A 72,089-nucleotide genomic window follows, 5' to 3' on the forward strand; every position below is an offset into this window, starting at 1 on the left:
TAAAAAGGATTCAATTTAGGTAATTGTGGACCATCTTACAAAGATAACACATTTAATCCCTGTGCGGACGGATTTCTCTATGGAGAAACATGCAGAATTATATATCAAAGAGATAGTGTGACTGCATGGTATTCCAAACTTGATAGCTTCTGATAAAGATCTGGATTCACTTCAAGATTCTGGAAGTCTTTACAAGGCGCTTTGGGTACCCGATTGAAATTTAGCATTGCGTTTCATCCTCGACTGATGGTCAATCAGAGCGAACAATTCAGATTTTGGAAGATATGTTGAGAGCATGTATGATCGATTTTACTGGATCATGGGAAAAATATTTGTTGGTTCTACCAATCCAACATCAAGATGGCACCATATTAAGCATTTTATAGAAGAAAGTACAGAACGCCACTCAATTGGTATGAACTAAGGGATCGAGAAGTTCATGGTCCGGATTTGATTAAAGAGGTGGAAAAAGGTTCAGATGATTCAACAGAATTTAAAAGTGTCTTCAGATAGACAAAAGTCATATGTTGATTTGAAAAGAAAGTAAATTGAATTCCAAGAAGGTGATAAAGTGTTTTTGAAGGTATCACCTTGGAAGAAAGTGTTGCGTTTTGGGCGCAAAGAAAAGCTGATTCCTATGTTAATTGGACCTTATGAAGTTTTGAAAAGAGTTGGACCAGTAGCCTATCAGTTAGCGGTGCCACCAGAGATGGAAAAGATTCATAATGTCTTTCATGTATCTATGCTTCGGCGGTATCGATCTGATCCTGCTCACATCATAACTCCAGATAAAATATAAGTTCAACTGATTTGACATATAAGGAAGAATTGGTTCAGATTCTAGCTTTTGAGAATAAACAGTTGTGGAATAAGACGATTCCACTAGTTAAGGTTCTTTGGAGTAACCATAAAGTAGAAAAAGCTACATGGGAACGTGAAAAAGATATGAGGATGTAATATCCCCACCTTTTTGTGCAATGAAAATTCGAGGATGAATTTTCTTGAGGGGATTTGTAACAACCTAATTATCAGGCCAGTGACCAAAATATAAGACGTTTAAACTCAATGGTTAAATTAGAATAAAGTGATAAGTTTAGTGACTTATGTTGGAATTTTTTGTGTAGGGCTAAGAGAAAATTTGTTATATTTGAGAGGGCAATATGGTCTTTTGATAATAAAGGATTATTATCTCCTTTTATTTAGGATATAAGCATGGGTTAGAGATATTTAGAATACTTTCTTTCTTTCTTCTTCTTGCCGTGCACTCCCTCATCCAAAGGTAAGTTTTTCAAATATGTTGGTTTCTTCAAATTTTGGTTGGCTAATGGAAGTTTGGATATTATATATGCTTAAGAAAGCTTATATAGCATTAAAACCACAAGATGAGTGTTTTAGAGATGGATTTGTAAAATGGGTTTTTAGATGAATTATTAATATATTGTAGTTTTTGAAGTTTTGATTGGATATTTGACTTGTCAATAGACCAATTAAAGGGTTAGGAGTGTTAGAATTGGTTAATAACATGTTTGAAATTTGGGTATGCTTTTAAGATTTAAATGTTGAAATGGGAATTTGGATAATTAAGACTGGTAAATGAATATTAATGGGTGTGGAAGTATCAAGGTGAGTTCAAAGGCTTAAGTTATGTGTTTATGAGAGTTTTGGGAGGTTTTTAGGTGATTTGCAGGAAGAAATTGGCCATTCTGGGATTTGGGTATCGGTACCCTTATGACAGTATCAATACCTCTTGGGTTAAATATGAGCATTTAGCAAGAGTTGTATCGACAATTGTTGATAGTGGTATCGATACTGTAAGGGTGGTATCGATACCTGATGGATGATATCTATACCCTTAAAACATTGAATGCCAAATTGGTATCGGTATCGATACCCTTGAAACATCAAATGTTATTTCGGTATCGGTACAATGAGGAGGTATCGATACCCTTGAAGGGTAGTATCGATACCATTAGGGTAGTATCGATACCTTCAAGCATGAAATGAAATATAGGGTTTCTTACATCTCAAGTTATTATGATTCGATATAATTGAATTAAGAACAATATTGATTTTAGATTGTTTTGTGTAGTGATTGAACGTAATTGACTTCCAGTCATCATGGCATTTTGAGTATCGATTCGAAAGGTCTTGGATTAGACTTTAGTGAGGCTAAGGTTAGTGCAACTTCTATTTCTTGTAATTAAATTGAGGAAGGCTTGCGATAAGCCAACCTCCGTGTTTTTGATCGAAAACTCTTTATTTATTTATGTTATATTTCAATGTTTTATTCCATTTACCTTATGCAAAATATATTTTATGATTATAAGTTATGAAATTGTATACTTTGAATAAGTGTATGTGAACTTTGAACCTGTGAATGTGAACAAACTCTATGAGAAAGAAACTATTTGAATAATACTTTTAATAATGATTGAACAATATTATGTGATTAATAGCCCAAAGTATATGTATGGGGATTAGAGGTATAGTTGGCATGCCAAGAGTCGAGGATTTTATGTGATCCTTCTGGACAATTATGTGGGACTTCGGTGCAAACCTATCTCATTCGGGACAATTATGTGACACTTCGATGCAAATTACGAGATGTGGTGATAGCATTAGTGAATAACCTCGTAGTACTCAAATACCTAAGGTTCTAAGTATTATACTTGGGCATTTGGAACAAAGACATACTAAGTGAAACTACTCATAAGTATACTTTGATACGAAAAATAATGAAAGCTCTTTGCAAAACATTTTGAATATAACAAATAAGCTTTCTGTTAATAAGTTAGCACTATTAGTATTACCTCACTAAGTCATCGACTTAGCGTGTGTTTTCTCAAGCGTAGGTTTGAAGAAAGCTGAAGATTGATTTGGATTGAGGATAACATACACTTCAGAAGATCAGATCAGAACAAATTAAATATATGTTTTAGTTTATTTTGTAAATTGTTGGCATGTATTATACGTTTAATTTGAAATGCTCTGGTCGTTTTTGTAAACTGATATATTTTGTATTTTGTAAACCATCAAAGTTTTTATGTAAACCTGAATATGATATGCTTATCTTATATAAGTAAGGTTTACACCTTTTTATCTTGATTATAATTTATAAATTATTCTTATTCGTTAAATTCATATGTTTTGAAAAGTCAATGTGACACCTCGGATTCATATTCGAGTCGGGTATGTGTCAAGGGTGTTACATATCACGTCACTCTTTTGGTAGATTTTAACGTTTAATGGCAAAATTGAACCCATTTAAATAGTCCAATGGTTATTGTTAAACTTATATTTTGATATAACAAATAAGAGCAAAAATGTTTTTGGACTTAATTGATTTTTTTCAAATGATTCAAAAATAATTGAAAGTCCACAAAACTTGAAAAATGTTTTCCAAGTATTTTTTACTTGATCTACACCTCAAAGTATGTTTAGAAACTCAAAATAAGTCAAAATATTCAATTTTTGGAGTAAGGTTTCGAAACCTCTAAGGCAGAATGCTCAAAACGGTTAAAAGTTCCTTATGGTTTTGAAACCCCTTGCTGGTTTTGAAACGCCATAGTTGGTTTCTAAATCATCGTACATGGATTCTAAACCCTCTACCTGGTTTCTAAACCCTATGTTCTAATAACCATTTTTTCAAGAGGGTTTTGAAACCCCCTCTAGTGGTTTCAAAACCATAGTATATAAATGCTAAAATTAAGGGGATTAAAGGCTTCCAATCCTAACGATTAAAAATGGCAAGAATCTCATTTCATCATATAAAAACAACCCAATTACACTTGAAGAATGTGACTAAACCTATCTAAGCTTAGAGATCAAAATAAAAGAGTTTTCATTCTTATTTCCTTCATTTTTCTCTTGTACATAAGTGTATAATAAAGTTTAATTGCATATATTTTGTTTTTATTATTCTGAGCTTAAACATTTGTAAACACCTACCTTTTGAGGTATTATTGTTTATCAAATATCCTTTGTAAAAGGGGAGAGATTTTAGTTGAGCCTAAGAAAAACTATAGTTGTAAAGGTTACTCTTTATCATAGAAAAAGAAAGAACAAATTAGTGAATTTGTTGAAATCCTTAGTGTGGAGATAAGGTAGTGGGTGTAAACTTTGGTTGAGAAAGTCACACAACTATAAATCTTGTATCTAATTCTTATCTTTCATTGCGTATACACCAAAGATTTCTAAAGGCTAATTTATCCCCCTCTTGGTGGTTTTCGGTTGATCGTTTTGAGCCTAACAATTATATTGATGCAAATTTGAAAATGGTGGTCATTTCTATACCTACCCTATAATTGGATGGTCATCCAAGTATTTTACCCTATAAAAACATTATCTTTGAGTATTTCTTGATGCAAAATCATTGATGACAATGTCAACGTCAATGATCTCTAACATATTTTTCTCATACATAACATAGAATTTGAAAATAAAAGAACGATCTTATCTAGAATTTGGAAATGTATAAAAATCAAAATAAAAAATTTGAAAACATGGTCTACTTAGAATTTTAAGAACAATCTTCAATATGATTCAAGCACCACAATTGATAGTAAACAATTGTGACTTTGTGTTTGTGAGAAATACGTGAAATTAAAAACTGAGAGTAAAAATTTTCAGAAAAATACAAAGAAAAAAAACATGCTAGTTATACATAATTTTTTTCTCCCGTTGAGTTTTAAGGAGAAAAAGATAACGTTAATAAAATTTTCGATTGATATGGAAAAATTGGAAAAGAGGTATGGTGAATTGATGGTGGGAATTTGAAAATACCAAAATTAAAGAGATTCAATTGGATTTTTTAAAAAACTTTAGGAAATAAATATTGAATTGGAGTTTTATGGGAAGTTGAACAGTTTATTAACGTTAATATAAAAATTCAATGATGAAATTTGATAATTTAATAAATTTATAGGTCTCATTGTTTTATTTTATAGTTTTTAAATAATTTATTAAAAATAAAAAATATTATACTTTTTTTAATTTGTGGGCCTTAGGCACGCGTCCCTCCTACCCTGTCCCAGGGTTGGCTTTGCTTCCAATAGTACAAATGCACATCAATGTGGTTTAGGGATGATAAACGGGTACAATTTTGTGGATTCCGCACCGTACTTGTTTCAATTGGGGCAGGGATAGGTATAACTTTAATGGGTAGTGGGTGGGTGTGGATTTAGAAAGTGGTACCTGTCGTGGGTAGTGGGCGAGTGATGGGTTTGAGACCTTACCCGCCCCACTTCCGCTCGCCCACTAAAAACCCATTAAATTTTGGACCATTATGAATTTATGTATAATTTTAGAGACTAATTTATAAATCTTAATATTGTATAAGATACAACTTATAATTTATGTACTTTAAGATCTATGTTAACACTTAACTTAGATAATCATTGGTTTATTTTATTATGCTTCTTAATGGACGTGTTTGTTTTATATTTATTGCTTATGTATAACTTAAGGTTGTTATTAGGTGGGTCTAGCTGGGTACGTCTCCAGTTAGGTAGTGGGTGTGGAGATGGATTTGAGAATAAATTCGCGTGGGCGGGTGTGGATTTCAAAAATTTTACCCATCATGGGTGGTGGATGGGTGGTGGGCGGGTGGTGAATTTGAAAATATTTGGTGGGTATGGGGATAGGGGAGGGGGTATCCGGACCCGACCTGCCCATTTTCCATCCCTAATGTGGTTAATACTCCAACTTTATTAAGACACAATTCTTACCAATCATCAATATTACTCCAATTTTGTCAATATTGAAATCTATATAAGATTCGTATAAATGTTGTGGACTCTATGACTTGTCAATTATATCTGAAAGTCAATAAGATAACCACGTTTAATAACTAACCACAATGTAATCTCTTACCATGTTGTAAACTCTTGTGACAAATCATTAGCCTACCATAGTACAATGTTTGAGATTTTATCTCAATATTCAACAAAATCGATGTAATCACAACGCATAAGACACATATCATAAATCCGTCGGTAAACAATATACACAATGTTCCCTGCACAACAATGATCAAGGCATGCAATACAATAAATAGACTAAGTGACTACACTCACCTAATCGAATTTGCATGTATTTTGTTGGATTGTATACAATAAATTTGTTTTCAAGCCCTAGTCAGTTCTAACATAAGATTCATAGTTGCACTGGGGCTGGTTACCAGCCTTCACAAGGGACTGACCAACGTTATTGGTGGGAGGGATAATGCTTCAAAACTTTGACGATCTAATTACTTCTTAAGCCACCGATAGTTTTGAAACTATTACAAGTAAGTCATTTCTCCTGTCAATTTTTTTTATAATTATTTTTTAAAACACTGTCAGTTCTAAAACTAATGGAATGAAGTCTAAATCTCAAATTTGTCTGATTTTATTATATTTAAAACCTTTAAATTTTAAATTAATAAAATTAAATACTTAATCTCTTAATTTTATGATTTAATTCTATTTGAAATTTTTATTTATTTTAAAACTAAATAATTTAACCCTCATAATTTAATCCCAGCTCGTCCCTGACCTCCACCATTAATTGAAGGGTATCCATATTGCAACTCATTTTAGCACTTGCTTCTATTCCATTCGTGCTTATTGATCGTTATCGTTTTGGGTGCAACAAAGTTATATTCCGAGTCTCGCAGGAAGTGAAAAAAGGTACTTTCTGAAGGCCACTTGAAGTTTTTTTTTTTTTTTAAAAAAAGCCAAAAGCTAAACCATGTATTCTTCCAAAGTTGTCCAATTAAGGTATTACTTAAATGTATAATACTACGAATCAAATTTAAGTACTAAGATGTGTCGTTTGATATATTAAAATTTCAACTCAAATGAAACTATCAGGTAATTGCTTGATACATCAGCTTAAATTAGACATTTCATAACTTGAAATCCTTGACAAATTTCTCAGTAACATAAAGTAAAAAAGAAAATTCAATGAATTTGAAACCTCAAGCAGTAAGTCAGTCTTTCCTGCTTGATTGATTGCATGGACTAAGGATTTGCACCGGAACCGGTAACATCATGTTCCCTAGAAACATGCTTGAATGATATGAACGGTATAATTAAAGACGAACATAGAATTTTATGTTAGTGATAAACTTGTAAAATTTTAAAGAACAAATTTATAAAATTTTAGAAAGTAAAAATAGATTATCAATAAAAGATATTAAAATTATATAAAAATTTAATCTTTTTAAGAAAAACGACTAATTACTCCTCCCTCGATCTATCTTTAAAGGTATATAAGTTCTTAATTTTATCAGAAATACGATGTTAAAAAAGGACCACCAGCTGGGGCAATAAGTTAGAAACTGAGAATACATGGAATGAAATGACCCAAAGAGACAGAGAATGATTATATTTAGTTTGCATGATGGCACGCCGTGAAACATGCGCTCATCGTGCCACTGCATTTGAATGTGTGTCTCTTTCTTGTCCCCTCTCCACACACACATTACTATCATTTTAAGCTTGCAATGAAAAAAAAAAAAAAGCCATTCCAAAAGTAAAAGATAAGAAAAAGAGGGGAAATGATATTGACATTCTTTAGGCATTTTCTGCAGCGATCTCGAGAAAGAAAATCCATTGTTTTGTTCTCTTTCTTGTCCCCTCTCCACACACACATTACTATCATTTTAAGCTTGCAATGAAAAAAAAAAAAAGCCATTCCAAAAGTAAAAGATAAGAAAAAGAGGGGAAATGATATTGACATTTCTTTAGGCATTTTCTTGCAGCGATCTCGAGAAAGAAAAGGATCCATTGTGTTTTGTCATCCAGAACGAATAAGAGAAGTAAAAGGATTCAACCCCAGCAACCTTGAAGTTCAAGCAGCCCCAACAAACTCGAACTTTATTAGGCTTCCTCTCTCTACTTTATAAGGCAACACCCTGCATTTATACAATCGTTTTTTAATAGTTCGAAATTGATACAAAAGAATGTTTATTCATAATTCATCAAGTGATATTAATGATTTGAGAGAATATATAGAGATTACGAGTGTGAGTGGTTACGTCTCCGGGGCTTGTATTGTCAATTGATTATGAAAATTCTAAACATATATTACCTTATAATATCATATTCTTCAAAAAGGTCTATTCAAAATTATTTAATATATTAATAATATATAAACCCTGCAAACATAAATATTTAATTTTGAAATCTTTAATAGTATTTTCTCACTATTTATATTTTTTATACAAAAAATTAGGTCAGAAGTGATTCTTTAGTTCAGGGTCAGAGTATACCTAAGACCTAATTAAAATTTATATAAGAATTTACAAATTGACCACAAAGAGTGATGGTTTAATATTCGAATTATTAAACCACTTGTCCCAATATTCGTTAACATTTTTCACCATTTAGATTACTCAACAAATTCTCAACTCTACATCGTATTAAAATAATGAACCAAACTATTAAATCACATTTATAAAACATAAACCAACGTGGTTAATTGAATTGTCACCCAATTATTAAGATCTAAAGGCTAGTTATCCATACAATTGTGGCCGACATATCAAATAATTAGCACACCAATTTACAAGGATAAGTATTGTCTTGTATCCTTATCTTTTTACATCACCGCTTGCCATTAATTTGAATGCAACTAGGGATAGAGTCATAATAAAGATTTATTATGTTTTTAATTTACAAATTTAGGGATAAAAGCTCCTTTTTATTGAAATTTAAATTGATAAAGACTTAAAATATTATAAACGAAAAATTTTAGGAGGGACAACCCGTCCCACTCTTTATATAGCTTTGTCCCTAAATGCAGAACACATGAAACTAAATCTAATATAGTTGATACATGTATAAATTAATAAATATTTATTCAAATACTTGTCCTTACTCTTTAAATTTATAGTAAAAAAAAAAAAGAAGAGTAAACTATATATGATCACCTAATTATTATCCTTTTTTACTTTGACCATAATTTTTTGAAATTTTATCAATTAGATTACTCAATTATTTAAATGCATTCAATCAAGCCACTATCATTAATATTTAATGGATAAGATGGTGTGACAATTAAATATTTTGATATAATTACATTTAGTCGATATACTTACATCTTTTACCAATTTAGTCATATTTTTAAAAATTAAAATAAATTTATCTCTCGAATCAGGTAGTGTCATGTGTCACTAGTGACAGATGCTTGGTATCCTGATTCCGGCACAACCCATCATATCACAAATAACTGTTCTAATCTTCAGGTTAAGGCGCCTTATACAAGTGACAATTCTCTCTTAATAGGTAATGGTGTGGCCGTTAAAATTACTCATGTTTGTCAAGGTTCTCTCGTTACGACATCTAGGAGTCTTCAATTGAATCATTATTATGTGTTTCTTTCTATTCGGAAGAATTTGCTTTCTGTTTCTCAGTTCTCTCAAGATAATAATGTGTTTTTTTGAATTTCATCCGAATTAGTGTTTTGTGAAGGACTTTCAAACTGAGACTATACTTCTGAGCAGTAACCCTGCTTCTGATGGCTTATACAGATCACATATTCCGTGTTCTGGTTCTGTTGTTCCGTCTTCTAGTTCTATTATTCCGGTTAGTTCATGTGTGGAGGCTAATTTTATTTACTCGAATCTTGGTTCCCTTGATGTATGACATCAACAACTTGGTTACCCTTGTGTGGGTGTTCTTAGGACTGTAGTTGAATCATGTAATGCTGCAGTTACTAATAATAAAATGTCTTCAGTTTGTTCTCCCATGTTTACATGGTATGGCTCGTAACTTGCCTTTTGTTTTGTCCGAGACTCAATACACTAGTCTGTTTCAACTTGTTTGTGTCTTTGGTTTTTTTTTGTGAAACGAAAGTCAGAGGTTTATCAATGTTTCATTAACTTTCATAAGATGGTAGAAGTTCAATTAGTTTGTCAAATTAAAGCACTTCAAACGGATGGTGGAGGAGAGTATGCTGCTTTGCAAAATTGGTTGACGACTCGTGGTATTCAACATAGGGTGCCGTGTCCGCGCACATCAGAATAGAACAGTAAGGCTGAAAAGAAGTATCGTTATGCGGTTGAGATAGAACTGACTCTACTTGCTCAAGTGTCGTTGTCTGTTGTGTTTTGATGTCATGCTTTTATTACAGCCGTTTACCTTATTAATAAGCTTTTGATTGTCGTGTTAGGGAATAAGTCACCTCATGAAGTGTTATTTGGAGTAAAGCTGGATTATTCATTAATTTGAGTGTTTGGGTGTGCCTGATATCTGTTGTTGCATCCTTTTAATCAACATAAGTTAGATTTTCAGCCCCGACTGTAACATCCTAATCCAGTTTGACTCGAAGATCCATATATTATGATGTCAAACGAGACCACCGAAGTGGCTAACCCAAATCATCCAAAGTAAATATGATAATTCAAAGTTTGCAAAATATGGGAGCTCTCAAATCATCCAAAGTAAATACACCGAGTTTAAACTCAAAATAAAGTTACATATGAATACAAAGGGTCTACAATAGTACATACCCTCTAAACAAAATCAAGATGTACTCTGATGCCTCGGCTATGCTGGAACATCTAGTGATGATAACACTCCCCCGATTGACCTTATAAGAACCTTAACATAGAAACACATTTCGAACGCTAAGCATATGAGTTCAGTGCCTCACAAATAATTGTACTATACTACATGTATTCACTAAATGTGCATGCTAGTGGAACAGGTATAAATACATGGAAATACTGATCTAACATGTTGATATAAGAATTATGGTGTGACTGAGGGTTTTATATCTCGGAGCTCACACACCCCTCCAGCCTTTCTAAAATACCCTTCGTTATTTGGGTGAGATCTGAAGCTGCATCAGAAATGTACACCCAAGAAACTTACTCCGTTGAGTCTTGGAGCATCTATACGAGCGTCAAACAAGTTTATTTTTATGTCATCCTAATTGTTGTTATTTCTAACTGTTCTCATTTGTAGTTTTATTTCATGATGTTATGATGTTATTAGGTCCCTCAATTCTAACCTTTAAAACCCTTGGGTTTCTTACCAAAAATGTTCGTGGGTACCGATGCTAAGCTCTTTAGTATCGATACTAGCCTCTGGGTGTTGATACTAATATCTAGGTATCGATACTACTGACTTTGTTGGGATTTTAGGAAGCTCGAATTGACAACCAGAACGGTTTGTAAAGAGGGGTCGGAACGGTTTTGTGTTTAGGGAGTAAGGAGATTGAAAGATAGAGAATTGCACAGCGATTTATAGTGGTTCAACTTTCTCAACCAAAGTCTACATCCACTACCTTATCTCCTCACCAAGGATTTTCGAACAAATTCACTAATTTGTTCTTTCTTTTGAGGATAACGAGATAACCTTACAACTCCCTAGTTTTTCCGGGCTAAACTAGAACCTTTCCCTAGCTTTTACACGGGATTAGCTAGAACCTTTCCCCTTTACAAAAGGATAAGAAATGTAAACAAGAAAATCTCTCTAAGGTAGGTGTTTACAAGAATTAAGCTCACAAGAACAAAATATTTACAAGAGAAAGATGAAATAAGAATGAAAAACTATTCTCTTGTGTTTAATTGCTTGGATAGTTGTTCTCTTGCATCTTCAAGTGTCCTTAGCTTGTATTTATAGCTTGGAATGTGTTTGAAGTTGTATATAGCCGTTGGGGAAGTTTTGGAGCCGTTTGGAGATGAGAATCCATTAATAAAATAGCTTGGAGCGTGGGGGGAATTGGTACCCCCTCATAGGGAATCGGTTCCCTAAGTACAATCTGATTTCGACCCTTAGACATGGGGAATTGGGACCCCCTGGGGGGAATCGGTACCCCCTGGGGGGGAATCTGTACCCGTGGACATTCTGTTTTCTCGGAGCCAAAAACCTGCAGGGGGAATCTGTACCCCATGGACAATCTGATTTTTCTTGGCTTTGAAACGGTTCGAAATACTTTGTAAAATTGTTTTAAAAATAGCTTAAGTATAAAACATAATTTTACACTTTAGTAAGGATTAAAATGAACTTTGAAAGACTTGGAGTAATATTTTGATATTCGAATAATTATATCGAATATACTTAGAAAATATTTTGGAAAATCTTAAAATTCATTTAACTTAATTTGTTATATTGAAACATCAAAATGTTTTCAACAATCTCCCCCTTTTTGATATAACAAAACATTTGAGTAATTTTAAGATTTTGAAATCAAGTTTGAAATTACTCCCCCTTCTTTAACAGTTCTCCCCTTTAACACCTTAACACTTCTCCCCCTTTTTGTTAAATCAAAAAGACTCTAATCTTTGAAGTTCAAAATAACTTTGGAGAGTAAGTAGTAAATTTGACATTTTAAAAATCATTTGAAAAAAAATCAAAGCTCCCCCTCAATAAATGCATTCCAAATAAAATTATGCTTTCAGGTCTTGACACTTAAAAAAAATTGGATTTCAACAAAGAATAACAAACATGTTAGTAGCACATGAAATTCAATGTATCCAAGTCTAAAATACTTTATGCAATACCAATTGTTGAAATTTGATATCGATTGTTAAAATTAAGAGCATATGCATAAAGTTTTTCTAAAAATGTTATGCATTTGAAATTTTTTTATATCAATTGTTAGAGAGATATCATTTTCATTTAAACCACATGCATAAACATTCAAATTTAGGTCAAAAATTTTAAAGATTTATAAAATCAAAGTATTTGAAAAGTTGATATCAATTGTTAGAGAGATATCATTTGCATTAAAACCAATTTTGACCAAAATTTTATTACGATGAACTAAAAATTCTTAAAAATTAATATAACTTTAAAATGTTCATCATAATCATCTTTTCTAAATACATGAGATTAAAACCAATGATACATAATCATTTAAAACCAAAACTCATGCATGCTTAAAATCAAATGAGCAACCAAATAACTAAAATTAAAAACATTAAGCTTAGAGGTTACCCATTCCTTTTCATGTGTGGATAGAGCATCTTGAATATCATCATTTTCATCACAATTGCTTCCACACACCTACAAGAGACATTTAAGTAGATTTTTGCATCCAAATTACTTTGGATCCTTGGACGTTAGTTTCAATGCCCCTTGTTCCTTTCGGAACTCATACTTGCCTAATTCTAAAACGTTTTCCTTTCTTCAAAGGAGAAGTATGTTCCTTATGACCATGATAATGACAATGTGAGCATATTGTCATTATTGAACTAAATGAATTATTTAAAATGATTTCTTTTTCTTTTGTTAAGCATTCAAGCTTAATTTTTAAATCAAAATTTTCTTTTTCAAAACTTTCAATTTTTATTTTTGAAAGCTCTAAATCCTTTTTCAAAATTTCATTTTGGCTTTTAAAATATATTTTTGTTTTCAAAAGAAAATCATTTTCAATTTTAAATTTTGAAATCATTTTCTTATATTTGGAGTTAATGGTCTCAAACTCCAAATATAACCTATTAAAAGCATCTTGTAACTCATCAAACGTATATGAATTAAATTAATTTGAGTTAGAAGATACCTCGGGCTCTTCACGAGCCATTAGAGACACCATCTTTGTTTGTTCTTCTTTCTTGTTTCCATGGATTTCCTCAAGCTTATTCCAAAGCTCCTTGGCACTTGAACATGAAGAAACCCCTTTATTGATTTCATGAACAAATGCACAAAACAACATGTGCATGGCATTGGCATTAAGTTGAGCTTTATTCTGTTCTTTGTCACTCCTCTTCTTCTCCTTATTCTTTGGAGAAGATTAGTCATTCTCGATTATCTCCCATGCATGAAGATCATTGGATTGGATGAATATTTCATTAATTTCTTCCAATGATAATAGTTGACTTTATTGAAGTATGGAGGTTTGTCAGTTGGTAGGGAGTCTTCCATGTGGAACGAGCCTGAGGTGGAAGCCATCTTCTCGGTTGTGTAGGGAATTGGTAGAGCTTCTTCTAGGATCGCCTCAAGGTGGTTAAACCTTCTTAACGAGTTAGGCTCTGATGCCAATTGTTGGAATTTTATGAAGCTCGAATCGACAACCGGAACGGTTTACAAAGAGGGGTCGGAATGGTTTTGTGTTTAAGGAGTAAGGAGATTGAAAGATAGAGAATTGCACAGCGATTTATAGTGGTTCGACTTTCTCAACCAAAGTCTACATCCACTACCTTAGCTCCTCACCAAGGATTTTCCAACAAATTCACTAATTTGTTCTTTCTTTTGAGGATAAAGAGATAACCTTACAACTCCCTAGTTTTTCCAAGCTAAACTAGAACCTTTCCCTAGCTTTTACACGGGATTAGCTAGAACCTTTCCCCTTTACAAAAGGATAAGAAATGTAAACAAGAAAACCTCTCTAAGGTAGGTGTTTACAAGAATTAAGCTCACAAGAACAAAATATTTACAAGAGAAAGATGAAATAAGAATGAAAAACTCTTCTCTTGTGTTTGATTGCTTGGATAGTTGTTCTCTTGCATCTTCAAGTGTACTTAGCTTGTATTTATAGCTTGGAATGTGTTTGAAGTCGTATATAGCCATTGGGGATGTTTTGGAGCCGTCTGGAGATGAGAATCCATTAATAAAATAGCTTGGAGTGTAGGGGGAATCGGTACCCCCTCATAGGGAATCGGTTCCCTAAGTACAATCTGATTTCAACCGTTAGACAGGGGGGAATCGGTACCCCCTGGGGGGGAATCGGTACCACCTGGGGGGAATCTGCACCCCCTGGACATTCTATTTTCTCAGAGCCAAAAACCTGCAGGGGGAATCTGTACCCCCTGGACAATATGATTTTTCTTGGCTTTGAAACGGTTCGAAATACTTTGTAAAATTGTTTTAAAAATAATTTAAGTATAAAACACAATTTTACACTTTAGTAAGGATTAAAATAAACTTTGAAAGACTTGGAGTAATATTTTGATATTCGAATAATTATATCGAATATACTTAAAAAATATTTTGGAAAATATTAAAATTCATTTAACTTAATTTGTTATATCGAAACATCAAAATGTTTTCAACAGACTTATTGAAGGTTGATAACAAAGGGCTGATATTGATACTCCTTCATGAGTATGGTTACTTCTGGTATATGATATCGATACTTTCCTGAGTATTGATATCAAATTTGGCTTTGATTTTTTGAAAAATACCTAAGTATCGATACCCATATTTTCTGGAGTATCGATACTTTACCCTTGGTATAGATACTCCCTTAAGTATCAATATGAATTTGGCTACTAGAATCTGCTAAGTGAACTTGGTATCGATACCACCCTACGAGTATCAATACCTTACCTACAATATCAATACATATTGCATTGGTATCAATACTTCTAGCCCAAAATCCTTTTCTTTTTTAACACTTGAAGAATAGTAAGACTGATACTCGTGCCCAAAAATACTCTATTTTGGGCATGAAAATACTCCCTACACTCTCAAACATCCTACTAAAGTACCCAAACATTATTAAAGAGTTATGTATGAGTATAGGGGTTATAAAGAGTCAATAAACATGCTAAAAAACACTGATTTCTGAATTCTACCATGAATATGCTTCATAACTCATGCAAACTACCAAAATACATCTACTGTCCAACATGTAATAGAGTTGAGTTAAAAGTGAGTTACCTAGTTTTCTTAAGCTATTGGAAGCTTATTCAACTAAACCAAGAGTGCGATTTTCCTTCCCCTTGCACTTAGAGCTCTCTCCAACTTCCCTCACTAAACAATAATTAAGCATAACAGTTATTAAAGTTGTTGAGGAAGTTTAAGAAGGATTTTAGAATGTTTCTTGAGGCTTGAATCTCTAAAAAAGAGATGGTTTGCTATGGGATTCTAAACCCCCACTAAAACTCATATTTTGGATGGTATGGCCAAAACTTATGAATGGGGGGTTGATTGGAGGGTGGGGATTAAGATTCTTACGTTACAATTTCCTTGTTGTACCAAGAAATCCACAAAGTTACTACCTTTTTCTAACTTAAACTTGAGGAAGAAGATAAAGAGAATAGATGAAGCTTTTGGGAGAGAAAATGACAAAGGATGGGGAGAAAAAGAGATGGTTCAGGCATGATATCATTATTTCTTTAATGAAAATCAACCTTTTAAACTAATAAGGGTAAAATTTCTCTTTTAGTCCTCATAACTTTGGTTATAATTTAAAAACGTCCTTTTTCATCACATGTTGGGTCAAATCCAAGCCCAACTCAAGGCTAACTTGATCCAAGCCTTCTTACAATGCTAATGGATTTATCTAAATCCACTCGAGTTGACCCGAAACAAATAACCTGGGATTAAGTGTGTTACACCAACATTATCTTTTTCTTAGCTATAGTGTGTCCAATAAAGGCTACAAATGTTTGAATGAGAATGGTCGTATGTTTATTTATTGTCATGTCATATTTGATGAAGTTTATTTTCCTAGTACATGTCGTTTTCGTGAAGTTCAAAATTCTGCTACTAAAAGTGTTGGTAGTCTTCCTCTAGGTATTATTGTTTCGACTGATAAACATATTCCTACTTCTTTCTTTGTTGCCAATAGGGGTTCTTATGTCATAGCTGCTAAAAATATGGGTTCTCTTGAAATTTCACCTGATGGTCACTCTTTAGGCCACTGCTCGAGGTTTATTCCAGCTCATGATAGCATTGTCGTAGATACCGAATTTACTTTTGAGGAATAATACTCTGTTGTTAATACCAAAGTTGTTATTGAGGAATAATCCTCTAACGTTAATCCAGAAGTTGCTGCTATGGAACAATCCTCTGATAATGTGTGTGCTAAAGCTCAATTGTTTGATATTCCTAGAAATTTACATCATATATAAACTCGTCGTAAAAGTGGTATTTAGAAACCTAAAGTTTTTATATAACTAAGGTGGCAACAATGGATATGAAGCCTGTATGATCAAAGAAGCAATGAGAGATCCGTTTTAGAAGCAGGCTGCTCAATATGAGTATAATACATTGATCAAGAACAATATTTGGTCATTGACCACTCTGCCTTCTAATCGTTGAGCTGTAGGGTGTAAGTGGATTTTAAACTTAAGAGGAATGTTGATGGATCGGTAGCTCGTTATAAGGTAATACTTGTCACTAAGGGATACTCTAAACACAAGCAAGTCATGATTTTCATGAAACATTCAGTCATGTTTTAAACCACCCACTATTCATATGATTATGTCTGTGGCTGTTATGAAGTAGTGGGGACTTTAACAAATAGATATCAATAATGTTTTTCTTAATGACGATCTAATTGAGGAGATTTATATGTCACAACCTTCAAGGTATGAGCAAGGAGATAAGAATACAAGAATTTTAACGAGGTTCAGTAATGTACTTACGTCCTCAGTGCCTTGGGTGGCGCTGGAATTCTCATTCAATATCTCATAGTTTTTGGTTACATCTCCTTTATAATAAGTAAACCCTGGTACATATTTACAAAAATAACCTTGTACCGTACCACGAAGGCGTACCCCCCGCACCCACAACCCACAACCCACATAATCGTAACCCCCATTATGAGACTTTCTTTGTAAGGACAGACGATGTTCACTCCGCTCCATCCTCTGTCCTCTTTACCGGTATATTTATGAGTCATGCCTAACAAATCTTGTAACATCCTCCATATCAAGTTAGTGACTAAATTAAAATATTTCAAAATTTGTTGGTTAAAGTAGATAAATTGAAAAGTTTGGGGAATTATATGAAGAATGTTGTGTAGGATTTAAATATTAAAGAAGGAAATATATAAGGGTAAAATGGTAATTTGATGGAAAGATAATTATTAAAGTGGGGATATATATGAATTACACATGGGAATGAAGGAGATTAAGGAAGCTTTCTAGAGTTATCTTCTTCATCTTCTTTCAGCCGTGAACTCTAACTTGTTAAGGTGAGATTTCTTATTAGTTGGTTTTTTAGTTGAAATTAAGCTTGGTTTTTTTATCATTAGATGATACTTAAGCTTAAGGAAATCTTAAGTTATCTTAAAACTATAAGATGAAAAAGATAATATGGATTAAAGATTGGGAGTTTTTAAGTGAAATCTTGAAGAAGTATTGATAAGTTAAATTTAAAGCTAAATTTGACTTGTCAAGGGTTAAATTAAGAGATATGAAGTGATAGAATGGGTTTTAGAACATGTTGAAAATTTAGTTTAATTCTTGAATTCTTTGTGGTGGATAGGATTTTGAGGTTTAAGATGTGATTAATGAGTAGAAATGGGTTTAAGCATGTGTATATGAGTTATGGATATGTAAAGGGTTGAAACATGAGGTATTTGTGAGAAATGGAGTGAATTTTCGTGCTTAAAATGTAAATTCTGGACAAAGGGTGTCGATACCCATTCAACAGGTACCAATACCCTCTCAAATGAAAAATCACAGAATACAATGAGGGTGTCGATACCCTAAGAAGGGTATCGATACCCCCTAAAGGAAAAAATGAATATTGGTTTATTAAGTTCGTTTAAGTTGTTAGTATCGAATTACAAGGTGTAAGTATCTAATAATTGCCTTAAACTATATTATTGTGTAGATATAGAATGTGATCCAAATAAGGCTAAGGTGAGTGTATAATATAGGTATAGTTTAATAGGAATAACACTTGCGATAAGTCTATTTACGAAATAAACTTCCTAGTATAATAGTGTGAATATGCATACATGATAGTCTTGATTAAGTGTGTGTAAGTCATATATGTTTACATATGATTCACTACATATTGTATAACCCATAGGAATGTATTTAAATATTTGTATGATAGAATATGAGATGGATGATTATATGCATATGTGTTTATATGTTACAATGAATGTTATATGAAATAAATATGTAAATAAATTTGTGAAATTATATGACTATGAGATATGAACTACATGATTATATGAGAACAAGAACATGTGAAAAGAAATATATGATAAGGAAATGTTGAACTCTATAAGAGTATTACATAAAGTGTGATAAAGAGCTATAAGTTATGTGTTTATGTGATAAAAATAAATGATAAATATAATAATAATAATAATAATGTCCATGTTATGTGATGTGAGAACCATAGGTATAGTTGGCATGCCAAGAGTTGAGGGTCTACGCGGTCCTTCGGGACATATACAATATACAGTTGTCCTTCAGGACAAATACATAGGTCCTTAGGGAAAAATTTCACAGCCCCTAGTGGGACCTCATACGAGTTGTGGTGACAGCAATAGTGCACAACCTCAATGTACTCGAATACCTTAAGTTCTTAGTAATGTACATGGGCCTATAAAAGATATGAAAAAAGTTTGTATGTTTGAATGTTATCATGTTACTATCACTTGTATTGAATCAAATTTGCATATGAACTAATAAAGAAATAATGATTAATGTATGTTAGGAGTAGAAATATGTTATAGAAGGTATAATATTATGTGGTTAATCAAGAAGGGGGTCAATAATGATTTATGCATATGTATTTATTTCTTGACATGTAATTTGAAATGATTTTATCTTGTGTGATGAAATGAAATGAATTTGGATGACATGATAGAATATAGCATGCATACATAGTTATAGGTTATATAGTGTATTATATAACTTATTATGCATCACTAGTTCTATGACTTTGCGTGTAAGCGTTTTTAGACGTAGGTTCCGAAAAGCAAGAAGATCAAGAATAGGAAATTGTAGAGTAACATATCTCCACTCAGAGATCAGATCAGAAGTAAAGTTACAGTATGTATTTTGTTGGGTCAAAGGCGTTGGCATGTAGAAATATGTAATTTATGAATTCTCTGATCAATTTTTGAAATGTTTTGAACTTAAGTATGTAAATATAGTTTTTGTATTAATAGAAATCATAATTTTCCATAATTCCTATAAATGTATGGGCTTTGAAAAAATAATGTGACACCTCATACTCGTATCCGGGTCGGGTACGGGTTAGGGGTGTTACATTCAATGGTATCAGAGCTACAGTTTAGCCGATTCTAGGTGTAAACCTGAGTCTAAAGTGTCTTTAGATGTGTACATGCCAACATAGTAGTGATAACTTCTGATCTGATGAGAGTAATCAGTATGTTGTTATGCTAATAGAGTTTTGATTATCTCTTATTAGATGTCTGAACAAGATAGCTCCCGAGGTGAAGTGGGAGATGATAGATTAGCTGAGAGTAATAGTTCACATACCCTGGCAAGGAAAGGTGAAGGACAGACACATTCTGGAGTACCTGTACAAAACCAAGATGTCTTTTTCAGGACATTGGACGCAGTATTAGCACGTTTCCAACCTTCTGCCTCTTCAACTCATAAGATGAAGTTGCTAAGGAATTAAAGGGATTAGGAGCTCTTGAATTCAAAGGTGAAGCCGAGGAAGGTCCAATTATTGCGGACCTTTGGCTCAACGATGTGAAGATACTGTTAGAGGGACTTTATTGTTCTGATATGGAAAAGTTAGATGGAGTAGTCTCCTTGCTGCGTGGACAAGCGAGAATTTGGTGGAAAAATGTCACTATGAGGATGTCAAGTGATCAGATAACCTGGTATTTGTTTTTAGAAGAATTTAAGCACAAGTATATAGGAGATCAGTTCATCACGCAAATGAAGCAAGAATTCTTGAATTTGAAGTAGTTGAATCGCACTGTGTATAAATACGAGTGCGAGTTTAACAAGTTATGTTGTTTTTCTGCTGAATTGATTCCAACCGAGAAATATGTGTGTGACTGGTTTGTAAAGGGCTTGCGTCCGAGATTAAAAGAGATGTTAATCGTGTTAAATTTGTCCTTATTTCAAGATGTAGTAAATCGTGCGAAAGCTCTTGAAAGAGCTCAGAATGAACGATTTGGGGAGCAGAGAACTCAATCTTCTAAAAGAATTGGGACTTCATCGAGTACTGTACCACCTAAGAAAGGTAGAGATTCGGGTTTCCGATCTCAAGTACCGTTAGAATCGATGACATCCTCCGTTAAAGAATCGAATCAAATGAGAGTTGGACAGATTCAATCGGGAAGGTCTGGTGATAAGCGAGCACAACATAGTCAAATTATACAATGTCAAATATGTGGAAGAAGCCATAGTGGATTGTGTAGAGTGGTCACTGGAGCCTGTTTCCGATGTGGAGAAACAGGGCATTACATGAAGGATTGTCTGTTGAGGGTCGGAGAGCATGTACAGTCAGAGCGATCTGCTTTGATGTCTCAGAGAGGACGCGGTAGAGAAAGAAATCAGACAGAATCTTCTACTCAATAGGAAATATGCTCCACGGCTAGAGTATATAATCTCAAGATTAAGGAAGACTGTGATAATCCAGAGATGATAGCAGGTATCTTTCTATTGTATGGTAAATATGTTATGATACTAGTTGATATGGGCTTGTATATTCATATACGAGTAGTAAATTGGTGAGAGAATTGAGAATTTAGTTAGAAGTTATTTGTAGTAATATTGTAGATACAAATCCGTTAGGACACAATGTTCGAGTAAATAAGATATGTTGAGGGTGTTCTGTTTGGATTCAGGGAATTGAATTCCCTATTTATCTGATGGGCTTACTCTTCGAGGAATTTGAAATAATATTGGAAATAGACTAGTTATATAGCTAGTATGCAAATGTTGATTGTAGAATGGAAAGGGTAAAGTTAATTAGCTCAGATAGACTGGAAATTATAGGGTTTAAGGATTTGTATGTTTGAAAAAAGTTAAAGATTTACAGAAAAGTTTAAGATAATGGAAGGGATAAGTATGTTGTGATTGGAATAAAGATTTTACAAAGGAAAAAGGTTGTGCAAATACTATTAACTATTGAAATTAAGAAATTACAATAAGGGTGTTGCTTAAGGATAATTATAAGTAACGTGAAAAGAGCATGGGAGCATACGGAAAAAGATATGATCTATGAGACAAGGAGATAATGATTTATAAAAGATTAAATAGATAAGGGAATTAAATGAAAAAGGGTCTAAAGTGTAAACTATAAGTTTGATATGAAAGTAACGAAATGATATATAGTTTTATGGAAAAATGGTTTGATTTTGAAAATATGTCTTCACCAATTATGATGAAGAGTAAAGGTTATAGTCAGGAAGATAAGGATTTAGTTATACGTATTAAGGAAGTTAAAATATAATTGAAGGAATATTTACACTCGGTTCAGGTAGTGAAAGACACGTTGGTTATATTTAAGTGATATGGATGTATAAAAGAAAAAGGTAATGGAAGTCAAGTTATGATAATCAGAGAGATCAAATAAAGAGGTAATATGTAAATATGAAAAGGAGATATGTAGACATTAGCTTAATCTATTAGTGCAGTGAAAATTCGAGGACGAATTTTTTTAAAGGATGGGAGATTTGTAACATCCTCCATATCAAGTTAGTGACCAAATTGAAATATTTCAGAATTTGTTAGTCAAAGTAGATAAATTGAAAAGTTTGGGGAATTGTATGAAGAATGTTGTGTAGGATTTAAATAATAAAGAAGGAAATATAGAAGGGCAAAATGGTAATTTGATAGAAAGATAATTATTAAAGTGGGGGATATATATGGGTTACACGTGGGAATAAAGGAGATTAAGGAAGCTTTCTAGAGTTATCTTCTTCATGTTCTTTTAGCCGTGAACTCTAACTTGTTAAGGTGAGATTTCTTATTAGTTAGTTTTTTAGTTAAAATTAAGCTTGGTTTTTTATCATTAGACGATACTTAAGCTTAAGGAAAACTTAAGTTATCTTAAAACTATAAGATGAAAAAGATAATATGGATTAAAGATTGGAAGTTTTAAGTGAAATCTTGAAGAAGAGTTGATAAGTTAAATTTAAAGATAAATTTGACTTGTCAAGGGTTAAATTAAGAGATATGAAGTGATAGAATGAGTTTTAGAAATTGTTGAAAATTTAGTTTAATTCTTGAATTCTATGTGGTGGATAAGATTTTGAGGTTTAAGATGTGATTAATGAGTATAAATGGGTTTAAGCATATGTATATGAGTTATGGATATGTAAAGGGTTGAAACATGAGGTATTTGTGAGAAATAGAGTAACTTTTCGTGCTTAAAATATAAATTCTGGGCAAAGGGTATCGGTACCCATTCAACAGGTACCGATACCCTCTCAAATGAAAAATCACATAATGCAATGAGGGTATCGATACCCTAAGAAGGGTATTGATACCCCCTAAAGGAAAAAAATGAATATTAGTTTATTAAGTTCGTTTAAGTTGTTAGTATCGAATTACAAGGTGTAAGTATCTAATAATTGCCTTAAAATGTATTAATGTGTAGATATAGAACGTGATCCCGTTCCAGAACAATCTAAGAATTAGGATCAAATCAAAGCAAGCAAGGCTAAGGTGAGTGCATAATATAGGTATAGTTTAATAGGAATAAGACTTGCGATAAGTCTATTTACAAAATAAACTTCCTAGTATAATAGTGTGAATATGCATACATGATAGTCTTGATTAAGTGTGTGTAAGTCATATATGTTTACATATGATTCACTACATGTTGTATAACCTATAAGAATGTATTTAAATACTTGTGTGATAGAATATGAGATGGATGATTAAATGCATGTGTTTATATGTTATAGTGAATGTTATATGAAATAGATATGTAAATAAATTTGTGAAATTATATGACTTTGAGATATGAACTACATGATTATATGAGAACAAGAACATGTGAAAAGAAATATATGATAAGGAAATGTTGAACTCTATAAGAGTATTACATGAAGTGTGATAAAGAGCTATAAGTTATGTGTTTATGTAATAGAAATAAATGATAAATATAATAATAATGCCCATGTTATGTGACGTGAGAACCCTATGTATAGTTGGAATGCCAAGAGTTGATGGTCTACGCAGTCCTTCGAGACATATATAGTATACAGATGTCCTTCGGGACAAATACATAGGTCATTCGGGAAAAATTTCACAGCCCCTAGTGGGACCCCATACGAGCTGTGGTGATAGCAATAGTGCACAACCTCAATGTACTCGAATACCTTAAGTTCTCAGTAATGTACATGGGACTATAAAATATATGAAAAAAAGTTTGTATGTTTGTATGTTATCATGTTACTATTACTTGTATTGAATCACGTTTACATATGAACTAATAAAGAAATAATGATTAATGTATGTTAGGAATAAAAATATATTATAGAAGGTATAAGATTATGTGGTTAATCGAGAATGGGGTTAATAATGATTTATGCATATGTATTTATTTATTGACATGTAATTTGAAATGATTTTATCTTGTGTGATGAAATGAAATGAGTTTGGATGACATGATAGAATATAGAATGTGTACATAGTTATAGGTTATATAGTGTATTATATAACTTATTATGCCTCACTAAGTCTATGACTTAGCGTGTAAGCGTTTTTACACATAGGTTCCAAAGAGAAAAAAGATCAAGAATAGGAAATTGTAGAGCAGCATATCTCCACTCAGAGATCAGATCAGAAGTAAAGTTACAGTATGTATTTTGTTGGGTCAAAGGCGTTGGCAAGTAGAAATGTGTAATTTATGAATGCTCTGATCAATTTTTGAAATGTTTTGAACTTAAGTATGTAAATATAGTTTTTGTGTTAATAGAAATCATAATTTTCCATAATTTCTATAAATGTATGGGCTTTGAAAAAACAATGTGACACCTCAGACTCGTATCCGGGTCGGGTATGGGTTAGGGGTATTACATTTAATGGTATCAGAGCTATGGTTTAGCCGATTCTAGGTGTAAACCTGAGTCTAAAGTGTCTTTAGATGTGTACATGCCAACATAGTAGTGATAACTTCTGATCTGATAAGAGTAATCAATATGTTGTTATGCTAATAGAGTTTTGATTATCTCTTATTAGATGTCTGAACAAGATAGCTCCCGAGGTGAAGCGGGAGATGATAGATTAGTTGAGGAAGCATTCAATGTGGGTTGGGTTACCTTACTTCTTTAGCAACTTGAAACACTCAACAAGTCCAAGCAATGCATGGACTTGTCTTCCGTAACTGGCTTAGTGAACATATCGGTAGCATTCTTATCAGTATGTACTTTCTAAAACAAAATCTCTCTATATGCAATAAACTCTCTGATCTTGTGAAACCTTACATCAATATGCTTAGTTCTAGCTCGATATACCTGATTCTTGGTAGGTTAATAGTATTTTGATTGTCACAAAGGAACTGAACTCCACCTTGCTGAACACCCAACTCCTTCACTAAACTAGTAAGCCATAAAGCTTCTTTTGCAGCTTCAGCCGCTGCCATGTATTCAGCTTCAGTTTTAGATAATGCCACAACATATTGAACAGTAGACTTCCAACAAAAAGGACCTCCACCAAGAGTAAAGACATACCCTGTCATAGATATTCTATTATCTAAATCACCCGCATAGTCTGAATCCACATATCATACAACCAAAGGATTATCCCGCTGACTACAAAAACAATTCCATGTCCCACAGTACCCTTTAAGTACCTAAAGATCCACTTAACTGCTTCACAATGTTTCTTACCAGGTTTAGACATGTACTTACAAACTTGTCTAACATCATGAGCTAAATTAGGACGAGTACATACCATTATATGAATCAAGCAGCCAACAACATTAGAATATGGAACCTTTGCCATATCTTCAGCTTCGTTATCTGTCTTAGAGTATTGTTCTGATGAGAGCTTAAAGTGATTCGCTAATGGAGTGCTCACTAGTTTTGCGCTGCTCATCGCAAACCTTTCTAGCATTTTCTCAACATAACCCCGTTAAGATAGCCACAGTTTCCTTGAGTCTCTGTCCCTGCAAATTTTCATTCCAAGAATTTTCTTTGTAGCACCTAAATCTTTCATATCAAGTTCCTGACTCAATAAAGTTTTCAAACTGATAACATCATCCATGTTCTTCGCAGTAATTAACATATCATCAACATACAATAACAGAAAAATAAAACAACCATCATCAAGGCTCTTAACATAGACACAATAATCATACTCACATCGCTTGTAGTCAATCTTGATCATATAAGAGTAAACCATTTGTACCATTGTCTCGGAGACTGTTTCAACCCGTACAAAGATTTCTTCAATTTGCAAACTAAATGCTTGTTTCCGGGTTGAGTGAAACCTTCAAGCTGCTGCATGTAGATCTGCTCCTCTAAATCACCATGAAAAAAAGTAGTTTTCACATCCATCTACTCTAAATGCAAATCTCAACTAGCTACCAATGCAAGTACTGCTCGGATTGAAGTGTTCCTGACCACAGGAGAAAAACTTTCATCATAATCAACTCCTTTCTACGGTGAAAAACCCTTTGCTATCAAACGAGCCTTGAACTTCTCCCCCTCATTCTCTATTACTGTTGGTTTCTTCTTATACACCCATTTGCAACCAATAGGCTTCTTACCCTCAGGAAGGCGAACTAACTCCCATATGCGATTGTGATTCAAAGACTCCATCTCCTCAACCATGGCAGCCATCCACTTTTCGTTTTCCTGACTAGTAACAGCATCATGAAAAGTAACTGGATCATCACTGCTAACAATAAGTGCAAAAGAGACCATGTATTCAAAATTCAATCTTTTTGGAGGCTTTATATTTGTATGTCTCACCCTGTCTTTGGCGAGACTATAATCCTACAAATCAACTTCGGACAGTCTCGCTTCATATGTCCCGCCTCCTTGCACTTGTAACAGTGAATTGTCTTCTTATCCATAGATTTAGATCTGAAATTTCACTTCCCATACCCTGCCTTCTCTGGCTTCCGTCCACGGTCTCAATTACCCTTGACATATAAGCTATTAGCTTGAAAGTTTTCCCCTGCATTTTGCTTCCGCTGGTTGTGAGCCAACAAGGCTGCAGTAATCTCCTCAACTTTGATAGTATATTTTCCATATATAAGAGTAGTCACCATGTATTCGTAAGAGGGTAAAAGGGAGGCAACGAACACAATAAAATCATCGTTTTGTCTTTATCCTCAATTTTCACATCAAGCCGAGTCAAATCAGAAACGATTTGATTGAAGACAATCACGTGTTGCACCAAATCATGATCATCCTGCATCTTCAGCCCATACAGTAGCTGCTTTAGATACAATTTAGTAAGGATTTGGACATAAACTGACTTTCCAACTTCTTCCAAATTTCATCTAGAGATGACAAGTGCATGACGTGACACATGACCTCGTCCGCCAAACATAATCGTATGGTTCCTGCTGCTCGCTACTGTAATTATTCCCAATCTTCCTCCTCCATCGACGCCGGCTTTGTAGGTCGCAAAGTCTTCAGGATCCCTTGCTACGCCAACAGATCTTTCACCCTTGTTTGTCATAATTCGAAGTTACCCTGACCATCGAATTTCGCAACTTCGAATTTGGCTCCTGACATCTGATACCAATTGTTGAATAATCGGGTAAAGAAAACTGATAGAACAATGTGCTTACGTCCTCGGTGCCTTGGGCCGCGCTAGAATTCTCATTCAATATTTCATAGGTTTTGGTTACATCTCCTCTATAATAAGTAAACCCTGGCACATATTTACAAAAATAACCCTGTACCGTACTGCGAGGGCGTACACCCGCACCTCCAACCCACATAATCGTAACCCCCACTACGAGACTTTATTTGTAAGGACAGATGATATTCGCTCCGCTCTATTCTCTGTCCTCTTTACTGGTATATTTATGAGTCATACCTAACAATAACTAATCTTGATTTTATTTTTTCGCTTAAAGATCTCGGAAAGCTCAATATTTTCTTGGGATTCCAAGTTTTTTATACTCATGGTCTTTTCTTAGTCAAAGAAAATATATTGAGGAGTTTTTTTTGCTAAATGTGATCTTAAGAAGGCTAACGGGTTGCCCATTCCCATGGTTAGTAATTGTAGGTTGTCTACTCGAAATGGAAGCCTTTGTTAAACCCTACAGAATATAGAAGCATTGTTGGGGGTTTACAATATGCGACCATTACTAGGCCGAATATTTCATTTGCACTTAATCGGGTTTGTCAATGTTTACAGGACCCTTGGATGAACACTATGTTGCTATCAAACGTATTATTTGTTATTTACAAGGAACACTTGAGTATGGGTTAAAGTTTTTTAAGTCAGCTCGTTTGTGTATTGTTGGTTTTGCTAATTTTGATTGGGGGCCCGATGTTGATGATTGTCATTTAACCACTAGTTTTTGTATATATTTTGGTGGTAATCATGTGTCCAGGTTTACTGCGGAAGCTGAGCATCGCACCGTTGCTTGCACAACAACTGAGGTAATCTTGTTGGAATCCTTACTTCGTAAACTTTTATTGTTCCTGATGGAAAATCTATGTTATGGTGTGATAATTCGAGTGTTGTTACCGTTTCTGCAAATCCTGTTTTACACTCTAAGTTTAAACCTGTTGAGATGGATTTGTGTTTTGTTCAGGAAAAAGTTGCATCGGATCAACAGCAAGTTGGTGAAGTTCCTTTGTGTGAATAATTTACCGATGTCATGACAAAACCTATATCAGGATTGTTTTTGTTTTCTCGTTGCAAGGATAAGTTAGGTGTTCAACGTATGATTACTACTAAAAAGTAATAGGTGTGGTTTGCTTTTGCTTGTGGTATGTTTTTGTTTATTTCTTTCGCTTGTTATGTTTTCTGCTTGTGTTTTTCTTTCTTGCAAGTTTGGGAGACCTAGGTAGTAGGGAGAACGTTATGAATGCATGAGTCTTGTTATGAGTTGATATGAGTAGTTAGGCCGATTCACGTCATCTGTCATAAGTTGTTAGAGTTGTTAGGGGTTTATGTTAGACAATTTTGACCCCATAACTAGCCTCTCTTATTTGTATATAACTCTCAGGTCTCTCTTGAGATATTACTGGGTTTTTGATTCAATAAAATTCAGAGAGTGCTCTCTTTATCCCTTTGTTGGAATCGTAACACAAATGTCACAACACGTGTAACTATCTAATTAAAAGGTTAAATGTATTTTAATTCATTTTAATAACATTAGATTTATTCTTCATCAATCAGAATGTGACGTGTCACCGTATAGTGGAAAGAAAATTAAGAGTGTTGTAATGGCTCAAACTTGATTTGTTTGGTAATAGAACAGAAGATCAACCATTGAGCCAAGTTGATTATTTTATTTAAAAAAGACAGCATATAGTATATATGATGTATCTTATTATAAATTTAAAATTATATATTAAATTAAATTCACATATTTACATTAAAATATATTTTATTTTTAAAAAAAAATCAATATATATATATATATATATATTATTTATTTTTATCTTAACTTGTTAAATATATTTTATTCTTATCTTAACTTAAAAATATATTTTATTCTTATTTTAACTTAAAAATATATTTTATTCTTATCTTAACTTAAATTTATATTTTTTTTCTTATAATATATTAAAATTAAGATAAAAATAAAATAATTTTTTATTTAAGATAAAAATAATTTTTTTTAAATAAAAGTTATATATTTTTAAATAAAATAAAATAAAATATATATTTTAAATAAAATAAGAGTAATATATATATATTTTTAAGTTAAAATATAAATAAACTATATTTTTAATTAAAGATAAAGATAAATTATATATTTTTAAATTAAAATAAGAATAAAATATATTTAATAAGTTAAAAAGAAAAATATTTCAAAAAATTAAGATGTATAAAACATTATAAATTTAAGTATTTATAAGTTATGATACAAATATATATTACATGTTAATATTATACCAAATGGTAGTTTTAGCTCAATGGTTTCCTGCTTCCTACGTTATTTAAGTATGAGGTTTGATTTCCCTTTACCCTATTTATGTTTGATATATTTTATTTTCACTTTCCCTCTTTTTGGTAAAAAAATAAATTTATTAAATTAAAATATATTTAATCCTTTAATGAAATAGTGCATGTGTCATGATATCTGTTATCATTTATTTCGAGAGTTAAATTTATTTTAATTTATTAAATATATGACTAAATTAATAAAATATGTAAGTGATATAGACTAAATATATAATAATATATTTAACTGTTACATCACTTTATACATTAAATGTTAATGGCTGATAATTTGATTGAATGCATTTAAATAACTCGGTGACCTAATTTCAAAAATTTCAAAAATGATAGTCAATATGAAAATAGGTAATAGTTAGGTGGTCATACATATAGTTTGCCCATAAAAGAAAGTTCCCTACGACTGCATGTGGGTTTGAAGCACTAAGGCCATCTCCAGCCCTCATATCTACTCTACAACATCTCTATCTCTATTCTAAAGATGAAATAGTAATTCATCTTCAGCACTATCTCTACATTACCACCAACTCTACTTTATTCACAATATTTAACTATTAGTATGTTTATTTATCTAATTTCAATGTATTTTTTTCTATCTTGCAATTTAATCTACTTGAATTTATTATATTATGTTTAATTTGTATTTTATTGTGTAGAAATTACAATAAAAAAACATAAAAGATAGAATAAGAGAAAATAACGTAACAAAAAAAAGGAAAAGAAAAAGAAAATAACAAAAGAAACTAAAAAAAAGTAACAAAAAACCAAAAATCATAAAAATAACAATATATATATATATTATGTAGCGTAATTTCAGTGCTGCGTCAGATACATAGTATCACTGTAGTATCTTCACATTCCAGACTCTACTCTAGAGATGGGTTGGAGTTGAAATTCATCTCCAAATTGAAGATTTTATCTATTCTAGCGGTTTCCGAATTGTAAAGTGGTGACTTAAATGAGATAACTCGATAGTTTGAGTATTGTCACGGAAATAATACCCCAGTACATGATTTCAAAAGTAGGAGCATGTGAGATTCTGGCTGGAACCATTTTATCGCTTTATTATTATTATTAGAAAAACAGTGCAATATTTGATTGTTAGGACTGTAGATGTAGACTATTAGGCATGTAATGCAGTTTTGGCACTATAGCTTCTGGTGGAGACATTTAGATTCAGGACAAGGAAAGAGACAAACAAAATGTTATGAACATTAAGAAACATAACAGTTTAAGAATCTCTTTTTCTTCATTTAATTACAACTTTCTCAGGGGGGAACGTGACCTTTCAGATGACAAAAGAATGTCTTGTAAATATTATTTTTCTAAATAATGTCTTTTAAATGTTATTTTTTATAAACAAATATTAAATCTTATAATATTACCTCGAACAAAACTAAATAAAAAGAAGAGTTCAAATAAGAAAAGACACAAACCTTATCTGATCTGATCACTTGCTAATTTTAGTATCTTAAAAGAGAGAAAAGAACAGATGTCGATACAAAATAGCATAAGAAAGTAACAGCAAAGTAAAAGTAGTGAATTTCCAAGGACTCCCCACCTTTTGAGAAAGAAGAAAAACTAGCTATTAAACTCACCCCTCCTACTCCTATCTCTTCCCCTTCCTTTCTGGCTTCTTTTTATCATGTCGATTCACTTCCTCTTCTAATCGACAGTAGCTGTGCACACGTTGCTCTCACTTCCCTTCCCTCTTCCTAGCTGAATCTGATCATTTGCCTACACTCAAAGCCACAGATTCTGATATATGTTTCAGACAAGAAGTTATTTGTTCAATCTCACAGCCAAGTATTAAAAAAAGGGGTCTAATTCGTGTGTTCATTTCGTTTTTATGGTCTCAGATTGCTTTTTTCCGTTTCAGTTTGCTTGCAAATTTGACCCTTTTATAGCGTATCTTGCCGTTAATTATCTCGACCGGTTCTTATCAAGCCAAGCAATACCGCAGCAACATAAGACTTGGGTTTCACGACTTGTTGCAATCTCTTGTGTCTCTTTAGCTGCCAAGGTGAACGGACCCAGTTCTCTCTCACCGACGTTCAGGTAAAATTCGTACACTTGGGATACATTTTTAACGTTGCCAAGACGAATTTTATATATGTTGTGCTTGTGGGAATTTCGTATAGGCCGATGGGGGTTTGATGTTTGATGCACTAACGGTAGAGAGAATGGAATATGCGATCTTGGGAGCATTAAAATGGCGAATGCGTTCGATTACTCCTTTCTCTTTCGTATCCTTTTTCATTTCGTTTTTCAACCTCAAAGATCATTCGTTGACGCGCAAGCTCTCAATGCACGAGCTGTGGAACTCATCTTCAAAGATCAATCGTATATAAAGATTTTAGAGTTCAAGCCATCGATAATTGCAGCGTCGGCGCTTCTGTTTGCATCTAATGAGCTATTTCCCTCGCAGTTTCCCTGCTATCACAAGGCAATTTCCAGCTGTTCATACGTACATAAGGTAAGCATTGCAGTACAATGTGGTTTGTTTATTAATGCTTTGCTATTTGTGGTAATGAATTCGCGTGCAGGAAAACCTGTTAGAATGCTACAATTGGATGGAAGCGGTAGGGAAGGAGAGTTGCAGCTTCAACACGACAGTCAATGTGCTCGACCAGCAATTTTCATGCTCAGAAAGTGAAGAAGGACGAGGGAAAATCAGTGATTATTCCGACAATCAAACGGCCCATGTCTCTCAGGTCCAACACTGTTGATGATGAGAGCGACCCTGGCTGGTTTTATTTCAGATAACAAAAAATGGAAAATGAGAAATGTTGGGTGCTACTGCCAGAGACCAATAAGAGAAGTTGATGTATGTTTCATGGATTGGGGAGTTGAGGGATTTTGTTTCCCTTTGCCTTTTGTTTTCTTCAAGGTATCGCACATACGAATCACTTCATCGCTTTGAATTGTAGGGTTGGAGTTTTGTTGATCTGTTGTGTTACCTTGCATGTCTCCTAGTTTTCAGAGAGGAATAATAGTAAAGTGCATATGATAAAAAAATTAAAAATTAAAAATTATTTTAATTTTTATCTTTTTAAAATATTTAAATTTTAATATTTTATTTTGAAATAAAATGGTTTTTAGTTAAATAAAAATTGTTAGTTAATTAATATTTAATATTCTATTTGTTGATGTGACAAGATTTATGTATTAAAGTGTTGATGTGGCAATATATATACACAATTGATGTTGTAATACAATAATTTTATTAAAAAATTACAGTAACACCCTTTGTCGAATATGTACTAAATTAACACCTATTCTGACAAAGGAGGGCAGAGGCGCGATTCAAGAAGCGCATCTTAAATAGGTGGACAGAAGGTGTGTCTCTTGACACGAGCTTTACACGGGAAATGCTGACACGACAAACGCGTGGTAGATGCATTTCAAGAGAGAGCCTTCCAAATAAAAACCATCTGATTTTAGGGTTTGAGGGAGCGGTTTAAGTTATTTTTTTAGGTTAAGTGGTTTAAGTGAAGTGATTTAAGGTTATGGTTAAATTAAAAAAAATATTAAACTCGAAATTGATAAACAAATCATAAACCTTAAATTATAAACTTGTACTCGTGGATGTTAAAAATATTTATAAAATCATTAATAATATTTATATAATAATATATTAAATTAAGGTACATAAAAAAGAAGAGAACAAAAGAAAGTACAATAAAATAAAATCTCATAAAGTGAAATATTAGAAAAATACAATTATAAACACACTTCAATCGTTTGATGGGATGAAACACTATGACATGACATAGATTCTCTGAAAAAAGGAGAAAGCTCTTCTTGTGGAATGAACTTTGGTAACACCCCAATTTAGGGGCTAAATTTTAGGAATTATAAAATATTAGATTTAATTGGTATTTTGAAAGAAACGGTGGATTAAATTGTAAAATCGTAAAGTTGGTAAACCAGTTTAAGAAGTACAGGAAGTTCGGTGACTAAACTCATGGTTTACCCATTTTTTATGGGATGAATTATAACCCCATATCCCGTATGTTTTTCTGCAGAAAATTCCCGATTTTCCCTCTTCAACAACCCTTCTTTCAACTCCAATCTACTCACCGTCCAACTCCGATCGACGAACTGAAACCATCATTGTGTTCGTTGTTGATCGAAGAACAAAACCCCTCAAGCCTTTCATCGTAAATCATCATCGTTCGTCGTTAATTTCAGTCGGAAGTATCGTAAGTTTTAACTCGATTTCCATTGGTTTTTCGTCGATTCACGACGATCCGACCATCCGTTTTCGACACCTCTCGTACCATCGTGTTCCTTGTGCCGTTCCGAGTCTGCCGGTGTCCTCCTTGTCCATAATCAGGTTTTTTCTGAAACAATTTTTCAAATTGAGACATTCCTTCTAAGACCCTTGTAGGAAGCCTATTTATTAAATGCACAGCTGTAACAACAACATAAGCCCAAAACTTGAATGACAAAGAAGCTTGTGCAAGCAGTACAAGAGCTAGTTCAATGACATGACGATGCTTGCATTCAACTACTCCATTTTGTTATGAGGTGTGTGGACATTTTAAATGATGAGAGATGCCACAATTAAGCAAATACCTAGACAAACTATGTTATTCTCCTCCCAGTCACTTTGGACTTCTTTTATAGGTAAATCGAATTGAATCTTCATCATTTGCTGAAACATCTTAAATGAAACAATGGCTTGAGACTTATCATGCAATAGGTATAACCAAAAATGTCTTGCACATGCATCCACAAATGTCACATAATACTTATAGCCATTTGAGATAACATGAAAGGGTCCCCACATATCTGTAAAGACTAGTTGAAATGGAGTGTCATACATAGATGTAGAGTCAGGAAAATGTAACTTATGACTTTTTCCCATATGGCATGCAACACATGTTGTATTATTATTTCTTGAAGGATGTTTTACATTCAGCTCTTGACACACTTTAACTAGGCTATCATGCAAGGGATGATCCAACCGCTAATGCCACAGGTCATACACATTTTTTGACAACTGTGTTGAATTAATTTCTGCCCTAGAACCATTACCAACTGAAGATTGCACACCAAAAACATATAGACCACCATATTCTCTTCCTCAAAGTTAGACTACTCCAGACTTCTCATCACGAACAAAACACTCATGAACATGAAACTCGAGAAAAACATTATTATCCTTAGCAAGCTTTGACACCGAAAGTAGATTCTTGGTTATTTGTGGTACATGAAACAAATTAGTTACCAATAAAAGACGAGAGGATGAATTCAAAGATGCATAGCTAACATATTCAACTTCTAAAGCAATGCCATTACCAACAATAAGTTTACCTGGGTTAGCAAGGTCAACTGGTTGATTAATATTCACACCATCAGAAGTAACATGATGTGTAGCACCTGAATTCATAACCCAATGTTTACGAGAAGAAGATGGTTTGGAGTGAACTGATGACTTGGATCCAGTTCTTTACAATCAATCTACTACTTCAAGCTTACTCAACCTCTATAACAACTTCGTAACAGAATTCAACGTCTCTTAACAACCGTAACAACTCACACACACACAATGCACATATTAGGAGTACATGCACACGCTATTGCATATTCTAGAATACAAACGTATATTCCAGAATGCATATTCCAATATCATGTAATTTGATGATCAATGCATCTTCTTATTCAGTGAAGTTACCGTGTTTTAGTTCAGGTCGGAGGTAATTTACCTATCTCTACCTGCAACTCTGTTCACTCCTTTTAAGTCCAACAAACTTGGGAAGGAGACGCCTGCTCAGCCAGAGGTCGTATCGGTGGATATAAGATGTTAGTTTATGATCTTCTTCGAGACTCCATGCACCTTTCTTAGTGCCATTTTTATCGTGGAAGGGAGCTCTCTCCATCTTTGACAAGTTCCATAGCAAAACTAGATGGATCTGGACTAACACTGATTGAAAACTACGCAAATAGGGCTTTCATTTATATATCCATTGTCCTGATTTGAGAATGAAGCATGTTAAAAGCGTAACGAGCAGATTTCTTGGAAGTGTCACAGGAGATGAGAATGAAGCTAAGAGAGAGAGAGAACTTTGGAGTTAGGTAAGCATATATAATTTTATATTGACCAATAAAAATTAATGTACAAAATTTAAAATATTTGTGTACTTGTATTTAAAAAATAAATAACTTTCAAAATAATAATAATAACATCACACCCTAAAATGGGGTTCAATATAAATCCTATAAAATTTCAGTGTCATTGTGTGAGTGTTCTAAAAGTGTAGGGATTTTTATTGTAATTAGACCAAGGATAAAAAATTCGAAAACCAAATTCAGTTTCTGACTTTCATTTTCTTTCATTTTTTGAAGTCTTAAAACATTTCTCTCTCTTTTATCTCCACTCTTTTTTAGCTTTTATTCGATTCGTCACTAATTGTGAGGCGGTGTTCAATGCTTTTGGCATCACTGTTTTAGTCTCTTCGATCCCGTTCGTCCTGTGTCCTTATTTTATCGTTCTTCGTCGATGTTTGCAACCGATGAAGGTTTGAATATTTGAGTTTCGCTAAAACCTCATCTCCATCAACCTTTTTATAAAATTGACGTTTGTAAGTAACTCCTGTTGTCTTAAAATATTTTAAAGAAATTTTCCATGATTTTTCGGCCACCAAAAGAGGCCTCATGCACCGTAGTGCGTGAGTAGGCTTCATTTTGTCAATTTAGATAATGAACCAGTCAGACCCTGAACTGATCTGATCTAACCGCTGACTAAATTGGTTGACCTATTGATAATTGACTATACCTATTGATCATTGACCGTTGACTTTGACTATTGACTTATTTCAAAGGCCCCCTACCTTTATGTTTTTCGACGTCTTGAGTCTACTTTGCCAGATTCTCAAAAGCCCTTTTTGTATCATTTATTGCTTAAAGTTATAATTATATTAATTAAATTGTGAGATTTTTTAGACTCACTTTTTGGTATTATTTTCTGAAGGTGCTCCTGTGTCTCTACATTGCTCTCCAGTAGATCATGATCACTCTAATTCCACTTAGTTCGATTTCGCACGCTTGTCTCATGATACGTGTACCCATTTTGCATGACCTAGTGTGAACAATCGTTGGAAGCGTAAGGCTTATTCAGTGTTGATTAGCTACTATAGGTGTATCATCTTGACCTATTTGATACCTTTCATATTATATGTTATTATGTTGCATGATGATATCTATACACATAAATGTATTCTGGTTACATTTATCTAGGCTATGAATGATTTATAATTAATGTTGCATCAGTTTTAATATGTATACTGATGCATTCCTGATTCTTCATATGATTAAATTCCCATCCTGATTCTGCATGGGACCTTTTACGAAGGGCTTAATCCCGATCCTATTACTACATGAGATCCTATATGGAGGGCATAATCCCTATCATGTTTCTATTTGGGATCATCTTCGGAGGTTTATATCCCCATTATGTTTTCTGTTTCTGTTAGGTTCTTCTATGGAGGATGATATCCTCATTCTGTTTCTGATTGATATCCTCTACAGACAGTTACTGCTCATCCTGATTTTTCTATTCTGTTTGGGTACATTTTCGTAAGGTAACATTCATATCATGTTAGTTCATAACGAAAGGTAAGATTGTGAATTTCTGTTGTGACATTCAATTGTTAAAATATTCAAACTTTAATATTGTGTGATTATTATTTAATGCTTGAATTTCCTGCATTTTAACATTATCTGATTACATCTAGTGGACACATTAAACTTTGTAACTCACTTTGTTTCTATCTTTCCTTTTTAGATTACTTGGTTATAAAACCAGTTTGGCTATCAGAAGTTTAGTCTCGATCGCATATTGTATGAGGTTTAATATATTTTTTGAACCTCTTTTAAATGCGGCATGTGTTTATTTCTAATATCATATTTGATATTATTTTAAAATGATTTATTACAAAAATTTCGTTCGTGGACCATTTATGTGTTTAACGTGGTCACTCTGATTCGATTGTAACTTATAGGCTAGGTTATGGGTGTACATTTAGTGGTATCAGAGTACATGTTTAAATTCTCGGATTGTGTAGCCCATTATGAATCTGAAAATTTGTTTAAAATATATTTACAAAAGGATTTTCATGAAAAAATATTTTAAAAAATAAAATCATGCCACAATATTTTCAAGTTTTTTCTGAAATTAACGAGGCTCCTATGACATTTTGGATAGTTACTATTTTTCTATAATCATAGTTCAATACTTGATATATAGCCATAAATCTGGTAGAGATATCTGGTATCGTTTAGACACCTTTATTGATTACTTCGGTTGTAAGATTGGAACTGTAGTGGCTAATCGTTAGTTAATTAGCGATTGTAATTCAGTGTTAAGAATTTTTTTCTGAATTCGATTTAGGTGCAATAAAACATTAATTAATTCAATATGACTAATCTGCTATGATGATATATCTGCGATTGCGTCCATGAGAACATTTCTATGAGAAGTTACAAATTATTTCAACCCTGAATTTGTTGGTTGTAAAAAAATAGTATATGTTTGAATTGAAATGATTGCATCAAGCGATTGTTTCTTTTTAGCACTTTTTAATCCTCATCAACTAAAATTTATCAGAAATTTTAAATTTATTCTTATTTTTTCATGTAAAGAAAATTTTTCATATCCAGTTTTCAGCATTATGTTCAGTTTAAAATAAATAGAGAAAAAAATCTGATAGCATTCTCTAGATCTGTTATGAAGTCCTTTCCTAAGAAGTAACTCGTGGGAAATCATATATATCTTGTAATTGAATATTTTTCCAAGTTAAAATTCTGGTTCTATACAACAATCTCAGTATATTGATTCTAGCCAACGTTATATCTATAACTATAGAGTTTCTAAAGATTTATGTAATATTCTATATTCCAGAATGAAATATTATTTCGGTATGAAATATTTTATTTCCTTTAAACTCTATATAAACCAATTATTATGTTTGTTTAGGGTTCTCTCATTCAGGTTAATGAATATCCTAAAAATGGAATGATATAATATTTGTACCTAATGAGTGTTTTAATTTTCATATATTTTGTTAATAAATATTCCTTGTTTTTTTCTTGCTATTGATTTCGGTTGTTTTGATTCATTTTTGTGCAGGAGCTTATTTTCTAGAAAACAACACTAAAAGGGACGATTCTACAGTTTTTATTTTCTAGAATCATGATTTGACACATGGACATGATTGGGGCATGACACGGTCTGACGTAGCAATTTTTAGAAGGTCCTATCAGCGGTAGGAGCAGTTTCTAGAAGGTCTGGTCATCGTTATATAGAAGGAAGATGGGTGAAAATCATTTAGAAATTAAGTTTGAATTTAAAACAAATCTTTGAAATTTATCTTTTGTTTATTTTTAAGATTATATTTTAGGATATTTTATTTCAAATATTTCTTTTATTTTAAGGCAGTTTATCTCTTATAATTCTCTGGGCTATAAATACCCCTTAGGATGAAGTTTTAGAATGTACTATTTCACCTTGACTGTTATAAAATTTCTTGGATTTTAATTAAAGTTATTTTCTTTTATCTTTCTTTAGTTTTCTTTTTACTTTGTTTTCTAAAAATACTAAAGATGATTTCCATTATGCTTAGCTAAACTCTCATTTAGCCGATGATGACTTAGCGATGACTAATTTATATTGTGAGAATTGAAAAACACTTAATATCTTCAGATATCATTCTTAATTTTTTGCAAACTTGGATTGGCAATTAGTGTTTCCTTTAAAAATATTAACACTTTCATTTCAAAAAGTTGGCGTTGGTTTAGATGTTGTTATGATTTAAAGTTGGGAGAAAGAATCGACTGGTAGCAAATTCAACTTTCTATGAACACACTTAGTGGCAGACCACTAAGGGAAATTAAGATCAAATTTGATTCTCATTTAGACAACATTATCTGAGACACACTTTTCAAACGCTTTAATTTGATTTGGTGCTAATGACGATAGTCGTAGTTAGTACAAACAAGAACTGAATTTCAAAGATTTACTTGGGCATATCAGTTTACCAGAAAGAAAAGTAAGTTACAAGGGTTGGGCCTCGTAGATTGTAACCACCATGAATCCCAAAGTAAAATCTCTTTCAATGATCAAAATGAATTTAGGCAAAGCGAAGCTTGAGGCTATTATTCATCATTACTACTTTGAACTATCATTTTAACTCTTTGTTTTTTCTTTACTTATTTCATTTCACTTAAGTTTTTATTACCAAATCCCTTTTTTCTTTTTACAAAATTCTATCTGAATCAAAATCAACACAATTTGACGTTGGAAATTTCCAAGTCCCTACAGATCGACCCTTTTTCTCTATACTACATTTCAATTTATTTTATTTGAGAAAAATGAGTAACAATATATGAGATACTTGTCAGTACCGTTTGATTTATTCTATCTTGAGGGGGAATAACTCAACATTATCATACCCCTCCATCTGGTATTGTTAACTATGTAATTGATGTTAATTATTATAAAGCTCATGTATAAGTTTTGAGGTATTATAAAGGATATCACACATACAGATTCTTTGTGTATTATATATATTACATGTTATCATCAAAGGAATTATAGATTTGTTGATGTGTGGCCGAGTGCGCATTAAAAGTATGAAATTCTGAAAGGTATTTTAATAAAGCAACTCAATTTCGAGTATTATCTTGGAAGTAAGAAAACTAAAATTGTTTTTCTGCCTTGTTTATCTCAACCCTCAGACTTTAGTGTGGATATATGAGTGTGTAATTGTGGGCCTTGTTAGTGAATTACCTGTCTCTGTTCAAGAAAGAATCAGTTTGGATTATTGTTGATTGTCTCATCAAATTTGGCCACTTCATTCCGATTGAACTGGTTATATTCTTGATAAATTTTCTAGGCAATGTATTTTGAGATTATTTGTCGTTGTGGGGTCCATTTATTAATTATTTCTAATTGGGACATGAGATTTACATCGCGATTCTATAGGGCTCTAGGTATTCAATTAAACTTTGATATAACTTATCGTTTGTATTATTCTAGTCAGGCCAAGCTAGCTATTCAAATTCTGAAAGATTTTTGGTGATGGCACATTATAATTTCTGAGGCAGTTGGAGGATCATTTATCGTTGGCTAAGGTTTACTGAACCTTGTCGGATTCTGTGATGAGTAGCTTTGGTTACATAACGACATGAGTTACTCCTAAAGCTTGAGTGTATTTATGATTAGTTGCTACCATTTTGATTCCCCCTATGCTGTTCTTTTGAGAATATTAAGATAAAATCTGATTTGAATTAATGATGATTAAGTTCTGGGAAGCAGATAGCCTTGTGAAGGCCATTTGGGAGACTCAGGAGTTTGTAAGAAAAGTTGTTACGTCATCATTTTTTGTCAGGTAAAATTTCAAGGTCAAAATTTTCTTATAGGGGAGAGTTGTCATAGCCCAAATGAGGGTTAAATATAAATCCTATAAAATTGTAGTGTCAATGTGTGAGTGCCCTGGAAGTTTAGGGATTTCTATTTTAATTAGACCAAGGATAAAATATTCAAAATCAAATTTATTTTTTGACTTGCATTTTCACACTCCATTATTTTTAAAGTCTTAAACTATTTCTCTCTCTTTCTCTCTCAACTCGTTCTTGGTTTTGCTTTGATTCTTCGCTAATCGCGAGGTGGTGTTTGATACCTTCGACACCATTACGTTCATCTCATCAACCTCGTTTGTCTGATGTCCTTGGTTTATAGTTCTCCGTCGTCGTTTGCAAACAATGTAGGTTTGAATATTCGAGTTTCGATATGTCAACACCGTTTTTCGCCCGGGCAGAGAAAAGCTGATACCGACTCGGGGGTTTTCTCTTTGAAAATATTTTCAAAATGTGAGGAGTCGCTACCAATCAGTTAAGGTGCGATTGGAACACCTTAAAAACCAGGTGATTTTTATAAAACATTTTTATTTTAATAAAATACTGAGTTTTGGGGTCTACAAAAAATCTAGAAACCAGGTTTGGGAGTTAGTTACGCGTGGGGAAGGATTAGCACCCCCATAAGCGCCCAAAAAATTGGTACCTAGTTGATTATCCTATATTTAAAATCATAAATTTTGAGTTCGATCTTTATTTAATTTAGAAATCATTAAGGATGCAGAGTTTGAAAAGGATATTCGTTTATTGAGACCGATAGTATTCGCCCCCGAGCGTAAATGCGGGAGATCAACTATTGTGTCTAATAACCGAACATTGCCTCTTTTTTAGAAAACATAATGTGGTTTTTAAAAGGATGTCGACTTATTTAGGGAATTACCAGTAGTCACCCTCTGAGCACGATTGCGGAGGATATACTATTAATTCCTTAATAAGTGAACAATGCCTTAAGTTTTAAAAACAATGCAATCAAGCAAAATTTTATTTAATCCTAATTATACTAAAAATAAATTAAGGTTTTTTCTAACTTACGGTGTCAAATTATGAAAATTAAAGAACCTGTGGGCTTAAATCTAAAACGTAGGCTCTAATATTAATCGTATTTAATTTTAATTAATTATTGAATCGAATAACCAAGATGGTCCCCTGAGCGTTTGCGTGAGGGCCAACTCGAATTATCCCCTAAATTAAAAGACTAGTTTAAAATCTAAGCTAAAATGGAGGCTCTATTTAATCTTAATTAATTATGTCAAAATGAATGTCCTATAAAAGTTTAGGGACTAAAGTTGAAGGAATCAAAATCTAAGGACCAAATTATAAGAAACTATAATTAGAAATTAAAGTTTAATTAAAAGATAAAAACATGAATTAAAGGAAACAGGGAATGAGCAAAACGCCATAAACCAAGGAGATTTAAACAAATTAAGGAAATCAATATTTAAAAGAAAACTAAATCGAAAATAAAAGGAAAGAATAATAAATTTAGGAGCATTATAAAAACATAAATATACATATAAATATAAAGAACTAATATTTAATAATGAATAAATATAAACTAAAACAATTTACATTTAATAAATAGACATATATATTATGATATATACATACGTATGGCAAATCACATAAGGAATAAAATATATTTATTATGCCTATGTAAAAGGCTTTTATGAAATACATATTTAATATTTTATGAATGGACATACATATTATATGAGAAAAGAAAAATATATTTTATATAAAATATAAATATTGTACAACCCTACATCCACATATACAAAGGACAAGATATTTAACATCATAAATATTATAATAAGATAACATAAATATATGTACAAGTATAGTAAGAATGACTTTTAACATAGAAATTTATATTCAAAAAGTATAAATATAATGAGGTGAATTAACGAAAACACCCGAAAGGAAAGAAAGCAAAACTAGGAAACAACAAAATCAGTGCACCATATTGAAATTTATAAGATAAAAAAGCAATCACTGATCTAAAATAAAACAAAACAAAAATAAGTGACCAATTTCGAATGAATGGTAAAATAAAACAATGATTAAATTAAAATAAAACAAAACAAAACAATAACATTGCAATAAATTAAACAAGGGAGGTCCAATGAGCAAAATGCTAAAACACAGAAAACATTGGGGACCTGTAAGAAAATAAATCAAACAGTTAGTATTCAATCATAAAAATGGGAAATAATGAAATGAGTACATAAATTTTAAAATAAAATGAAATAAGTGACCAAATTGATAGAAAGGAAAGGTGAAATGGCTGCAAAGAAGATTTGACCATCAATGGCCAGAACGCATAAGCATAGTCCTAAAACGACGTCATTTTAATACTTTATCTTCTCTCTAGGGCCAGCGAGGAGCGCCACCACTGACCGTCGCATCGGCTACCGCCTCGGGTGGCTGTTTGGGCCCAAATTTTACGAGCATGCTTGCCTCGGTGCGGTGGTCTCGGATTAGTGCTTGGTTTCATGTGAAATGGTCTCCAACACTCTGAAACAAGGCCGAAACCTTTCGGCTTTCAACGCTTCTACCGCCGCCATATGCCGTTGGATCATCGCCGTTCTGAAGTATATTGCTCACCGAAGGCTCTTCTCCCTCTTGACCGTTTGGATCTGCGAACGTAGGTCTCCTCTGCCGACGAAGCTTCGGCCGAACGATACGTTTCTCCCCCTCTCTTTTTTTGTTAGTTTGTTTAGTGAAAGTGCAAATAAAAATATAAAATGTTGCCATTTTTTATTTCATTCGAAATTGAAGGGGACCGACCCCCATTACATTGTTCATTCAGGTTCTTATAAAACCCCCCAAATTTTTACAAAATTTTTGAAATAAAATATTGGTTGTTTGCGTGTTAATGGCATTTGGTAGGGGATGGGCAACAGCAGGGTATGGGCAGCAACAGGGTATGAGCAGCAGCAGGGTATGGGCAGCAGCAGGGTATGGGCAGTAGCAGGGTATGTGCGGTTGGTGGTGGTGCATGGTATGGCCTTTTTTTTTTTATTAATTTATGTAATAACATACTTTTGGGATAAAGAATTGGTGCTTACAGTTGCCCCTCTTTGATCATTGATGTGGAATAGTAATAGAGCAAAGATATTAAGCACCATTTTTTATCTGAACTAAACTGCTAAAATCTTGAGCTACAATTTCTTCTGATCAGACGTGTTCTTTTCATCGTGATCTTTCTTCTGAAAATGTTGATCCCTCAAGCGAGATGTTGCTTATTCAACTACGTATGTGATGAATCGAGCAAGAATGACAATGTTGATGATGTTGATCAAACTCCATATTCGATGGATGAGCTAAGTATTGCTACTGTTCCAACTTCGTATGTGATTGAATAGAGCAAGAATGATAATGTTGATGATGCTGATCCAACTCCGTATGCGATGGATTTTAGCAAAAAAATGTCGATCCATCTCCTTCTGTGATGGAATCAAACGAGATGTCGGTGTTGATCTACCTTCTTCTGTGATAGAATCGAGCAAAAAATTGATGTTGATCCAACACATTCTATGATGGATTTGAGAGAACAAATGTCGATCCACCTCTTTCTATGATGGAATCGAACTAGATGTCGGTGCTGATCTACCTCATTCTGTGATAGAACCAAGCTAAAAGTTGACGCTGATCCAACTCCTTCTGTGATGGATTTGAGCGAAAATTAAAATGTCGATTCACCTCATTCTGTGATGGAATCGAACGAGATATTGGTGTTGATCTGCCTCATTCTGTGATAGAATCGAGCTAAAAGTTGACGATGATCAAACTCCTTCTGCGATGGATTTGAGTGAAAATAAAAATGTTGATCCATCTCCTTCTGTGATGGAATCGAATGAGATGTTGGTGCTGATCTACCTCCTTCTGTGATAGAAACGAGCTAAAAGTTGACGCTGATCCAACTCCTTCTGTGATGGATTTTAATGAAAATAAAAATGTCGATCTACCTTATTCTGTGATGGAACCGAACGAGATGTTGATATTGATTTACCTCATTCTGTGATAGAATTGAGCAAAAAGTTAAACAAATTCTTCTCAATATAAACTTCTTCTCCCTTATCGGATGAGTTCTTCTCATTATGATCACCTCGCTGGAAATATTGATCGGTTTATCTTCTCTTTGAAGATTTCCAAACCTGGAAAAGATTATCATCTGTCAGTAATAATAATGTTTGAAGTACCCGAAGGTATTGACCCTAAAGATCCTCTAATCTTTATTGAGATCCATTTTTTTCTTTAAAAAATAAATACGTGAATTGATTCTTTGCTGAAATCTCCTTCTTCAACATTGAATTATGCAGTGAAACCTCTGCTAACTTTGTTTCAATGAAAACTATCTCAAGGGAGATTGTTCAGAGAAGTCTCAAGAGACTTTGTTTCAAGAGAAACTGTCTCAAGGGAGACGAAATTTGTTTCAAGGGAAATGTCTCAAGAGAAAATTTGTTTCAAGAGAAACTATCTCAAGAGAGACAAACTTTGTTTCAAGGAAACTTCTCAAGGGAGACGAAATTTGTTTCAAGGGAAACTGTCTCAAGAGATTTTTGTTTCAACAGAAACTCTCAGAGAGAAATTTGTTTCAAGGAAACATTTCAAAGTTTATGTTTCAAGAGAAACTGTCTCAAGAAGACAAATTGTTTCAAGAGAAACAATCTCAAGTTTTCAGTTTTGTTTCACAGTGAAACAAATTTCAGAAATTTGCATTATCAAAGAAAAAATGTCTCAAGTATACAAAATTGTTTCAAAGAACAATCTCAGTTTTGTTTAAGTAAACAATCGAATTTGCATTCAAAGGAAAAAATGTCTCAGTATAAAATTGTTTTGAAGAAGGGTGAATAAAATTGGTTTTGAGGGAAACAATCTCAAAGGCGATGGAGAGTCTACTTGTTTCTTCATATTAAAGAAATCCTTTCAGAAGATCTAATCGTTGACTTAAGGAAGTCAAATCTGTGGATGACATTGTTGTTTTAGGTTGAAGACATCTGGTTATTTTCGAGCTTTTATTTCCTGAAAGATCAAAATTATGTATTTATGACTGCCTATCTTGTATGTTTTCGGGTGTCATGATGACATTTATTTGATGAATTATTGAATTTACCCTCAATAGAGAGAAAAATCAAATTCTTTATTGCACATGATGATGAATGCAAAGATGCAAATGCCATGTGTCATGTATGTATGTATTGATCTGTGAGGGAATGGTTGCATGAGCAGTCTTCATTCTATCCTTGATTCAGTTTGTCTTCATTTCCACCAGGGTGTACTCTTGCAAACCTCGACCTGAGACAATTTATTTTCCTTGCCCCAGCTTCGATCTTGAATTTTAGAGGGATATTCATTGAATTCCAAGATACTTCAAGAGAACTTATCTTGTTTGAAAATGTTTTCTTTTGAAACATTTTGAAACATGTTTCAAATTGAAACATCATAAACAAGAGTTAATTGGATATCAAAAGAATCAACTGCTCTTTTAATCTTTGTTAGTTGCAAATCTTTGATAAATACCAAGATCAAAAGGTTTGTTTTGAGGTTGGCTACCTAAATTCTAAGGTTTTCTTCATCAATTTGGTCCTCGCGAAAATCATGGCATGTCTCTTTTTTCTTGGTTTGGCATTTTTATCAGAGGTGGAAAAAATGTCGCAACTAACATAGTTAATTGCTAGACTTTTTAGAACACTTTTGTTTCAGTTCTCTGAAATCTTTCATTTGTTCAAGCTTTGAAGACTCCTCTAGCAAAGGCAATGCAAAAATATCTGTCTAAAAATGAGATTTCTAAGTGCTCGTGTGAGTTCGACTATAATAGGTGTTCATGAACTCCCTTAATCCATATTCACTGACACTCTTTATTTAGTAAATTAGATTTAGTTTGCCATTGTTTAGCTAGCTGAAATCAGCTTTATTGTACATTATATTATAACTGCCTTTGTTTGGCTAGCTGGAGGATTCACGTTGTCACAAAGTCTTTGACCTGACAATCATAGTGGAGCAAACACCGAATTGGCAAGTACCCGATCAATATCATGGTTTGAATGTAATCTATTCATAGAGCCAGGGCTTTCAAGTTTCCTCTATAACCAATTACTTTAGCGGAATAGCTCAGCTTTATTGTATACATATATATATTTTGGGTATACGGATTCCATTTCTTAAGCTTGTCAAGGAGAACTTGTTATAGTCTCGGTGTTGTTGTAGATCAGAAAATCTCATCGTTAGAGTTCCATTTCCAAGCAACTGACTTAACTAGATTCACATACTCAACCATTCCATCTAAAAATATTATGATCATCATTGAATGTCATCAACAGAAGTAGAAACCAATTAGTTTTGCAAACTCATATGCAAGTTGCCCCACTTTGTCCGCTCCTAACACATGCCTAAATGTCAAACGCTTTGATTGCCTCTTCATGTGAGGAGAAAACTAGATCGGTCCCTTCAAGAGAAGGGTATGTATTGTGATGTATTTCTGGAGTAGGATCAAGAGGTTCTTATTTTACTAGGGTTCAATCTTGTCATTTGTCAAAGATTTACAACCTCCATTATTAATGAGCTTTTAATTAAGATGATATTCAAGGAATTTCAAGATTAAAATTTGCTCATTATTCATTTCCTAAGAAGAAAGCATTTTATTTAAAATGTTCGAACGTCAAGTAACTTACAAACATTTATACATAAATAGAAAAACAAGTTCAAACAAGACAATATGTGAGTGCATCAAAAGTTCGTAGTAGCTGCAATGATTTTTCTCGGTTTTCATCCGAATACCCGTCATTTATCAAATGTCCAAGCCCCTGAATCGATTAGATATTGAACTTTACGCTCTAATGCCCCGTAAGTATCAGTAAGATACCTTGATCTTCAGATGGTGATAACATCTAGCTCTCAAACCCTTTTTTTATGCGAATGGGGTGACTTCATTTCACCTCAAAACTTTTATCACAAGATTCTCCACGAATTACTCTTGGGATCTGTGATTAATGCAAATGTTGAGATGCAATATATACCATGTAATGCACAATGTGTATATACTAATTCAAAAGATTCAAAGATGTACATGCAAATGCTGATACAAAAATGGGAGTGCAAAATACGAGATGCAAATGCAACAAGGAATTGATCCCAAAATAACTATTCCTAGAATAATTCTAAAAAAACTGGCAATGTCTCGGTACACTGGAGAAGTAAAGATCTGGTCCATCTGTAAGTTGTCCAGCTCTTGGGAACATCTGGGTACCGCATCATCTTCAAAGCTTCCACTTCATCTCCTATATTCAGAAGTCTTTAAATTTGATTCATGATCTTCAACTTGTTGGCTTCAGCGTCGAATCGTCTTGAGTCCAACTTGCTACCTCAGCAGGCAAGTGTCTGCTCGTCTCCTTGGTAGGTAGACTTCCTCTAGCTACTCGATCTACGTGGAGCATCTTCGGAATCCTACCGATCATAGAGAAAGGCATTGTTGTGGTATTATTTTTCAAGAACCTTATAAACAATCCATTTTTTATAGATCAATACCTTTGAATGATATGTCATGTTCATGCAAAAAAGCTATAAGAGAAGACAAAAGGAAACCAATTTTAGTAGAAACAAAACATAAATAATCAAGTTAGTTGAAATGATTAGTCAAAGAAATATAATCTTAGCAACAATAAATAAATTCGACTCAAAGTTGAGACTGAAAAGCTAAAGCATAAAAAGAAAATTAACATTCCTATCCGCATGCGTTCTAATTCTCCTAGGCTATCCATATGGCTCTAGTAGGGTAGTCTTACTAAATTCTCTATATGTTGGCAGAGTTCAATCAAAGGTTCTCGAGCCATCTTTACAACATGCTAAGGTTACCCCGATTCTGGCCCATTACAGACTTGTAAATTGAGTTCAACTAAGGGGATCACACCACTAAAAGCGTACCACGGATCTGATATCCAGATAGACAACTTAGGGTGCTTTCCAGAGGTACTTTATTAGACCCACAGAAGAAATCCCAATGATCCTTGTGAGGTGTGACGTTTCTTGGAGCTATGATATGCAACAATCCTAAATATTTCACAGAAGTGTAAGCATTAATTAGAGAGAAAATCTTTTTCTTTTTGAAATAATATAATGAACCATAAATTAAACAAGATCAAACTCATAATTTCCAAATAGTAAATATAGGGTAACCAACTCGTGGCTCGACTCCCAATTTTTTTTAAACAAAAGTCCTTAGTGGAGTCGCCAAGCTGTCGACACCGTTTTTCGCCCGGGTGGGGAAGACCGATATCAACTCGGGGGTTTTCTCTTTGAAAATCGTTTCGAAAATGTGAGGAGTCACCACCAATCAGTTAAGGTGCGATTGGAACACCATAAAAACCGGGTGATTTTAATAAAATTTCTCAGATTTTAATTAAAGTTATTTTCTTTTATCTTTCTTCAGTTTTCTTTTTACTTTTTTTTTCTAAAAAATGCTAAATATGATTTCCATTATGCTTAGCTAAACTCTTATTTAGCCGATGATGACTTAGCGATGACTAATTTATATTGTGAGAATTGAAAAGCACTTAATATCTTCAGATATCATTCTTAATTTTCTGTAAACTTGGATTGGCAATTAATGTTTCCTTTAAAAATATTAACACTTTCATTTCAAAAAGTTGACGTTGGTTTAGATGTTATTATGATTTAAAGTTGGGAGGAAGAATCGACTGGTATCAAATTCAACTTTCTATGAACACACTTAGTGGCAGTCCGCTAAGGGAAATTAAGATCAAATTTGATTTTCATTTAGACAACATTATCTGAGTCACGCTTTTCCAGCGCTTTAATTTGATTTGGTTCTAATGACGATAGCGTAGTTAGTCCAAACAAGAACTGAATTTCAAAGATTTACTTGGGCATATCAGTTTACCAGAGAGAAAAGTGAGTTACAAGGGTTGGGTCTCGTAGATTGTAACCACCATGAATCCCAAAGTAAAATCTCTTTCGATGATCAAAATGGATTCAGGCAAAGCGAAGCTTGAGGCTATTATTCATCATTACTACTTTAAACTATCATTTTAACTCTTTGTTTTTTCTTTACTTATTTCATTTTACTTAAGTTTTATGACCAAATCCCTTTTTTCTTTTTACAAAATTTTATCTGAATCAAAATCAACACAATTTGACGTTGGAAATTTCTAAGTCCCTATAGATCGACCCTTTTTCTCTATACTACATTTTGATTTATTTTAGGGTAAAGTATAGTAATGGTCATTGAACTTTTCTAAAGCTTTCATTTAGGTCCCCCAACTTTTAAAACTTGTAATACAATCCCCAAACATTTAGTCCTTTTGCAATATGGTCCCCCAATAGTTATGTCAGGGACCATATTACAAATAGATTAAATGTTGAGGGACCATATTGTAAATAGACTATATGTCGGGGGATTGTATTGCAAGTTTTAAAAGTTGGGGGACCTAAATGAAAGCTTTAGAAAAGTTCAGTGACCATCCCCATACTTTATCCTAAAATTTATATTACAATAATTCCCTAACAATATTTTTTAAAGATACAACATTATTTTACTTTAAATGTTTGATGTAGTGACAAAATCACCATAAATAGAAGTAAATATATTTCAAGACTTTAACGAAGTAATTGGCTAATATTACTATAATTTTATACTTTACATAGGTCCCCCAGCTTTTAAAACTTGCAATACAATCCCCCAATATTTAGTCCTTTTGCAATATGGTCCCCCAATAGTTATGTCAGAGACCATATTGCAAATGGACTAAATGTTGAGGGACCATATTGCAAATAGACTATATGTCGGGGGAATTGTATTGTAAGTTTTAAAAGTTGGGGTACCTAAATGAAAGGTTTAGAAAATTTCAATGACCATCCCTATACTTTATCCTAAAATTTATATTACAATAATTCCCTAACAATCTTTTTTAAAGATACAACATTATTTTACTTAAAATGTTTGATGTAGTGACAAAATCACCATAAATAGAAGTAAATATATTTCAAGACTTTAACGAAGTAATTGGCTAATATTACTATAATTTTATACTTTACATAAACATTATCTTAATATTTGATAGGGATAAATATCAAAATTATATATGAGCTTCGGTTAAATATATAAAATGATACATGATTTGAAGTTTATACAATTATATACATAAAATCTCAATTTAATTTCATAAATTATTAATATTATTATATTGATTAAAAGTATTACTATCGTTATCAATGTAATATTATTTTATGTTCATACATTGTATGCAAAAATAATTTTATTTATCTAATATAGAAAATATATATAACTACTTTTTAAAATATATACAATTGAATAAAAATCAAAACTTTATGTGTACAAATAAAATTAATATTGGAGTTTATTATACATAATTGTATATTATTATAATTTATGTACTATATTACATATTTGAACTAAATTCATATACACTTTTAATATTTATCTCATCAATTAATATCAGTACTCTCCGATTTCTTTTTATTTATTGAACAATTTATACTTAAGAAAAGGAGGAAGTAAAATTTTACTCCTAATAAAAAATGAACCAATAACCTAAGAAATAAGATGTCCTTGAAAGATTTTAAATTCATCAAAATTGAGAAACTAATACGTAAATGCTTCAAAATATTGAAATTGTGTCAGAAATAACATTTTAACCACTTTGGATGAATCTCGGATGACCCAAATCACTCCTAAACCTTATGAAAATTAGTATAAGATATGTGGATATGTCATGACTATAAAATGCACATAGAATCATACTCAACACATCACACTTACACCCATCTTTCCAGTTGTACATCTATTAATTACACACCAAACATGCAATAAAATTTTCCATCAAGCAAGTCATATACAATATTTATCAATACTAAAATTAGAATATAAACATATCAACCTACTCATACATGGTGAATCATACAAAATCCATCACCATACATAGCAAATATATATATTCAAAACATATCTTTAAAATACAAAACACTACACCTCTTACATTTACCGATTGTATGCTTACCAAATATAATAACACACCACATATAGGTGACATACTTATCAATTTATATAACTTACAACATGAATATAAAACTAACATATCAAACATAATATAACATGTCAAAAACATATCAACACATAACCACCTAATAAAAATAAGGGTAAAGTATAGTAATGGTCACCGAACTTTTCTAAAGCTTTCATTTAGGTCCTCCAACTTTTCTAAAGCTTTCATTTAGGTCCCCCAACTTTTAAAATTGCAATACAATCCCTCAACATTTAGTCTATTTGCAATATGGTCCCTCAACATTTAGTCTATTTGCAATATGGTCCCTGACGTAACTGTTGGGGGACCATATTGCAAACGGACTAAATGTTGGGGGACTGTATTGCAAGTTTTAAAAGTTAGAGGACCTAAATGAAAGCTTTAGAAAAGCTTAGTGACCATTATTATACTTTACCCTATTTGAGAAAAATGAGTAACAGTATATGAGATACTTGTCAGTACCGTTTGATTTATTTTATCTTGAGGGGGAATAACTCAACATTATCATACCCCTCCATCTGGTATTGTTAACTATGTAATTGATGTTAATTATTATAAAGCTCATGTATAAGTTTTGAGGTATTATAAAGGATATCACACATACAGATTCTTTGTGTATTATATATATTACATGTTATCATCAAAGGAATTATAGATTTGTTGATGTGTGGCCGAGTGCGCGTTAAAAGTATGAAATTCTGAAAGGTATTTTAATAAAGCAACTCAATTTCGAGTATTATCTTGGAAGTAAGAAAACTAAAATTGTTTTTCTGCCTTGTTTATCTCAACCCTCAGACCTTAGTGTGGATATATGAGTGTGTAATTGTGGGCCTTGTTAGTGAATTACCTGTCTCTGTTCAAGAAAGAATCAGTTTGGATTATTGTTGATTGTCTCATCAAATTTGGCCACTTCATTCCGATTGAACTGGTTATATTCTTGATAAATTTTCTAGGCAATGTATTTTGAGATTATTTGTCGTTGTGGGGTCCATTTATTAATTATTTCTAATTGGGACATGAGATTTACATCGCGATTCTATAGGGCTCTAGGTATTCAATTAAACTTTGATATAACTTATCGTTTGTATTATTCTAGTCAGGCCAAGCTAGCTATTCAAATTCTGAAAGATTTTTGGTGATGGCACATTATAATTTCTGAGGCAGTTGGAGGATCATTTATCGTTGGCTAAGGTTTACTGAACCTTGTCGGATTCTGTGATGAGTAGCTTTGGTTACATAACGACATGAGTTACTCCTAAAGCTTGAGTGTATTTATGATTAGTTGCTACCATTTTGATTCCCCCTATGTTGTTCTTTTGAGAATATTAAGCTAAAATCTGATTTGAATTAATGATGATTAAGTTCTGGGAAGCAGATAGCCTTGTGAAGGCCATTTGGGAGACTCAGGAGTTTGTAAGGAAGTTGTTACGTCATCATTTTTTGTCAGGTAAAATTTCAAGGTCAAAATTTTCTTAAAGGGGAGAGTTGTCATAGCCCAAATGAGGGTTAAATATAAATCCTATAAAATTGTAGTGTCAATGTGTGAGTGCCCTGGAAGTTTAGGGATTTCTATTTTAATTAGACCAAGGATAAAATATTCAAAAATCAAATTTATTTTTTGACTTGCATTTTCACACTCCATTATTTTTAAAGTCTTAAACTACTTCTCTCTCTTTCTCTCTCAACTCGTTCTTGGTTTTGCTTTGATTCTTCGCTAACCGCGAGGTGGTGTTTGATACCTTCGACACCATTACGTTCGTCTCATCAACCTCGTTTGTCCGATGTCCTTGGTTTATAGTTCTCCGTCGTCGTTTGCAAACAATGTAGGTTTGAATATTCGAGTTTCGATATGTCAACACCGTTTTTCGCCCGGGCAGAGAAAAGCCGATACCGACTCGGGGATTTTCTCTTTGAAAATATTTTCAAAATGTGAGGAGTCGCCACCAATTAGTTAAGGTGCGATTGGAACACCATAAAAACCGGGTGATTTTAATAAAACATTTTTATTTTAATAAAATACCGAGTTTTGGGGTCTACGAAAAATCTAGAAATCAGGTTTGGGAGTCAGTTACGCGTGGAGAAGGATTAGCACCCCCACAAGCGCCCAAAAATTGGTACCTAGTTGATTATCCTATATTTAAAATCAGAAATTTTGAGTTCGATCTTTATTTAATTTAGAAATCATTAAGGATGCAGAGTTTGAAAATGATATTCGTTTATTGAGACCGATAGTATTCGCCCCCGAGCGTAAATGCGGGAGATCAACTATTGTGTCTAATAACCGAACATTGCCTCGTTTTTAGAAAACATGATGTGATTTTTAAAAGGATGTCGACTTATTTAGGGAATTACCAGTAGTCACCCTCTGAGCACGATTGCGGAGGATATACTATTAATTCCTTAATAAGTGAACAATGCCTTAAGTTTTAAAAACAATGCAATCAAGCAAAACTTTATTTAATCCTAATTATACTAAAAATAAATTAAGGTTTTTTCTAACTTACGGTGTCAAATTATGAAAATTAAAGAACCTGTGGGCTTAAATCTAAAACGTATGCTCTAATATTAATCGTATTTAATTTTAATTAATTATTGAATCGAATAACCGAGATGGTCCCTCGAGCGTTTGCGTGAGGGCCAACTCGAATTATCCCCTAAATTAAAAGACTAGTTTAAAATCTAAGCTAAAATGGAGGCTCTATTTAATCTTAATTAATTATGTCAAAATGAATGTCCTATAAATGTTTAGGGGCTAAAGTTGAAGGAATCAAAATCTAAGGACCAAATTATAAGAAACTATAATTAGAAATTAAAGTTTAATTAAAAGATAAAAACATGAATTAAAGGAAACAGGGAATGAGCAAAACGCCATAAATCAAGGAGATTTAAACAAATTTAAACAAATTAAGGAAATCGATATTTAAAAGAAAACTAAATCGAAAATAAAAGGAAAGAATAATAAATTTAGGAGCATTATAAAAACATAAATATACATATAAATTGAAAGAACTAATATTTAATAATGAATATATATAAACTAAAACAATTTACATATAATAAATAGACACATATATATTATGATATATACATACGTATGGCAAATCACATAAGGAATAAAATATATTTATTATGCCTATGTAAAAGGCTTTTATGAAATACATGTATAATATTTTATGAATGGACATACGTATTATATGAGAAAAGAAAAACATATTTTATATAAAATATAAATATTGTACAACCCTACATCTATATATACAAAGGACAAGAGATTTAACATCATAAATATTATAGTAAGATAACATAAATATATGTACAAGTATAGTAAGAATGACTTTTAGTAATGACCATATGTAAAAGAAATTTATATTCAATAAATAGAAATATAAAGACGTGAATTAAGGAAAACACCCGAAAGGAAAAAAAAGCAAAACTAGGAAACAACAAAATCAGTGCACCATATTGAAATTTATAAGATAAAAAAGCAATTAGTGATCTAAACTAAAATAAAACAAAAATAAGTGACCAATTTCGAATGAATGGTAAAATAAAACAGTGACTAAATTAAAATAAAATAAAACAGAATAATAAAATTGTAATAAATTAAACAAGAGAGGTCCAATGACCAAAATGCTAAAACACAGAAAAAATTGTGGACCTGGAAGAAAATAAATCAAATAGTTATTATTCAAGCATAAAAATGGTAAATAACGAAATGAGGACATAAATTTTAAAATAAAATAAAATAAGTGACCAAATTGAAAGAAAGAAAGGAAAGGTGAAATGGTTGCAAAGAAGATTTGACCATCAATGGCGAGAACGCATAAGCATAGTCCTAAAACGACGTCGTTTTGAATATCATATATATATATATATATATATATATATTCTTTCTCTTGTTTCTTCATTTCTTCTTTTTCCTTCTCTCTCCTTAAATATTAATATTCTCTCTTCTCTTTAGGGCCGACGAGGAGCGCCACCACCGACCGCCGCATAGGCCACTGTCGGCTATCGCGCTGCCGTCGGTGGTCGTTCGGGCCTAAATTTTACGAGCATGCTTGCCTCGACGCGATGGTCTCGGATTGGGGCTCGGTTTCACGTGAAATGGTCTCCTACTCTCTGAAACAAGGCTGAAACCTTTTGGCTTCCAACGCTTCTATCGCCGTCGTATGACGTTGGATCATCGCCGTTCTGAAGTATGTTTCTCACCAAAGGCTCCTCTCCCTCCTGGTCGTTCGGATCTGCGAACAGAGGTCTCCTCTGCCGGCGAAACTCCGGCCGAACGGTACATTTCTCCTCCCTCTTTTTTTTGTTAGTTCATTTAGTGAAAGAGCAAATAAAAATATAAAATGTTGTTATTTCTTATTTCATTCGAAATTGAAGGGGATCGAACCCCATTACATTGTTTATTCAGGTTCTTATAGAACCCCCAAATATTTACAAAATTTTTAAAATAAAATACTGGTTGATTGTGTGTTGGTGGCATTTGGCAGGGGATGGGCAACATCAGGGTATGGGCAGCAGCAGGGTATGGCCGGTTGGTGGTGGTGCATGGTATGGCCCCCTGTTTTTTTTATTAATATATGTAATAACATATTTTTGGGATAAAGAATTTGTGCTTACACGTTAAAACCTCATCTCTGTCAATCGTTTTATAAAATCAATGTTAGTAAGTGAATCCTCGTGGCTTAAAATATTTTAAATATTTTTTCATGTTTTTTCGGCCACTAAAAGAGGCCTCATGTGCCATCACATGCTATTGGACTTAATTTATTAGTTCATACAACGAACCAATCTGACCGAATCGGTCTGACCTTAAACCAATCTTGAATTGATTTGACTAAACTGTTGATTGAATCGATTGACCTTTTGACCATTGACTAAACTCACTAACTTTGAGTCGACTTGTTAATCGTTGACTTTGACCATTGACTTTGACAATTGATTTTGAGTCGACTTGGTAAAATGTCTCGTTCGATAGAGATAGAGAGTTTTTATAAATGTTACTGAGTTCTTTTGATGTTGACCGTCATTCTCAAAGGAATGTTTCATTTTTATTCGCATATTTGGATTTAATATTTTTATTTTTGTATGAGTTATTTGGCGACTATTGTACATAATTTTCTTTCTATACTTGAATACTTTATAATTATAACTCCTTCATTTATTTTTATTAATGAAATCTGATTATCATTATAAAAAATAAAATAAAATCAATGAAAAATAAAAATAATATTTTTTCTAGGAATTTTAATTGTTTCGTCGTAGAATAGATAAGCTGTAACATCATAAATGCGGCTTCCTTATTATTTTTTATAATATTTTATTTATTTATTCTCAAATGATCTATTATCATTCCGATTTTATTTTAAAAATACAAATTTTTTTAAAATTATTCAAACATTTATGCATTTTTTAAAGATAAAAAAATAAAAATCATTGAATTTAAGAACCGTTTCAATAATATGTATATATATTTAAGCAATGAAGAACATCTAAGATAAACCACCTAAAACGTGCTATAATAAAATTCAACTCCTAATAAACATCAAAATTGTAATATTAAAATATATCAAAATCTTAAATAATACATAATTTTTCTTACAAGTTAGAAGTAGTTAGTTTTATTAAAAATAAAATTGTAACGCCCCAAATCCTAGGTTAGTAGTTTTGGGCTAACCCGAGACTATTTAAACGAGTCCACTAGACTTATAGAATAGCTTGGACAAGTTAAGAATAGTTTTGGGCTTGGGTTAGGCTCAAATGATGGGAAAAGAGGGCATTTTTCATGGTTGAGTGGAAGATGAAGGACCAAAAGGACAATTATACCATTTTTTATTCGAAAGGCTGATTTGTTTTAATGGGATTGATGTAATATTCTGAACCACTCCCCTTCTTTTCCTTATTTTCATCATTCCTTGTCCCCTACATTCTTCTTCTTCATTTTCATAACTATTTTCCCCAAGCAAAGTGTAAAGGTGGAAACTTGATAACCCTACAAGCTCATTACGATATTTCCAAGGTAAAAATTATAAACGCCTCATCTCAAGCTTTCTTTCAAGCTCTCAATCTCAAAGTTTGGTCATAATAGTCATAGATGGGGGTTTAGTAGGGGTTTAGGAAACTAGGAATTTCTAGCCCGTTTTTAGTAAGATTGAGTTTAGGAAAGTGTTCTTAGCTTTATGTTGGTCTCTTAATCAAGTTAGTAACTCATTTTCCCATGTTATATTAGTGAGAGAGGTTGAAGAAGGTTCCAATGCCAAGGGAAAAGAGAAGCTAGCTCTTGGTTGATTTGGAGACATTTTTAGTAGCTAATCCTAAAGGTAACACATTTTTAATCTTCTTATACAATTTGTGGGTCACTAAGTGCACTTGCTTAACATGCATTAGTTTATGAGGTAGATGAGCATGTTCATGGTAGATTCTAGTTTGGAGTGTTTTTAATCATGAAAAATGACTCCTTGTAACCCATATTCACTTACATAAAACTTAAACATCTCTTAAGCAGGTTCAAGTTTCGTTCCCAAAACAGGGCATTTCTGGGTAACGGTATATGTATTTTATGAACAATACTAGTATTGTTCTTAAAATGGTCAAAATAATAAGATGTTCTAGCTAAAAGTATCGATACTTATTCAGAAGGGTATTGATAATGTCCCTAAGGTATCGATACTCAAAGCGTAGTATCAATAACATTTTTAGATTTTGGATTACAATAGTCAATTTAAGTATCGATACTCAAGGGAGTATTGATATCATGGTAAGGGTATCGATACCCTAAATAAAGGTATTGATACTCAACTAATTTTTCAAACATCGAAGCCATTTTTGGTATCAATAGTTGTTGAACTATATTTTGATATAACAATTAAGGCAAAATATTTTTGGACTTGAATTGAATTTATTCAAAGTTTTCAAAAAGAATTCAAAGTCCATTTAACAGTGGAATTGAGCACAAAATGTTTTCTGGACAAGTAGTATCGATATTGTTCTTACAATATCAATACCTAATGAACAATATCAATATTGTTCATATGGTACCGATACCAAAGGTAAGGGAAGTATCGATACTCACTAGGTAGTACCGATACTACCAGTAATGCTCAAATTCCAGAATGCAAAAATGGTATCGATACCCAAATGGGTACCAATACTACTCTACATAGTAGTATCGATACCATCTGTTGAGTTAATCGATTGACGGAATTGGCCAAGAGGGGGTGAATTGGCAATTAAAAATTTGGTGGAAGCTTTTGCAGAAAATTGAAAGTAATTGCACAACGATTTAGAGTGGTTCGACTTTCTCAACCAAAGTCTACGTCCACTACCTTAGCTATCCACACTAAGGATTTTCCAACAAATTCACTAATTTGTTCTTTCTTTTGAGGACAAAGAGTAACCTTACAACTCCCTTAAGAATTATACCCTAAATTCTTGAGCACACTCTTTTTCAAAGAGAAATACACAAATTTGCAAACTTACAAGGAAAACCTCACAAGGTAAGATGTTTGCACAATTCTAGAACAAGAAAAGAACACTAAAAAATAATTACAAATGAGCACAAATGGTGTTCTTGAAAGCAAAATGAATGTTGAAAGGAAAAAAATTGGCTTGATTTGTATTTGTACAAACTTGGTGTTTGATGCTTTCTCTCTTGTTTCTCTATTTTTCTTATTGATCAAAGGCTTCAGAACTTGTTTAAATACTCCTTGAATCACTTCTGAACGTTGGGGATCATTAATGAAGTTATTGTAGCCGTTTAAGTGTGAAAACAATAAATATTTCTGCTTGGAGTATGGGGGGAATCGGTACCCATCATGGGGAATCGGTTCCCTAAGTGTAAAATTAAAATATTTCGACCGTTGAACACTGGGGGGATTTGGTACCCCCTGGGGGGAATCGATTCCCTCCGAGCATACTGGAATTCTCGGAGCTAAACTATTCAGGGGGGAATCGCTACCCCCTTGGGAGGAATCGGTTCCCTCTGAGCAATCTGGAATTTTTGGCTTTGAAATGGTTCGAAATATTTTGTAAAATCATTTTGAAATTATTTTAAGATTAAAACTTAATTTTACACTTGAGTAAGGATTTAAAATGAACTTTGAAATACTTTGAGTAATATTTTGATATTCGATTTAATATATCGAATGTGCTTTAGAAAAATCATTTTCAAAATTAAAATTCTTTTAATTTAATTTATTATATCGAAACATCAAAATGTTTTCAACAATCTCCCCCTTTTTAATATAACAAAACATTTTAAGATTTTCTAATTTCAAAATGAATTTTTGATTTTGAAAAATACTACTCCTCCTTACTTTAACACTACTCCTCAAAAACACTTTTATGTCCCCCTTTTTGTTAAATCAAAAAGACTCGTAAAAGATTTTAAACAAGGTTTTGAAATTATTTAGCCAATTGATTATAAATATATATAGCTTAAGCTGCTAAGATCACAATCAAGAGCAGCGTTAGCCATTAGTTCCATAATTCAATATTCATAAATAATGTGAAATGACAAAAATTGGTCATAATGCAACTAATATGTAAATGATGCAAAAATAAACATTAAGCTCAAAATGAAAGTTAAAACCAAACCAAATATATATAAGCATGTAAGTTCAAATATCTAACTATTCATCAAACTCAAACATCCAAAATAAAACAATCCATGAACATCAAAATGTTTCACAATTTAAAGTTTTGAGTTTGGGATGATAAATCCATTGGCCCATTTCCTTATCCTTTTTCCATCTTGCTTTCTTCAAGGAAGTAAGATTGATTTGGTATTGAAGAGGGATAGGAATATCAGAAGAGACCCTAAGACCGAGTTTGATAAACAAATTACTAAGGATACAACCATAAACCAAAGTTTCTATATTCTTGGAAGGAATAGTATTTATGGAAACTCACTAAAGATGATCTGTGGCAGATTAATCTTCTTTTTATGTTGGATACAGTATATCCACCATATATCTATATTCCTAAGGAAGGAGTACCTACCTCCGGATGGTCTAAACCACCAAGAGATCATATAATGAAGGAATCTATCACGATAAGTTCTTAGGGTACTCTCACTATCCTTAGACTTATAGGGTGAATCCACAGTCTCTTTTTCATTAAACTTGAGTTATCTAGTCCAAAATGGGTAGCGATTGTGTCAGAGTCTATAAAAATGAATTATCCTAAAAGATAGGATCGAATTCCTGTAATTTCATATCGGCGCTCGTTTTGGACACATGCCACATTGGAATAGAAAAATGTGGACTAATTGATGATAAACCAAAGGTTTGAGTTTAAAGAGTTTATCAAACTTCTAGGATTTAAGAGTAGAAAGATATTGAAAGTCCATATCTTCTATAGCTTGAATCGAAGGGATACATCTTCCCAGATTTTGTATGACTCAAAACAAGTATGGTACCTATGATATAAATCTTGTCTACGACCAGGTACATGAAATAAGAGTTTAGAATGGTCATATTTGGGTTATTTGGATTGGGTGGAGGAACAAGAGGTCGGTTTGACTTGAGCGACTAGACAATGTCTTAGGTCGTTTAGGATTTGACATAGTTTAAGAATCAGAATAGAATATGTAACCTGCAAATTTAAACACATGTATGCAATATAATCAAACCCAAAACTCAAATGAGTCCTCAATATTTCAAGTTTCTCTAAACCGAATTCTAAAGCGCAATGTTTTGAAAAACTATTTTGAAAATATTGGTTGTAAAATCATCATATAACCAATGCCCGATGTAATGTTCATCTTAGAACTAATCAAAACTAGTCATAGGTTCAAAAATCAATGAAATAGAGGATTTTGAAATATTACCTTGAAAATTTAGATTTTATGAGAATGTGATGTTGTTTGCAAGGATTAGAAGTTGAAGAAAGATCTAATTCCGACTTGTATTTGATGATTTTGGCAAAAATGGAGATTTAGAGAGAAAGAGAGGATGAACGACGTTTAAGAAAGAAGAGAGGGTTTGAGAAAATATTGGGTTCTGCCCGTGTTAAAACCAGAACCCCATGGGGGTATCGATTCCCCTACAGGGGGAATCGGTTCCCATTCAAAGGGGGAATCGGTTCCCTTATGGGGGTATCGATTCCCTCTGCCAAATATTTAAAAAATCTGTATTTTAAACATCCAATAGTGCTAAAATAATTAATCCTAGTGGTATTGGCAACTCATATTTCGAAAATTAATTATGTTCAAACAATCAAATTTGTCATTAAACATCATTTGAACAAACAATTAATTTTCACTAATAATCATAAACTCCCCCTAACTAATAGCAATGAATGCAATCAAAAATTACCATTATAAGCATTTTTTATTTATTCTTAAAAGTGCTAAAAAATATATTAAACACTAGGTGAAGATAGGTCAGTTAAACCTAATTCTCTCCTAAGTGTCTAAAATCTTTCATTGTCTAAAGGTTTTGTAAAGATATCCGCTAATTGGTGCAAAGTATCAACAAATTCTAGAACTACATATTCCTTAGTGACATGGTCTCTAATGAAGTGATGTCTAATTTCAATGTGCTTAGTTCTAGAGTGTTGGATGGGATTTTTAGTGAGACAAATAGAACTAGTATTGTCACACTTGATAGGAATAATACCTACTTCAATTCCATAATAAAAAAGTTGTTGTTTCATCCATAAAACTTGTGCACAACAACTACCGGCTGAAATGTATTCTGCTTTAGTGGTAGATAATGCAACACAATTTTGTTTATTTGAAAACCAAGAAATCAACATATTTCCAAGGAATTGGCAAGTACCGAAGGTGCTTTTCCTATCTAATTTGCATCCTCCATAATCCGCATCAGAAAAAGCATGCAAGCTAAAGCTAGAGTCTCTAGGATACCAAAGTCCTAAGCTAGGAGTGTCCTTAAGGTATCTAAAGATTCTCTTAACAGCTAGTAAATGTGATTCCTTAGGGCATGATTGAAATCTAGCACATAAGCAAACACTAAACATAATGTCCGGTCTACTTACAATTAGATAAAGCAAAGAACCAATCATTGACCTATATAATTTAACATCCACACATTTACCTCCTTCATCCAAGTCAAGCTTTATAGAAGAGCTCATTGGAGTGTCATGAGGTTTCCCATTTTCCAGTCCAAACTTCTTGAGCATATCTTTGACGTACTTAGCTTGATTTATGAAGATGCCATCTTTTCTTTGCTTGATTTGGAGTCCCAAGAAAAATGAGATCTCCCCCATCATGCTCATTTCGAATTTGCTTTGCATTAGCTTAGAAAATTCTTGGCAAAGAACATCATTAGTAGAACCAAATATTATATCATCAACATAAATTTGAACTACTAATAAATCTTTACCTTTATGCTTTAAAAACAATGTAGTGTCAACCTTCCCTTTTGAAAAACCTTTTTCAATTAAAAAATTTGACAATATTTCATACCAAGCTCTAGGATCTTGTTTTAAACCATAAAGTGATTTTGTCAATTTAAGAACATGATCCAGAAATTTGGAATCTTCAAAACCTGGAGCTTGTTCCACATATACTTCTTCTTTTATAAAACCATTTAAAAATGCACTTTTAACATTCATTTGATATAGTTTAAATTCATGAAAACATATAAATGCTAATAACATTCTAATTGCTTCCATCCTAGCTACGAGAGCGTATGTTTCATCATAGTCTTTGCCATCTTCTTGAGTATACCCTTGAGCAATAAGTCTAGCCTTGTTTCTCACTATATTACCACTCTCATCAAGCTTATTCCTAAATACCCATCTAGTACCTACAGTAGATTTATTACTAGGCCTTTCAACTAATTTCCATAATTTACTTCTCTCAAATTGATTTAACTCTTCTTGCATAGTCATAATCCAATGTTCATCATTTAATTCTTCTTTAATATTCTTAGGCTCTATGCAACATAATTACAAATATTTCTAAGAGAATATCGAGTTGTTACCCCTTTGGATGGATCACCTATAATCTCACCATCCTTGACATAGTTGTACTCTCTTGGATAAGATACTTCCCTTTCTTCAATGGTTGGATTCTCAAGAGGATCATGAGTTTCCTCATCTTTCGTTTCTTCCTTTGATGATGATTCTCCAATGTCATGTCTAACGTCATTTGTATTTATAATTCCTACATCATCATTCAAACAAGAATCCTTCCTCGGAAGGAGATTATCATCGAAAACAACATGTATAGACTCTTCTACAACCAAAGTTCTTTTATTAAATACTCGATAAGATTTAGAATTTAAGGAATAACCCAGAAAAATTCCTTCATCACTTTTAACATCAAATTTGCCAAGGTTTTCTTTACCGTTGTTTAAAATAAAACATTTACATCCAAAAGGATGAAAATAGCTAATGTTAGGCTTTTTATTTTTGAAAATTTCATATGAATTTTTCTTTAAAATTGGCCTAATCATTACTCGATTTACAACATAACAATCGGTATTTGTGGCTTCCGCCCAAAAATATTTTGGCAACTTATTTTCACAAAGCATGGTTCTAGCCATTTCTTCTAAAGTTCGATTTTTCCTCTCAACAACTCCATTTTGTTGAGGGGTTCTAGGTGCTGAAAAATTATGGCTAATACCATTAGAATTACAAAACTCATTAAATCCAAGATTTTCAAATTCAGTGCCATGATAACTTCTAACACTAGTGATAGAGTAACCTTTTTCGTTTTGGATTACTTTTGAAAATGTGATGAAATTTTCTAATGCTTCATCTTTAGTACTTAAGAATAGAACCCAAGTATATCTAGAATAGTCATCTACCAGGACAAATGCATAATGTTTTACACCCAAGCTAGTAGTCCTAGTTAGCCCAAAAAGATCTATATGGATCAATTGTAAAACTCTACTAGTTGACAAAACATTAATGGATTTAAAAGAAACTCTTTTTTTTATTTTAGCACAAGCATCACATATTTTATCATTATCAAATTTTAGTTTAGGCAGCCCTCGAACCAATTCTCCTTGAACTAACCGTTGCAAAACACTCATGCTAGCATATCCTAGTCTCCTATGCCATAACCAACTATCATGCTCATCCTTTGCAACTAGGCATAAATTAGTCATTTCTATAGAGTCTAAATGCACTATGTATATGTTTCCTATTCTATGACCAACAAGCATAATCCTATTAGATGCAATGTCAATGACTTTACAACCATTAGTTTTAAATATGACATTGAATCCCTTATCACATAATTGACTAATACTCAATAGATTATGCTTTAATCCATTCACATATAACACATTTTTAATTTGTATGGAAGAGGTATTACCTATTGTACCTATACCTTCAATGTGACCTTTTGAATCATCACCAAAAGTCACTTCTCCTCTATTTCTGGCGTTAAGCTCTATGAACCAGTTTTTATCCCCGGTCATGTGTCTCGAGCATCCACTATCAAGGTACCATGAATTTAGATTTGTTTCCCGTGCCTTGTAGCAATGCTCCTTTTCTTACAAACATAGATTAATTTTTTATTTTTGGTACCCAAATTCTTTTGGGTCCATATTCTTTAGTTTCCAAAATCCTAGTCCCCTTAGGTATCCATTTGTGTAGGATATCCTTATCTTTAGTAGTAATGAGCTCTTTAGGAACCCAAATACTTCTAACGATTTTTCCATTAGAGGTTGTTTGGAGACCTCTATGATTGTAGTTTTTAAAACTTTTTCTAACAAAGTTGGATTTTGAATTTTCTCCATTTTCAAAACGTTTTGTTCCAACTTTATTAAAAGAAGCTTTAAGATCATCAATTTTCTTTTGATGATCATCATTGACCTTTGAAAGTAAATTTTGCAAATCCAAATTTTTCTTTTCAAACTCTTCTAGTTTGATTTGTAAATCTTTGATTTTACTTTCAAGATCGTTGTTGGTTTTGGATATGAGTTTATTTTCATTTTTCAATTTTGAAATATCATTTTTATATTTTAAAAACAATTTCTCATAATCCGAAGCCAGCCCATTATATTCCTCTAATAACTCATCATAGGATAAATCATCAAAATCAGATGAGTTAGATGTTACCTTAGAATCTTCCCTGAATTCCATCAAGCACAAGTTTGCTACTTCTTGTTCCTCTTCATCGGAACCTTCTTCATCGCTCCATGTAGCCATATGAGCCTTGTGCTTATTCTTTGATTGACCCTTTCTCTTCAATTGTGGGCAATCATATTTGGCATGCCCCGACTTTTTGCATTCATAGCAAATGATTGGGTCATTCTCTTTTGGTTTATTTTTGAGGCCTTCATTTCGTTTGAATTTTCTTCCTCGGTAAGGTCTCATCATTTTTCTGAACCGTTTGGCAAACAATGCCATTTCCTCGTCATCTTCATCCGAATCACTCTCATCTTTTGTGGATTTGAGAGAAACTCCAATGTTTTTCTTCTTCTCCTTCTCCTTTGGTGTCTCTTCAATCTTATCGAGGTCCACTTCATCTTCAAGCATCATTTCATGAGTGAGGAGTGAACCGATTAGCTCTTCAAGAGTTAAGGATGTTAGGTCCTTAGACACGATGATTGCCGTCTTCTTTGATTGCCATGATTTTGGAAGGGAGTAAACTAACTTCCTCACAAGCTTTTCATTTGAAATGATCTCTCTATATGATTTGAGACCATTGACAATCGTTGAGAATCTATCCATCATAGCTTTGATATCTTCATTTGGTTTCATCATGAAATTTTCATAGCTATGCGTTAGAATATTAATTTTAGATTTCTTTACCTCATCGTTACCTTCATGAGTGACTTAAAGTTTGTCCCATATTTCTTTGACAGTTGTACAAGATGAAACTCTTCCGTATTCATCTGGTCCAAGAGCACAAAATATGATATGGATGGCTTTGGAGTTGAGCTGGAACATTTTTGTCTCTCCTTCACTCCACAATCTTGGATGAGTGAGAGGCTTGATGTATCCTTCTTCTACGAAATTCCATGCTCCCATGTCACTTGCTTGAATGAAGTACATCATCCTATTTTTCCAATAGGCATAGTTAGCCCCATTGAAGAAAGGAGGCTTGTTGACGGGCGTCGAATCGAGACCGGAGTTAAAGTTTGAAGTAAAGGCCATTGATGACTTTGATTATCGATGTAACTCTTCCCGAATCGACTCAAGAGGTGATTAAACCTTCAAATGAGTTCGGCTCTGATGCCAATTGTTGAGTTAATCGATTGACAGAATCGACCAAGAGGGGGTGAATTGGCAATTAAAAATTTGGTGGAAGCTTTTATAGAAAATTGAAAGTAATTGCACAACGATTTAGAGTGGTTCGACTTTCTCAACCAAAGCCTACGTCCACTATCTTATCTATCCACACTAAGGATTTTCCAACAAATTCACTAATTTGTTCTTTCTTTTGAGGACAAAGAGTAACCTTACAACTCCCTCAAGAATTATACCCCAAATTCTTGAGCACAATCTTTTCAAAGAGAAATACACAAATTTGCAAACTTACAAGGAAAACCACAAAAGGTAAGATGTTTGCTCAATTCTAGAATAAGAAAAGAACACTAAAAAATAATTACAAATGAGAACAAATGGTGTTCTTGAAAGCAAAATGAATATTGAAAGGAAAATTGACTTGATTTGCACAAACTTGGTGTTTGATGCTTTCTCTCTTGTTTCTCTATTTTTCTTATTGATCAAAGGCTTCAGAACTTGTTTAAATACACCTTGAATCACTTCTGAACGTTGGGGATCATTAATGAAGTTATTGTAGCCGTTTAAGTGTGAAAACAATAAATATTTCTGCTTGGAGTATGGGGGGAATCGGTACCCATTATGGGGAATCGGTTCCCTAAGTGTAAAATTAAAATATTTCGACCGTTGAACACTGGGGGGATTTGGTACCCCCTGGGGGGAATCGATTCCCTCCGAGCATACTGGAATTCTCGTAGCTAAACTATTCAGGGGGGAATCGCTACCCCCTTGGGGGGAATCGGTTCCCTCTGAGCAATCTGGAATTTTTGGCTTTGAAATGGTTCGAAATATTTTGTAAAATCATTTTGAAATTATTTTAAGATTAAAACTTAATTTTACACTTGAGTAAGGATTTAAAATGAACTTTGAAATACTTTGAGTAATATTTTGATATTCGATTTAATATATCGAATGTGCTTTAGAAAAATCATTTTCAAAATTAAAATTCTTTTAATTTAATTTATTATATCGAAACATCAAAATGTTTTCAACAATCTCCCCCTTTTTAATATAACAAAACATTTTAAGATTTTCTAATTTCAAAATGAATTTTGATTTTGAAAAATACTACTCCTTCTTACTTTAACACTACTCCTCAAAAACACTTTTATCTCCCCCTTTTGTTAAATCAAAAAGACTCGTAAAAGATTTTAAACAAGGTTTTGAAATTATTTAGCCAATTGATTATAAATATATATAGCTTAAGCTGCTAAGATCACAATCAAGAGAAGCGTTAGCCATTAGTTCCATAATTCAATATTCATAAATAATGTGAAATGACAAAAATTGGTCATAATGCAACTAATATGTAAATGATGCAAAAATAAACATTAAGCTCAAAATGAAAGTTAAAACCAAACCAAATATATAAGCATGTAAGTTCAAATATCTAACTATTCATCAAACTCAAACATCCAAAATAAAACAATCCATGAACATCAAAATGTTTCACAATTTAAAGTTTTGAGTTTGGGATGATAAATCCATTGGCCCATTTCCTTATCCTTTTTCCATCTTGCTTTCTTCAAGGAAGTAAGATTGATTTGGTATTGAAGAGGGATAGGAATATCAGAAGAGACCCTAAGACCGAGTTTGATAAACAAATTACTAAGGATACAACCATAAACCAAAGTTTATATATTCTTGGAAGGAATAGTATTTATGGAAACTCACTAAAGATGATCTGTGGCAGATTAATCTTCTTTTTATGTTGGATACAGTATATCCACCATATATCTATATTCCTAAGGAAGGAGTACCTACCTCCGGATGGTCTAAACCACCAAGAGATCATATAATGAAGGAATCTATCACGATAAGTTCTTAGGGTACTCTCACTATCCTTAGACTTATAGGGTGAATCCACAGTCTCTTTTTCATTAAACTTGAGTTATCTAGTCCAAAATGGGTAGCGATTGTGTCAGAGTCTATAAAAATGAATTATCCTAAAGGATAGGATCGAATTCCTGTAATTTCATATCAGCGCTCGTTTTGGACACATGCCACATTGGAATAGAAAAATGCGGACTAATTGATGATAAACCAAAGGTTTGAGTTTAAAGAGTTTATCAAACTTCTAGGATTTAAGAGTAGAAAGATATTGAAAGTCCATATCTTCTATAGCTTGAATCGAAGGGATACATCTTCCCAGATTTCGTATGACTCAAAACAAGTATGGTACCTATGATATAAATCTTGTCTACGACCAGGTACATGAAATAAGAGTTTAGAATGGTCATATTTGGGTTATTTGGATTGGGTGGAGGAACAAGAGGTCGGTTTGACTTGAGCGACTAGACAATGTCTTAGGTCGTTTAGGATTTGACGTAGTTTAAGAATTAGAATAGAATATGTAACCTGCAAATTTAAACACATGTATGCAATATAATCAAACCCAAAACTCAAATGAGTCCTCAATATTTCAAGTTTCTCTAAACCGAATTCTAAAGGGCAATGTTTTGAAAAACTATTTTGAAAATATTGGTTGTAAAATCATCATATAACCAATGCCCGATGTAATGTTCATCTTAGAACTAATCAAAACTAGTCATAGGTTCAAAAATCAATGAAATAGAGGATTTTGAAATATTACCTTGAAAATTTAGATTTTATGAGAATGTGATGTTGTTTGAAAGGATTAGAAGTTGAAGAAAGATCTAATTCCGACTTGTATTTGATGATTTTGGCAAAAATGGAGATTTAGAGAGAAAGAGAGGATAAACGACGTTTAAGAAAGAAGAGAGGGTTTGAGAAAATGTTGGGTTCTGCCCGTGTTAAAACCAGAACCCCATGGGGGTATCGATTCCCCTACAGGGGGAATCGGTTCCCATTCAAAGGGGGAATCAGTTCCCTTATGGGGGTATCGATTCCCTCTGCCAAATATTTAAAAAATCTGTATTTTAAACATCCAATAGTGCTAAAATAATTAATCCTAGTGGTATTGGCAACTCATATTTCAAAAATTAATTATGTTCAAACAATCAATTTGTCATTAAACATCATTTGAACAAACAATTAATTTTCACTAATAATCATAAACTCCCCCTAACTAATAGCAATGAATGCAATCAAAAATTACCATTATAAGCATTTTTTATTTATTCTTAAAAGTGCTAAAAAATATATTAAACACTAGGTGAAGATAGGTCAGTTAAACCTAATTCTCTCCTAAGTGTCTAAAATCTTTCATTGTCTAAAGGTTTTGTAAAGATATCCGCTAATTGGTGCAAAGTATCAACAAATTCTAGAACTACATATTCCTTAGTGACATGGTCTCTAATGAAGTGATGTCTAATTTCAATGTGCTTAGTTCTAGAGTGTTGGATGGGATTTTTAGTGAGACAAATAGCACTAGTATTGTCACACTTGATAGGAATAATACCTACTTCAATTCCATAATAAAAAAGTTGTTGTTTCATCCATAAAACTTGTGCACAACAACTACCGGCTGAAATGTATTCTGCTTTAGTGGTAGATAATGCAACACAATTTTGTTTATTTGAAAACCAAGAAATCAGCATATTTCCAAGGAATTGGCAAGTACCGAAGGTGCTTTTCCTATCTAATTTGCATCCTCCATAATCCGCATCAGAAAAAGCATGCAAGCTAAAGCTAGAGTCTCTAGGATACCAAAGTCCTAAGCTAGGAGTGTCCTTAAGGTATCTAAAGATTCTCTTAACAGCTAGTAAATGTGATTCCTTAGGGCATGATTGAAATCTAGCACATAAGCAAACACTAAACATAATGTCCGGTCTACTTACAATTAGATAAAGCAAAGAACCAATCATTGACCTATATAATTTAACATCCACACATTTACCTCCTTCATCCAAGTCAAGCTTTATAGAAGAGCTCATTGGAGTGTCATGAGGTTTCCCATTTTCCAGTCCAAACTTCTTGAGCATATCTTTGACGTACTTAGCTTGATTTATGAAGATGCCATCTTTTCTTTGCTTGATTTGGAGTCCCAAGAAAAATGAGATCTCCCCCATCATGCTCATTTCGAATTTGCTTTGCATTAGCTTAGAAAATTCTTGGCAAAGAACATCATTAGTAGAACCAAATATTATATCATCAACATAAATTTGAACTACTAATAAATCTTTACCTTTATGCTTTAAAAACAATGTAGTGTCAACCTTCCCTTTTGAAAAACCTTTTTCAATTAAAAAATTTGACAATATTTCATACCAAGCTCTAGGATCTTGTTTTAAACCATAAAGTGCTTTTGTCAATTTAAGAACATGATCCAGAAATTTGGAATCTTCAAAACCTGGAGCTTGTTCCACATATACTTCTTCTTTTATAAAACCATTTAAAAATGCACTTTTAACATTCATTTGATATAGTTTAAATTCATGAAAACATACAAATGCTAATAACATTCTAATTGCTTCCATCCTAGCTACGAGAGCGTATGTTTCATCATAGTCTTTGCCCTCTTCTTGAGTATACCCTTGAGCAATAAGTCTAGCCTTGTTTCTCACTATATTACCACTCTCATCAAGCTTATTCCTAAATACCCATCTAGTACCTACAGTAGATTTATTACTAGGCCTTTCAACTAATGTCCATAATTTACTTCTCTCAAATTGATTTAACTCTTCTTGCATAGTCATAATCCAATGTTCATCATTTAATTCTTCTTTAATATTCTTAGGCTCTATGCAACA

The 72,089-nt window shown here is 32.8% G+C and overlaps 1 pseudogene; it reads left to right on the forward strand.

Annotated features, from left to right (window-relative positions):
• Window positions 1–31,291: 31,291 nt before the first annotated feature.
• On the forward strand, window positions 31,292–32,725 carry LOC120144569 (annotated as a pseudogene).
• Window positions 32,726–72,089: the final 39,364 nt, after the last annotated feature.

The sequence above is a fragment of the Hibiscus syriacus genome, unplaced genomic scaffold (assembly GCF_006381635.1).
Source record: "Hibiscus syriacus cultivar Baekdansim isolate YM2019G1 unplaced genomic scaffold, ASM638163v2 tig00110890_pilon, whole genome shotgun sequence".
Taxonomy (NCBI): domain Eukaryota; kingdom Viridiplantae; phylum Streptophyta; class Magnoliopsida; order Malvales; family Malvaceae; genus Hibiscus; species Hibiscus syriacus.